Genomic DNA, 72,089 nt, shown 5'->3' on the forward strand with positions numbered 1-72,089 from the left:
GCCGCACCGATCCGCCTGTCGATCTCACGCTCCATTCTTCCCTCACTCGTGAACAAGACCCCGAAATACTTGAACTCCTCCACTTGAGGCAGGATCTCGCTCCCAACCCTGAGAGGGCACTCCACCCTTTTCCGGCTGAGGACCATGGTCTCGGATTTGGAGGTGCTGATTCCCATCCCAGCCACTTCACACTCAGCTGCGAACCGATCCAGAGAGAGCTGAAGATCACGGCCTGATGAAGCAAACAGGACAACATCATCTGCAAAAAGCAGTGACCCAATTCTGAGTCCACCAAGCCGGACCCCCTCAACACCCTGACTGCGCCTAGAAATTCTGTCCATAAAAGTTATGAACAGAATTGATGACAAAGGGCAGCCCTGGCGGAGTCCAACTCTCACTGGAAACGGGTTCGACTTACTGCCGGCAATGCGGACCAAGCTCTGACACAGATCGTACAGGGACCGAACAGCTCTTATCAGGGGGTCCGGTACCCCATACTCTCGGAGTACTCCCCACAGGATTCCCCGAGGGACACGGTCGAACGCCTTTTCCAAGTCCACGAAACACATGTAGACTGGTTGGGTGAACTCCCATGCACCCTCCAGGACCCTGCTAAGGGTGTAGAGCTGGTCCACTGTTCCACGACCAGGGCGAAAACCACACTGTTCCTCCTGAATCCGAGGTTCGACTATCCGACAGACCCTCCTCTCCAGAACCCCCAAATAGACTTTTCCAGGGAGGCTGAGGAGTGTGATCCCTCTGTAGTTGGAACACACCCTCTGGTCCCCCTTCTTAAAGAGGGGGACCACCACCCCGGTCTGCCAATCCAGAGGCACTGTCCCTGATGTCCATGCGATGTTGCAGAGACGTGTCAACCAAGACAACCCTACAACATCCAGAGCCTTGAGGAACTCCGGGCATATCTCATCCACCCCTGGGGCCCTGCCACCAAGGAGTTTTCTGACCACCTCGGTGACCTCAGTCCCAGAGATGGGGGAGCCCACCTCCGAGTCCCCAGGCTCTGCTTTGTCATTAGAAGGCATGTTAGTGGGATTGAGGAGGTCTTCGAAGTACTCCCCCCACTGACCCACAATGTCCCGAGTCGAGGTCAGCAGCGCACCATCCACACCATACACAGTGTTGACACTGCACTGCTTCCCCCTCCTGAGACGCCGGACGGTGGACCAGAATCTCCTCGAAGCCATCCGAAAGTCGTTCTCCATGGCCTCCCCAAACTCCTCCCATGCCCAAGTTTTTGCCTCAGCAACCACCGAAGCCGCATTCCGCTTGGCCTGCCGGTACCTATCAGCTGCCTCCAGAGTCCCACAGGACAAAAGGGACCGGTAGGACTCCTTCTTCAGCTTGACAGCATCCCTCACCGCCGGTGTCCACCAACGGGTTCGGGGATTGCCGCCAAGACAGGCACCGACTACCTTACGGCCACAGCTCCGGTCAGCCGCCTCAACAATAGAGGCACGGAACATGGCCCATTCGGACTCAATGTCCCCCACCTCCCTCGGGACATGGTCGAAGTTCTGCCGGAGGTGGGAGTTGAAGCTACTTCTGACAGGGGGCTCTGCCAGACGTTCCCAGCAGACCCTCACAACACGTTTGGGCCTACCACGCCTGACCGGCATCCTCCCCCACCATCGGAGCCAACTCGCCACCAGATGGTGATCAGTTGACAGCTCCGCCCCTCTCTTCACCCGAGTGTCCAAGACATGTGGCCGCAGGTCCGACGACACGACCACAAAGTCGATTATCGAACTGAGGCCTAGGGTGTCCTGGTGCCAAGTGCACATATGAACACCCCTATGCTTGAACATGGTGTTTGTTATGGACAATCCGTGATGAGCACAGAAGTACAATAACAAAACACCACTCGGGTTCAGATCGGGGGGGCCATTCCTCCCAGTCACGCCCTTCCAGGTCTCACTGTCATTGCCCACGTGAGCATTGAAGTCTCCCAGCAGTACGAGGGAGTCCCCAGAAGGTATGCCCTCTAGCACCCCCTCCAGAGACTCCAAAAAGGGTGGGTACTCCAAACTGCTGTTTGGTGCATACGCACAAACAACAGTTAGGACCCGTCCCCCCACCCGAAGGTGGAGGGAGGCTACCCTCTCGTCCACCGGGGTAAACCCCAATGTACAGGCTCCAAGTCGGGGGGCAATAAGTATGCCCACACCAGCTCGGCGCCTCTCACCGGAGGCAACTCCAGAGTGGTACAAAGTCCAGCCCCTCTCAAGGAGATTGGTTCCAGAGTCCAAGCTGTGTGTCGAGGTGAGCCCGACTATATCTAGCCGGAACTTCTCAACCTCGCGCACAAGCTCAGGCTCCTTCCCCTTCAGAGAGGTGACATTCCATGTCCCAAGAGCCAGCTTCTGTAGCCAAGGATTGGACCGCCAGGGTCCCCGCCTTCGGCCACCACCCAACTCACACTGCACCCAACCTCCTTGGCCCCTCCCATAGGTGGTGAGCCCATGGAAAGGGGGACCCACGTTGCCTCTTTGGGCTGTGCCCGGCCGAGCCCGATGGGTGCAAGCCCATCCACCAGGCGCTCGCCATCGAGCCCCACCTCCAGGCCTGGCTCCAGAGTGGGGCCCCGGTGACCCACGCCTGGGCGAGGGAAAACGCCGTCCAAATTTTTTATTTGTCATAGGAGGTTATATTGAACCGCACTTTGTCTCATCCCTCACCTAGGACCAGTTTGCCTTGGGTGGCCCTACCAGGGGCATAAAGCCCCGGACAACAGAGCTCCTAGGATCATTGGGACACGCAAACCCCTCCACCACAATAAGGTGGCGGTTCGAGGAGGGGTAGTATATTACACTGTCTTTGTAAATTAACGTGCAGTTTGTTTCATATTTGAGATAAATATAAGAAAAACTTGTCAACTAGAGAAAGCTATTTTCACCAGACAGGTCTTGTTTTTGACATTTATTGAGGTCTTGCTGGTCCCTTTTGCTTTGTCTTCCAATTTTTTGTTCTTACTTTAATGATGTCTTTTACACCTGATTCAACTCATTCTACAACCAAACTTTATGCCAACCACTACTTAATTATTCTCCATTTTTAATCTTTCCAATTAATGCATAGATTTAAATAGTCATGATATCTGGTCCTTTACATGATACCTTCCCCCTCACTTGTTATCTTACGTATCTATTTATTCATAGATGCTTTCTTCACGAAAACATTTGCTAAAAAACTATATTTCTAATCTATGTTTTTTGTTCAGAGTAGAAATAACATTTGCCATGTTTATAGCCCATGGTCTTGGCTGAAGAGGTGTCTCCTGATGGCCCCAACGATTACAACTGTTTCTGTTTCACTCAACTGCGGATTGTTTTAAGGCACACTCAGTGAAAAGCCACTTCCCCCTGATTCAGCACTTCATCTTCTATGGAGATCAGTCTATTCATCATGTTGTCCTTTGCAGACTTCAACAGTTTTCACGATGGGATCCTGAAAATGCATTTGTTGATATATAGTTGAGAAAAACAGTGAGGCAGAACACATCCTTTAAGTAACCCACAGAGCCAGTGACCCCAAATGATAACTGTCCAGTTGCACTGCTTGGTATCTACCAAAATTAAAAGATCCAAAGACATGTTCAATTGTGAGCACACGACTAACTATTTTCTGTTAGTATGATTTATTAAATATGATTTTATTCAATACTGTGCCCTGACCCACTAAATTCCAAAGGTCTGCTCTCATGTTAAGTAGATTATCTCATTTTAGACAACAGAAAGCTTTAAGCCAGTGTTTCCCAACCTCGGACCTGGGGGACCCCCTGTGGCTGCAGGTTTTTGTTCCAACCAGATTCCTAATCAGTGACAACACCTCATCACACTGATCTCATTTAATTAGCTGGTATTTTTTTTCTTTTATCCTACATTCAAAAAAGCACAGCAGCATGATTTTTACATTTATAAGACATTTAGAAATATTTCTGCTTTTGCTATAGATTTAAATGCTTAATTCTCTTTTGTTCATTTCATCATATTTTGCCCTTTCTCTGTGCAGTTTTCCCCTTTGTTGTATCTTATTAATGAGAATTAAAAATGAGCAGAACAGACATGCTAGCAAACAACACTGAATAAGCAAATCCTGCAACTGCTTCAGCATCAGATCTACTAATTAGTAAATAATGGATTAATTAAACAATTAGAACACCTAGAAAAGTAGAATGAAAATCAAGATGAAAATATTGTTAAAAAGAAAAAAATACATTATTCCCATATAACTTCTTGGTACATTTTAATATATATACAGTATATATGTATTTTTTTAACCAAACTTAGTTTTCTAATTTCTATATTGTTCCCAAAACACAGAACTTGGGAAATAACAGTTCACTTAATTAGCCAAGGAGTCCAATTAAAAACAGAAGCTGGTTGGAACAAAAACCTGCAGCCACAGTGGGTCCCCAGAACCAAGGTTGAGAAACACTGCTTTAAGGAGTGAAGAGTGTAGCCAGAATCACTAATGGCATAGTACTTTCAGTAAAGGAACAGAATTGCTATGTGTGTGAAGAAATAGCTCAAGAACAAGTTCATTAGGAGAGTAGTGTGCAGTACAGCATTATAATGTTCAAAGACATGGACATTTAGAAGTACAAATTCAGACCAGAGTCATTTAAAATGCATGCATGAAGTGAAAGAAAAGGAAAAACTGGAAAATGGACAAATAAGAGTAGTAAACAATGGAATTAATTGCTTGAAGAAGACAAGTTAGAATGAAGGACGCTAAGAGAGCAAATATGAAGATCCACTGTTAAGTGATTAAAGAAAAAAGAACTCTGCTAACATAAAGCAAAGAACAGACAAAGAGAAGTGGACTAAGGCTGTAAACCTGTCTTCAGGCAGAATGCATAAGGTGATGACTGGGTAAGACAAATATTGTTCTTCCCTAATGCACTGAATTTCTTTAAAAGCAACATCTAGGTCATAGGCCTGGCTTGATAAATGTAAGCCATGTACTCAACTTCTTACAACTTAGGTTTAGTTTAAAACTTAATCAATTGTGAATTAAAAAAATAATTGTGAATAAATAATAGATACAATTTGTACCATATATACAATGACCTGCTTAGTATAAATAATTAAAGGATATTGTTATACCTGCCAGCTGATATTCATAATTTATTTATTTTATTAATTGTAGAAGATATGCCGGCCTTAAATGGAAAATCTTGGATCTGGAAGCATTTATTGTGGGAGTTCATTTGCAAGTTGTTGCAAGAAAAAAGTGTGCAAAAAAATGTAACATTGCTACATTTTGTATTTTTGTTGTATTGTATAGCATCACTCTAAACAAGAATTACACCTGTCAGGTTTATCAAATCTACGTAGATGGCTGGGGAGACACAGGTTTTAGGAAAATAGGAGCATAGGAGCCACTTGTTGTTTTCCTTCTCTTTCATGACCATCTATTTTCTTCCTTTTTCTTTAGTGAACAGCAACCCTTTCCCAGAAATAACTATTTCTATACATTTGTACTTTTGGAAAACAGGCAGGTTGAGTGGTTTGTTCAAAGACACATGACTGGGGTAAAGGGGGTGTATGTGGATTAAACTGGCAATCTTGTGAATAAAAGTTTATTTTCTTAAACACCTATACTAGCAATAAAGTCATGTAAGAAACATTAGTGCATCATAGGGTGAGCTATCTCGCCATTCAGATTTAGAATTGAACATTTGCATCTTTGAGATTTGTAAAATAGAAACTGGAGCACCGGGTCACAAGGAGAGCATACAAATTCCAAACGGACTCTAATTGCCTGGGAATTGGCTGCAGAGCCACAGAACTGTGAGGCAGCATGGCATTCCATTGTGCTAATATACTATAATGTGAACGAAAACACTTTGCAGTATTAGACAAAAATAGATCAGTGGAAGCCTGAGCAGTTTTACCTGCAAGAAATTCCCTTTTTTAACTAACTACAATTCTATCTGCCCCCACCACCACCTCTGTATAAAAGAGACCCAAATAACAATTTAACCTCTAAGTGGCTTTCCATGGCTGATGCAGACAGCCATTTGGTGTCTACTGTGCCCCATCTTTCACTCGTCTCCTCATCACCCCTGTGTAAATAAAAGGACTAGCCTGCTTATTTTATTCAGCTGCCTCAATCAGTGTCTCTCATCAGGAGTTCCATCTCAGCTTTTTTTTTTTTTTGGCTCCTTACTCTTGTTTCGTAAATTTGGTCCTGACGTCTGAGCTACTCACACCCCTGCTAACTGGCACTTCATTATCTGAACTTGTCCATTTAGAAATTAAGTGAGTGTTTTTGATTTAAGCAGAGGCTGTGAAGACCCACAAAGGAATATGGTTTAAAAATAAAAGGTATATACTTCAGAGAATTTTTTTTTTAATATTTGAGGATAGTCATTATAGTCTGCAGCTTCCTCCTACATCACTCATGATGTGCAAGGTATGTTAAAAGGTAACTTGAAATTGTGTGCCCTTTGATGGAATGGTGCCTTTTCAAAGGTTGTTTCCTGGTTTTTGCCCCGTGCTACCAGAATAAGCTCTGCCTCTAAAGACCCTGTATTTGAATAAATGGCTCAAAGAATCACACTGTTTGGAGAACAACAAAAAAAGAGAAAGATCTAATCAATAACATTTTAAAATAAGCTTCTATATTGGGGAGAAGGATACTCTTCCTTCCTTGCTGCTTCAAAGATTTGCTTTGTTGGCTGTCTGTCCTCTCTTTCTTTTGGGTAGGGGCTGAACTTGGGTTTTGTTAAGGATGATTTGATTGTATGGATTGTTGTTTGCTTTTAATTAAAGTTAATAAATTTTAAAAAAAAGAAGACCAAAAGTTAGATGAACTCTTTCTGGCTGGTGTAATATATGTGGTGAGTAACAAGAATTTTTCTTCAAGTCCCTTGATTTTGTTTTATCTGTGAATAATAATCAATTTCATCCATATATTCCATGTAGTAGTGGGTAGCCCTGCTGTTTTATAGTACATTAATTCAGTTCCTGGCCCAGTCATAGATTTCTGGAGTTTGCATACTTGACTCGTATTACTTGCCTAGTTTCGCATGGATATTCTTTTTTTTTTCTCCATCATCCCAAAGATGATTTTATGTGGCATGAGTAAATGAGAGTGGGGTTGTACAGCAATATGCCCCGCAATAGACTGGCATTTTATTCAGGGATGGTACCTGCTATGTGCTCCAATGTACTCTTTGTGTACCTGAAACGGTAAAAGTTTATTCAGAATATGGATGGTTACAAGCCTGGTCTGGTAGTGTGGCTTAACCTTTTAATGTTGTCAAGGGTGTGACTGTTTGCTGGACTCACACTGTGCTGCACAAATGGGATCACTGAGGAATCACACATCTGCCTGCTAAGCATGCCACTAATCCAGAGGAAAAACTTTAGCTTCCAGTCATCTCTGACGCATAAGCAAAAGTTTAAAAGAACATGAGAAGATGGAGCTTCTAGACATCTGAGCTAAGAATACTGTACTACTAGAAAAACGGAAGTGTTAATTACAAGCAGGATTTTCCAAGATGGTACCCTGACTCTTTTCTAGTCTTTATGTGCTCTTATTTAAAAGCATTCATACTTCTGCCAACACATAAGGAGACTGGATATATGTATCTACAGCAATGAAAGAGCATCAAAGGTAAAAGTTGTCCATTACCTTTCTCCTCTCTCAAAGGTCTGTGCTATTTTTGTGACAGCAACTAAAAGACAATACAGTACATTAAGTTGTTTAAAGGTGTAAAACAAAAGATTCCACCGTTGTCTTCTTACAGGACCTTGAATCAGGGATGTGCAGTCAGTGAAGGCATCATGTTAACCTGTCCTCATGAAAAGTAAAAAAAAACTAATATTGATAACATAAAATAAATGTGTCCACTGGTCTGTGCTATAAATTTGTTTTCTCTATGATTCCAATAATTTTGATAATTTTTATAGTCAAAATCGCTGGCTCTATGTATGTCTGGCTCATATGTTTAATGAATGTGTTTGACATATTTAGTCTTGCTGATCGGACATAAAACCGCAGTGAAAAGGCACAAGGTGAGGCAGACCATACCGTGCCATCTGCATGTGATCCCAACAGCTGCTTGTTGCTGCTGCTCTTCTATGCAGAGGCTCTCGGCGTCAATAAGTTTGTGATATCAGAAAGTCAAGCGCACTGCAGCGGTGTATTTATTTTAATTTTTTGTTCCGACTGACTGCCAAAATGAAACATGAAGACTTTGAAAACTAAAGGAAAATGAGGAAGACTTTTACAAGAAAGTGACGAAGTTTTTCGTAGAGAAGGATAGGCGCATAGACTTCATTTACAAATAAAGGTAAGACCATAAACAGTTTTCAATTTTATAAAAAATGGGATCAGACTAAGGAACAATCCAACATTTAAAAACTAAATTTTGACCTTAAATAAAATATGATTTTGTTTTTCTTGTTATCCTTTTGTTGAACAGTCTACAGTATATTAAAATTGATTAAAGCATCAGAATTAAAAGCTTTTAAAAACAATTAAATATTTCAATCAAGGTCAAAATTGAATTCCGTTTTTTTGTAGACCACTCTATACTTTCATTTGTATTGAATGAGCATGAATTGTGGAATCACAGTGGCAAATTTAGAACACATGGAAGGTGCAGAGCAAATACGCTCTCTCCGCTCTCTCTCACTGCTATAAATGTAACATTCTTCCTAAATATGTACCTTATGTGTATGTTAAGAATGCTGATGAGATATGAAACATATCCAGTGGTCAATGTGTATGCTGCCAACTTGTGAATAAGCTACCTGTTTGGGTTCATATATTGGTAAATCTGACTCTGAAGGAGTCAGTGCCTCACCAGCCATGAACCTCACCGCACGTCACTGCCTTGAATAAGTTCCTATTCTTTCTAGAGCTACATATCATAGAACATGTTATTTTATACTTTTGCAGCACATTGGAGTTAAGAGCACTATATAATATAGTGATTGATTTACAAGGTCACGGAGCAGCATCAGAGTGCAGTGATTAGCGCTGTTGTCTCACAGATTCCCCAGATTCCTGCGTCTGAATCCCTCCTTGTGGAGAGTCTGCATGTCCTTGCCATGTCATTGTGGGGGTTTTCTCCAGATACTGTGGTTTTCACATCCCATTTGTTATCAGTGCAATAAAAGTTGAGCAATATAGGCCAAAATGGGCCTACTAGCAGATAAAAAAGAGATTCGGGAAGAGCTATTTAATAGCTCACAATAGGAATTATTTACATTTAGATGGAATAAGCCTTTACAAAATTTTGAACATTGTTTTTACAGTGCCATATGAAATAAAGTTTTAAGTGTTAAGAACAAAGTGGCACAATGGTTAGTGCCCGTAGTGCTCTGACATCCCAAAGACAGGCATTTTGTGGTAAATGGCCCAATAATGAGTATAGGTGGGCGTCTATGTAAATATCCCCACAGGTGGACACATTGCTCAGTTTTGAGTCCTGTCTTGTGTCAGATGTTGCTGTAGTTTGCTCAGGCCATCTCATCTTGAAGTCCATCCATCCATTATCCAACCCGCTATATCCAAACTACAGGGTCACGGGGGTCTGCCGGAGCCAATCCCAGCTAACACAGGGCACAAGGCAGGAAACAAACCCTGGGCAGGGCGCCAGCCTACCGCAGTCATCTTGAAGTGAATTAAGTTATTTTAATAACATTTTGTTTACGTTTCTCACTTATTTTTCTATGCATATTTTTGCCAAGTCAAGCTCACATGATACTATCATTGCAATGAATGACTGAGATAGCAACCAGCTCTGTTTAGGATAACATTCCATCTCAGCTAAAACTTTTCAAAACAATCCAGTTTAAAAAGGTAATTACTTGGTCAACATATTCTTGCATTGTGGAAAGTGATTGGAGGAAACACAAGGAGAAAATGGAAAGCAAAGCAAATATAAGGAACATATCAGCTAGGTGCTGAATAGAAATCGCACATTGTTAGACAGCAACACCACTCACTGTGCCATTGTACCACCTTTCAAAAAAATGGTAATTTCATATAGCGCCTTTCAGTGCAATAATTGTATTAACATGTTTCAGAGCACTATATTTGAACTCAAACTCTTCATGGTAAAGAGTGCAATTAAGCATAACATAAATGGAAGAACTATTTGATTGTGCAGCTTAAGAACAATTTCTTAAAATAAAGAATGGCAGGCAATTCTGTCCAGTGCCTTACAAGTTGTACATATCAGTGCTAAGTGACAAGCTCAAATTTCACAGCCAGCTCCTTGAAAGTCACTTTATCAGGCCTTTGCTAGCTGAAATGAATGAATGCAATTTGGCTTTAAGTGGGATTGTTAATTGCACTACATGAATTAAATATTAATGTTGAGTTTTCTGTGAATATTAAGAATATTTTTGCCTATTCACTCTGTGAAATTATTTATTTAATATTTTGTGAAAGTCTTTGTAGTGGCCTCAGAATTGGATTAAGTGGGTTAGATAACATTAACATATGTATGATTTTATAATTCTAGTCACTGTAAAGTGGCTTTAAAAAAATAAAGCGTGACTGACAGAATTCTCTTATTCATCTGGGACAATTACTACATCTCTCCATATGTATCATGGTGCACCTGTCAAAATGAACAAATATTCAGTGAAAAAACAATTTAGCAGGTTGCATCTGCTATATACAAAATGACAGGAAGTCTAAAGAACTCGAGGTTTTGGTGTTTCTGCTACTTCTGTGTTTTGCCGATGCATAAAGATAACCACTTAAGTGCATTCTTTGTTTGCGACTCTCCTCACTTTACTAGACATTTTAAACCAATCTTTATTTTGTCTTGCTCTGGTGGTCTTATGGCCTGCCACAACCTTTGTTTCATTGTCAATGCTACTTAAGCACTTGATGATTGACAGGGCAGAGACATTGGAAGGAGATCCCTCAGCGTGGCTTGAGCCTGTGCTGGGTGACCAGTAATGGGATGGTTCAGATACCGTGGTAAAAGAAAAAAGCAACGTAAAGATTAGCTGCTGGTTATCTGAACTATAGCTTTCCATTCTTAGAGTTTATTACATCTAAGCAGCAGTTTCTCACTACTTATAGCCACAATGTCAAGAAAATTATGCATTGATTCATGGCTGGCAACTCACTCGCTGCCAGTTCCTTATTGTTCACAACATGCTGGAAGAAGTGGTTACATTTTAAGAAAGTCCACATCAAAATGGGCCATTTAGTCTGGGTATAACAAAGAATGAATCCAAGCCAGCCATTTACAAAACCCACTTAATGCAATTTGAGGGTTGCAGACAACCAGTATTTATCTGTCAAACACTGAATGGAAACCCAAAATAAAATATTTCAAAACAATAGAAGTCTGGATCATTTGGTTCAATATGGGAATTTGTGCATATAGCTTGTTGAAGGGTAGTCCAGTGGCTAAACTGCAGAGTTACATCTTAAATCCCTGCCTCTTACTCAAGGTGTGACAATGAACAAACCAGTAAACCTGTCTGTGCCCCAACTGCAAAATATATACAGTATGTAAACTACTATATATACTTTATATCTATGCTTGTAAAGCACCTGCACTCAGATAACAGTTGCTCATTTTTATAGGTTACATCAATTATTGGTGAGTTGGGTTATGGAGAAGGGAACCAACAGCCTGAGCCCACTGCACATTTTAAAACAATTATCCTTCAGTACAACAGTTACCCAACCTGCTTAACCATTTCTACATTTGTAGGGTGTCAGAGGTCATTCCTGCAATCCAGGGGTCAAAGCAAGAACAAATGTTGGTCAGGAAATCAAAAAACAAGGTACTGCAACTGCAGAAGAATTGAAATTCTTAAGGTGAATTAACTACATTAAGCAGGACCTACTTGTATTTTAGACAGAGTAGTGTAGGGACATGGGCACTAGGAGTCTGTTATCAATCTTAAAGTCATTAACTATCCCACATTTTATTTTTCACACTGACTTTATACAGGCCCGGTCTTAGGTATTATGGGGCCCTAGGCGAAAGGGGGGTCCAGGGGCCCCCTGAGGGGGGCAGAGCCCCCCTGGAAGCTCTGTGAAATGCGTGAAAATTAGACCAAGGAGTTGATCCAGGGACCCCCGGACGTCGGGGCCCTATGTGGTCGCCTACTTCGCCTATGCCTAAGGCCGGGCCTGATTGGGACAAATAATGCTGTAGTATATTTAAGTATATATGACAATTGCTCACTCGGACAATTTGTTTTGGGGGCCCCCAAGAAGGCGGGGGCCCTAAGCTATAGCTTGTGTAGCTTATATGTAAATCCTGCACTGCCTTTATAGTAACTCACTCTTAACAGCTCTCAACTGCCTAACGTCTCTTTGCCTTGGTAAAATATACTAAAAATAAGCATCTCATGAATAGCCTTTGGGAAACAGTCCCGGCACAGACAGGTAGACATGACTTTATCACCCAACATGCATTTATTTACAATAATTTACAATAAATGCACACACAAACCCAGTGCTGCAGCACCAATCACCCCCAAAGTCTAGACCTCTTCACAATGCCTTTCTCTGTCTTCTGACCACCTCCACTCCTCTCCTCCGAGCTCTGTCCACTTCCACCTGACTCCAGCCAGTGAATGGAGGGAGGTGGCCCCTTTTATACACACCTGGACATGCTCCAGGTACCACCTGATGAGCTTCCGCCGCCCCTTCCTGGTGTGGCAGAAGTACTGACTGCGCACCCAGAAGCACTCCAGGTGTCCCTGGTCTTTTTCCCCCCAGCACTTCCGGGTGTGGTGGAAGTGCTGAGGGCCAGGGCTCCATAGGCATTGGGGCGCCCCCCTGGTGGTGATCATGGGCCCCTATAGGGTTGAGCTTCTAAGCTCTGTTCCCGTGGTCCCCAAAACCACCAGGCTGGTTGCCCCCTCATGGTCTGGAGGAGGCTTAAGCCCTACTCCAGTCCTCCTGGGCGTCCCGGCTGGGTACCACCCCCAGCCGCTTGCCACAAGCCGATCAAAGAATAAACTTAGAAAACAAGTACAGACTCTATTAAGGAATGAATATTCATCTCAATGTTCTACTTGGTCCCCGTGACCCTGTGTTCGGAATCAGCGGGTTAGAAAATGGATGGATGGATGTTATACTTGGTACTTGAGCTCACAAGCCTTATATGCTGTAGAATTGCCCAATCATTGCTTTATATAGTGTTTCATAATAAAAGTAACAAAAATAATTATTAGATCTTCCATCTGTTCAACCCTTTTCTGAACCCACTTAGCCCATTGCCGTGTCTTGAAGAGTCAGAGCCAATCATACCAGCTTTGGGCACAGGATCCAAGACTCAACCCTGAACGAGATGCTGGTTTATTTCATAGTACACTGACAACAGATTTGCATTAAAAACAGTTTCATTGGTCAGTCATAGCTGGATGAAACATTGGCAACAGAATTATACAAATAACTCACAGTATTAGACAAAATAGGGCAATGACTAGGTGGATGATGATAGAAAGAATTCAGTGGCATGATATGGAATAGAAATGATAATGTCAGTTTTAGAACACAGTAAAAAGGAGCTGGTCATAGTTTTTACTTTTAAATCTGACCTAGTCTGGTTGGGAGCATGCACTGATACAGAGTGTTGCTGCACCCACCACACAATGAACCACCTCAGGACCCCAATTTAGGACCCAAGTGCAGCTGTTCAACAGGTAACTACTCAGCACCCCACTAGTTCAAATAGAATGGAGCACTGTGAGTGATTCATTTTTTTACAGTGGCTAGAGTGCCAATCCTGCCACCAACCATCAAGTTTTCCCTTCAAGTTTGATGACCTTCTTGGAGGGTTAGATGCAGGTTAATATCATACCCAGGATGGAGCAATTGCAGGTTAAGGGCCTTGCTCAAGGGTCTAACAGAGTAGAATCACTTCTGGCATTTACAAGATTTGAACTGGCAACCTTCCAATTGCCAGTGCAGATCCCTAGCGTCCAGGCCACCACTGCACCCTTAAATAGAAGTAGAATCTACAAAAAAAAAATAGAAAGAATAAAGAGAAAATTCTAATTTAATATCAGCATAGTTTAATAGTTTAATATCAGCATAAATGGTATTGCTGCAAAGTTATTCACTACAGGTTCTACTGGTGATGTGGTTCATGTTGCTTGGACATGCAAGTAAGAATTTCACTGCTCTCTGTACATGTAATAATATTACTTCTGTATATTGTTTGTAATTTACTGTAGGCAGTGCTTATAATGTAAGGAAGACATATTTTGCCATTTACTGGTGACATACACGGCAACTACAGCCAGCAAGCCAAATACCACTGACTCACTCATCACGAAATCTCCCGAACCATGAGGACTTGGGACTTGAAATTTGGAATGTAGGTTACCCTTGGCCAATAGGTGCTTGCTAAGAAACGGTTTTAAAAATTTTGTGGTCCAAGCAAAAAATTTCTTATAGTTTTTTAGACCCCTTTGTATGTCTTTCTGCTTTTCACAACCTAACGGATTTAGATCGGGTTTTTTTCTATAATTTGTTTGAACATTCCATTGATTTTGCGACTTTCTCATCGCGCTAAGTATTATAGTTCGCTTGTGGTACCGATTTATTAGTGCAAATCCGAGAGAGACTCATCGGGCTACTTCCCTCTCACTCATGCGTCTGCCTCAGGGTGTAACCTAAACTCCGCCTAGTTAGCAAATGAGAGAAATACTTAATGGATTTAGATCTTTTTTTTCTTCTATAATTTGCTTGAACATTCCGGTTGATTTTGTGCTAAGAATCATTGTTCGCTTGCAGGAGCGATATATTTGCACTAATCCGAGACAGAGGCTGTGGGCCGAGGGGAGGGGGAAGAGTGACATCAGGAGTAGAGAGCTGGGCAGGGCCCTCCTCACTGTCCTGTTTCACTAATACGCAGGCGAAACTGTGGGGGATGGCTAGTAGCTCAATAATTTACAAACGGCTGTGTGTTATATTTATCACACATGTACATCAATCTATACACTACCACTATTGTAAATTGAGAGATTCAGCAAGTATATCAGTACAAGAATGTCATCATCTTTATTTGGTGTTCAGCATTTAAATATAAAACACCTACATTTAGATGATGTTTTATAACTATCTAAAGTGACTTCCAAATTAAATGTGCAAAGTATCTAAAAGACTTACCAGTTCATACTGACACAAATAATACTGTGATCATTGGACACGTGCATGATTATATCAAAAACTGTGGCTAAAACACAAAGTAAAATAAACATCTTCTTGTCTAGCTGGCTATTTTCCAACATTGTTTTAACAAAAAATAGCTTATTCTAGAGAAAAACTGGTAACACTTCAGTTTAGGTACTGCAGCAATGTAGCAATTACCCATGTAACAAGAACTTAACAAAGACTCCTTTTGGTCTTCATCACACGTATAAAACATCAGTAGACAAGTTATTTATCCCTGTGCAGTGTGGCATATTGACATGATAGTAAAGTTACTTGTTAATATGAAGGATTCACAGGTCTTATACTAAATATTTAATATCAAGAGAAACTGCTTCCATTAAGCCACCTCTGACCATTTCAAAGTGAAGTTTTGAGAGTCAGTCACAATGTAGAGATGAAGCAACACTTTACTGATGTTTTCTGTTGAGAAGATCCAAAGAAGTGCTTGTTAAGGTCTTGTTACCTAAGAGTAAATGAGTAATAGATGTATATTTTGCAGTTCGTAAATTAAAGTGTTACCAAAACCTGTCCCTTTGATTAAAAAGGCTTCCATACGAAGCTAAATATAGAAAAAAGCAGGCGGACCACTGAGTAGGGGGAGTTACGCACACAGCTTTCACAGGCGTGAATGTTCGGCTGCATACCGGTAGGCAGAAAGACGTTCAGAAGCCTGGGAAATCTGGAGCTATTTTTTCTCTTGGGATGGACACTTCACCAGTTTGCAAGACTTCAATTTCTGCTATCAATTTTCAACTGGCTAAGGGACCTAAAAACTTAATTTGCCTTAAAGTTGTTGTGGTACAACAAAAGATGGAAAATATATTTTTGGTATATTTCAAACATCTGTACTTGGTTAGTCAGATGCACACCCTAAATCAATAGCTGTGTATTATTCTTTCAAGTGGTCATCAACTAATGCCACTTTCCGTTAACTCTAGTAACATCATTTATTCACTCATTTTTTGCCACTCTTTTATGTTGTACATGTTATTTCTTTCAGATTTTTGATATTCCTTCTCTCCCTGGATCAAAGTTTTTAAGTGACATCGAATACTGTCATTAGCCCAAAGAGGTCTTGTACTTTGGCCGCACTACATTGCACCAATGACTACATATTGTGCAAATCCAAACGAATGAAAAGGTGTATGGAATGATAATTCTTTAAAAATAGGATTTAGTGAAATCAGTCAGTGTCACCAGTGCTTTAATAAGACATTCCCATTAGCACAGACACCACATACAGAACAAACAACAAAGCTTTATGGTTGAATCCAGAAACCTATGACAGGGGCGGCTCAGGGCTCTTGGCGGCCCTGGGCAAAGAAAGAATTGGTGGCCCCTTCGCCCGCCAATGTCAATATGGTATCTTATGCACGGCGGATGGCCACGTCCGTTGCGGACACTACATAGCCGCCTCGTGCTCATGACACAAGCGTTTAACTTTTGCCCAAATTTGCCACTGCGTTTTGACAGCTTTCGCTGTTTCCACTGCTGTTTCCAACTGGGTTCCACCACCGACGGATTCTCCATCTTTAGGTTTCTCTTGGGTGATAAAGTTCAGGATTGCTCCTTCCTGTGACGCAATGAAAGCCTCCTGAGCCGCCTTTCTCTTTTGTTTCGAATAACCAGATTCGTGAACTCGAAATCTCTTCATTTTGAATGGGTATGCAAATGTATTGTGTCCCCTATCCGACCAGATATTCACTATGACTATTGCGCTAACACTAATACTTTATTAAAACTAGGTGAAACATTAACTTGTGAGATGACTTGCCCACTTGCACTAGCTTCGCTTCTATATGCGCATGTCCGTAACTTGAAAACCAAGTGGCGGCCCATGATATTCTCATTATGGCAGAACGTTATAATACTACATATAGCTTACTGCTCCGACTCTAGCAACATTTGTAAATACAGCGTACTAATTAACAAGAAACAAAATGTTCTTTGGCCACATTGCCGTCAGCTGTGTCGTTATTTTCTCTTTCTGTTTTATATTCAATATATATTGGCGTGGCGGCCCCTGGGACTTGGTGGCCCTGTGCAGGTGCACATTTTGCACAGTTTGCACATGCCTAAGGCCACCCTGCCTATGAAGAAAATGAAATGGAAACATAATTGGAGAGGCTTAGTCTTGTTTTGCCTGGTTCTTACTGCTACAGTAAAGTTGGCATGAAAGTCTAAAGCAGTATGATTGCCATAACATCTTTCAACTAGATGAAAGAAAATACGCCAAGAACAATTTTATTCCTCGTTAATGCAATTATCATATCCTCACCTGAAGTACCCTAGAAGTGTAATACTTATAAGATTTTCTTTCAGGTTAATATCAGAACAACCGTGAAAGAGGATAAATATTGTATGTGCTTTACTGGTGCTGTAAAATCCTGTGCCTCTTTGTGACTGTAGTTTAGACATTGGAGTTCAGAATTGGCATTGTTTCTATAGGAGGCATGCCATTTGTCTTTGCTTCAGAAAGACAGCTCATTGTTTCATTTAATGTTTATGGCTTCCTTCATTGTCTGGTCATGAAGTCACCAATCAATACAGTATATTAAATTATATTCCTTATTTAAAAAAGAGCCTACAGCAGTGCTACATTCCATATTGCATGTGGCCTGATGATGACTTGGTGGCCTCAGTGTTTGGAACTGTAGTCTCATCGGGTGACTAAAAAGGTGGGATCAACAAAACGATGCTTTTTACAAGAGCCGATGACCTGATTTAGTGTTCCCAAAGGGATGTTTAAAAATGGCTCGGGAATTTTAAAGTTCTGCGCACTTTCCACTGCTAAAATAAACATGTCCCACAAAAATCATTAGCAGAGAATTAAGTTATGGGAGCATTCATTTTTTTTCCACTGTTACTATAGAAGAGAACATTTTTAAAATAAAGAAGTAATCACTTTAGACTTTTTGGGCAAACACTGAACCTAGGCTTTGTGACAATATATACTAGAGTTAACCTGCATAGTTATCAAAGTTTTGACTTTGAACTTTTTTAATTATCATTTTATGCTGGCTCTTAATAAAAATGCACCACAGAGTTGTCTTCTAATCTATTTGAATCTTGGATTTGGTAGGATTTAACTGCAGAAGAATGAAGCCCCAAAAAATTTTTGATCGTCTTAACTGCCCATGTCTACTTATTTTCTCCCCCACATCTATTATTTACATCTTTCTTTCTAGTAAAATGTAGCCTGCTTGGCTCTTAATAATCTGGTTTCATTGTTTGCATAATTCACTGTCAAGTACTCGTCTCTGTGTCACAGAAGAATTAACTTTTTGCTGCCTCATTTTTCAAATAGATTTCTTTCTTTATTCTAAGCCATTTTCAAGTTTTTATGCCCACCTATCTAGGGATGCTTGCTGCCTTTATCTATAGATCGCTCATTTCTTTCTTAAATTTTCATAGAGTTTTCATGGTACATTGTCATAATGTTATTATAGCATTGCTCTCAGATCTTAGTCTTTCAGAAAACTTTTTTCTTTTTCACAACCCGTATGGATTATGTCTTTTGGCCTTCTATAAGTTGACATAAATATTCAACAAAACAAAGGGCTTTTGTAAGTATTGGAGCCTTTCTATCTGATAATTACAGTGCATAAGAATTCATTTGATAAATGGTCTTTTTCTAAAAAAATATTTGGTTCATGCCCACTGTCTTCAGAGGAAAAAAAAAACACCTTACAGCATTTATCCATTCATTTTCCTTTTTAAATTCCTTTAATATGGAAACAATACATTGTAATAAAACATAACTCAATCAAAAAATAAATAAATAAAATACTGTAGCAAGTACAATAGTATACTTTGAAAACAACCACTGAAACTCAGCATTCAACCCACACCCTTTATATCCATCCATTTATGACCTTCTTTTCTGCTACTGAGTTGCTGGAGGGGGGCGGGGGAGCCAACCCTGGTATCAGTACTGTAGATATGATGCCAGTCCACCAAACCACACTTACACTATGCCATTAACTTAAAATTCACATCTTTAGGATTTAAGCAGAAACTGGGGGAAGAAATGTGAACATGAAGATATTATGGCAAACACCACACAGGCACTGCATGAGCTGGACATTAAATCCAGGTTGTGCGGTATCACCATGGTGCCACACAGTAGATATCAATCAGACTCGACATGAATTTTAATACTCATGATGAAATCTTTCACTGAAAAGGCTGCACAGCTTGCGGACAATTATATACATTTGAAAGGATGAGCAATGGACAAGGCACTTAGATACCTAGTTTAATATAATATAATATAATATAATATAATATAATATAATATAATATAATATAATATAATATAATATAATATAACTTATTCATCTTCCAAACCTGGCAGGTCTGCAGATAAGCTGAGGTTAGTCCCAGCAAGCATAAGGTACATGGCTGGAACAAGCCCTGGACAAGCTGAGAGTCCATAGCAGGGTGTATATTATATTATATTATATTATATTATATTATATTATATTATATTATATTATATTATATTATATTATACCAGTAACGGCACACTGTATGATAATGTGCAGTGAATACACTTGACTTGAGCATTCATAGTTTTCATCCTCTTTCTCTGTAGTTTAGCATTCATTTGCTCAGAGGTTGATGCTCTTGCTGCTCCTGAGCAGCTCTTCTTTTCTCCACCCCAGCGGCCCGCTTCTTCTCTTCTTTCATTGGCATCTTTTCACATTAAAACTGATTAAGTCAGTGTTTATGTTGCAATTCCTTAGTACATCTTCTTTAAGTTTTCACTTAAGCTGGCACTTAAGTCTTCAATCTGCCTCAAGAATGATTTAAGATATGAGGAGATAGGGGAAGTGACGGTGAAGGTGGTAGTTATGAAAATGGAACCCATACGCATTCTCCGCACAGCTGCCCTGCTGGTCGCTGCCGAGAATCAATTCTACAATAATATAAAATAAAATAAAAATAAAAAGAGGAATAACCTTGGAGGACAATCCTCACCCTGAAAGTGGATAGTAGATGTCACGTAGTATATGTGTACCAAATTTCAGGTCAATAGGTCAAAGGGTTTGCGAGCTACAGGTGATTTAAAATCCTGGACAGATAAACAAACCACCACAGTAAAATTTATAATATATTATATTATATTATATTATATTATATTATATTATATTATATTATATTATATTATATTATATTATATTATATTATATTATATTAATATGACCCGTGTTAAGCAGATAAGCTAGATTTTTTATGTTCAGCTTTACAAAATGTAAATGCACTGCTTGCTGAATGATGCAACAAAATAACAAAGTAGATAACCAAGTATTGTGCATTTAGATATGAAAGCTTTTCACCTTGTGCAAGACACACTTATTTTGGGCTAAAAACGAATGCACATTGAATGATGGGCCCACAAACGTACATTGCAATTATTCTACATCAGTACTCTAACTGAACATCTAAACAAAAAATAACAATAACTCATTTGTTTCAATGGCCACATTTGTATGAAAGTATTTAAGATCACTGGATTTATTCTATAGGAATCACCTTATGTAATTAAGACAAAATGTGTGGCATTTGCAAACCTGCCAGTGGTGACACTGCTAAGGGCTGCTTTACTAAATGTCTTGATTTGGATGGAACATTAAAAATGACAGCTTTACAACAATTTATACCCTGTTTGTTTTTGTGGCAATTTTCAATGTGATCATTTTCTTTTCTTTGTATTTTTTCCTCCCACTAGTGAGGTAAATCATTCATTCACTGATTTTCTACACCTATCCAATCGACTCTTTATTGCAATGACTCCTTGCCTGGTGGACATCGTCCAAAATATAAACCTTTCAGCATATTTTTACAATTAAAACATTGTCAAGCACATGCACTTAGGAAACACACTCAAAGCTTCAAGAAGGTAAGCAGTAACACCTCGTGTAGAGAGGGGGCACAGTCACTAAATCCATCTCAGTTTCAATCTGCCAAGTCTCAAAGCTACCAGAAGTCCTCATCTGTGGATGAGCTAAAGGTTTGAAGAACTGATCCCTGAGCGCCAGTTGTTTTGCACCCACGTGTATATTTTGCTTTGTCCTTTTTCCCTTATTCCTCATTAAATTGGGTTACGTTCCTTGTTTAGTTTTGTTTAGTTTTTGAGGTCACAGCATATACAAATTAAACAGTAGTTTTGGATTTTATTACTTTGTGATTATTACATGCTTATTACATTAACAATGCATAAAATTATATTCATGACAATGAAAAGATCTGACTCTTACCAATCTCTATCTTCCGGATTTGTTTCTTGATTATATTTTAAACAAATGTGAGTGTCCTTGTCTTTTGATTTTACCTACTTGATCAGCTAATTTCCTATTTCTTTTTCTTTGACCCCATTGCTCCAGTACAAGAAAATAAGCAGCTGCAGCCAATGCAGAAACCATCTGCCCCAAAGTAGGGTTCAACTCTGGATATTATACCACTCAAAAGTAAACTTTTCAATCAAAACATAGTAACTTAAGTGTTGAGTCCTGACAGCACAGTGATTCTCTTTGTTTTTGGCACACCCAACTGACTTGGAATTAGACCAGGGTTATATTTCTATCATAAAAAATAACTAAAAGGGGTTTTCATAAGGAGGGAAATTTAAAACTTTGCTTCAGTACCCACAAATGTAACAATGGAAAAAGTACATTTGGCAGAAACCTGCAGGGATTAATAAAACCAATAATGGCTGTCAAACCAGCCGTGCACATGTGCAGTGTCTGTATAAGCATAAATAAACGCTTTATGGAAATAAGCATAAATCAAGGTGAGATCTTTTGAAAAAGCTTGAGCATCTTTTGCATCTCTCATTACATGAAAAGCACAGCATGATACCTTCTTCTGGAGTGGTTTCTTCTCTGTCATTAAATGGCTGTTTGACTTCGCATCAATTAAAAAATTAACCTCTTCTTGGGGACATGGCTCACTAACCTTCCTTCCTAGATATGGTTCTGTCTAATTTCAAAAATGGATGTGTAATGAGTATGGGTATCTGATGTTTCCTGGAAGAGAAAAACTCGATTAACTATTTTAACTTTTTATCACAGAAATTGACCTCTGCTTCTATTAGTTTGGCCTGGTCTTCTTCATTTTCTGAAACAGCCTTACTATATCAAAGTTACTGGAATCCGCACACTCTTTGGGTCTCTGTGTTATTTTTGTTTTGTTTATTTTCATTGCATTCATTAATAATTTATACTATTTTCAAGTTGATCATCGTGTGCTGAGAAGTCCGCTGCAGATGTCGCTTATTACTGTTGCTTATCTTGTGTGTGTAAGCACCAGCATTTCATGTAGCTGACACCAATTTACATAAGGACAATTGCCAATTTACCTTCTCATCTGAAACTTTCAAAGAAAGACTTTTGACCTCATAAGAAAACCAACAAGTTCTTCAAAGGAATTTCAAGAAAATTATTTTTGTCTTTTACTTTGCTGGGATGGCACAGGGGTTAATTGTGGTGCCTCAGAGATCCTGCATCCTGGGTTTTCCTCCTGCTCAAATGCATTACCTTTGTGGACTTTGTATGTTCTTCCTGTGCCTGCTGCATGTTTTTTTTTTCCTGGATACTCCACATCCTCACAGCCATGTGTGCCAGTTAGATCAGCGATTCTAAACTGGTTCTGTGTGAGTGGGTTTTGCACGCATTAGTGCTGCCCTGTGTTGCGCTGATGCTGATGGAATAGTCTTCTTCTTTCCTTAGTCCTCGAATTAAATCAAGCAAATTTATTATCTTTATGTTATATTATTTTGTATTTTTGGCTTTGTGCTTAGTTTTCACCTAGAAAAGAACTGTTTAAGAGATATTTCAGTAATATTATCATTTATCAATTTGGTTAATCGTTAAGTGTCTTCCTACCACTGCCACTCAAATCCAGTCCTTAAATCAACTGTTCCTATATGTGTGGACATATGCAATCATCACTGTAGTGTGGATTCCTATTGCTTGATTCTTTATCAATAATTGCCCCCAGGTAGTATAAAGATGCTTATCATAAATATTGAATTTTTGAGTATATGTCATCCAATAATTAACAAATCCACTAATTTCAAAAAGGGCTCACAAGTTTCACAGCGTATCTGGAGAGCATTGAGCACACAACCAAGGAAAAAGACCTAAATAGAGCGTAGTCCTAATGAATGTTTTTTATGTCCAACAATGGGAATATAACAAAGCTCACCTCATATTAGTTTTAATAGAATATAACTATTATTTCAAGATTAGCTCATAAATACATGTTATAAAAATATAATATTAAACCTTGAAATTACACACAGGACTGCTTTTATTTAAAAGCAATTAAGTAGCTGTTTGGATGTACTACAAAAAAATTCAAAGTAAGACATTATGTTGAAGCAAAGTTCTTGTAACTTGCTTTTATCATAAACACATTATCTATCTATCTATCTAATCTATCTATCTATCTATCTATCTATCTATCTATCTATCTATCTATCTATCTATCTAATCTATCTATCTATCTATCTATCTATCTATCTAATCTATCTATCTATCCTTTTTTGGGCACAAATTAACAATTCAGAAAATGTAGACATGTCTACACTACTTTTCAATTTACAATCAGTGCTTTAAATGGCTTTTTTATTTTTGTTTAACGCAGTGTTTGGCCATCTGCTACTTACCTCAAGTGGAGGCAGCATACAAGAATGTTGAATGTGAGGTTAACCCAAGTGTCAGATCAGAAGTACGCCGAGGAACAAAGCCATAGTTACACAACTTCTCCAGTTTTAAAGGCAATAATTAAAACACATCAGCAACCTAGTAGGCCTTGATGGTTCACTAGACTTTCTATTATTAAGCCAATCTATGTATTCTTTATTTTGAAACGCAGGCTTTTATTACAATGCATGCAACCATGCAGAGGAAGACGGTCACACCAGAGTGGATGTCATCGGACATTGGATAACATCCGTGCGAGGCAGAGGAAAAGAGTGGGAAAGGACATACTGATGAACAAAACAGTACTTCACAGAGTAAAGGTTTCTGATGAATTGTTTTATTTTAGTTGAACAAGCCTTATATACGTATATGGAAAAAAAGGCTTTATAATGATGCATAGCCACATAATGAAGGAGTTAGAGTGACACACTGTATGAAATGCAGTGAAGGATATTGTTGTACATTTTTTCAACTTTGGCTTTCTAGAAAGCCTGAAACTGCTGATTGCTCATTATACAAAATCTCACAAAGTACCCCACTGTTTTTATAGTTGGTGTTTTAATTCTGAAATTGATTTAAAATGTGAGAAAATATTCTCGGACAGGGCAGTTGGCTTTGCACAATGGTAATTTAGGATGTTACATATTCTGAAGTATTCTACCAAATCATTTCAATTACTGTTAAGCATTTTTACGTCGGCTTAACATTAACAGTATGTTCTAAGCAACAAATGGCAAAAAGCCGAAATGGGGGAAGAAATATATTCATTGTCTACTGGAACAGAGCTTATAAACATAACAGTGGCGGTTAAAACTACATATCTGGGATTATTTCCACTAGGTTTGCCTTGCATGTGTCAGATTAAAATAACTCTGCCTTTTCCCAGCATTGAAACATCAAAAAATTGAACTTAGCCAAACACTACATTTGTTAAAGCAGATATTTTGACATGTGCCATAAAAGAATTGAAACTGAACGTTGTTAACCTTCCCCTTGAGCTGGTGGATATTGCAGGACTGTTACATACTATATATGAGCATACCATATATGTATATGGTGCCTTCCAGGACAGACTGTATGTTAAAGCTTATTCTTACCAATCATAATGATTTGCCAGATTAGAAAGTGGAATTTACATAACCCTAACCTTTAAAATCACTTAAACTCAGCCATTTCTTCCTTTCTCACTTTTATAAATAAGATCCTGCTTAAAACCTTTTTTAGGGGACTGACTGCAAAGAATTAAAAATATAAAGCTTTGTATATTAAAAAAAAAATAATAGAACATCAATATTTAAAAGATTGCGGTGTTTACCGTATTAGTTAAGTGGATGGTCTCCTGAGAGACAGCAGTGTGCACAAGAAGGCAGAGTTTATGTGAAAACTTCATACTGGGTGGTATAATGTTTTAGACTTCCTGCTCTGTTGCACTGGGGGTCCAAGTTATAAATCCTGCTCTAGCCAATCCAAATGTAGTGTGCACATGATCTTCTTGTGTCACTGTGGGTTTTTCAAGATACTCCTCTTTCTTTGCACATCCTGAAGATGGACGTCTTAGATTGACTAATGAGTCCTAAGCCCAGGGTGCGTGTGTGCGTGAGGGTGCCTATGAATAGACTGGTGCCCCATACTGAGCTGGCCTTGTGTCTGATCCTTCCTTGAAACAAGCACTGCTTCAATATCAGTTTGAGTTGAACTAAGGGAGTATCAGAAAAAGAATGAATGAATAATGCGTCAAACGTTTTTGTTATTTAATTAACAAATATGTAGGTGTGGACTGTTCAGTATAATCTTATGTTAAAAATAGTGTTGAAAATGATGTATTTGTAAGTATCCTTATGTAGTACAATAGACACAAATATGCTTATTACTGTCTACAGTAATAATAGCAATATTGGTAATAGTTCATCTCACAAAGCTCTTATGGATTATTATTTTATTAGTGTCATTAGGTCACCATGAATGTGGACCTCTTGGGAGGTAACAAAGACAGGCAGTATGGCACAAAGGGTAAGGCTTTAGACTTCAAAACCCTGAGGTTGTAGGGCACTGTGTGACTCAGGGCCATCTTAACAGCATTATAGGCCCCCTGAGCAATGCAGTGCACCGGGGGTCCCTACCTACACAACCATTCAGCAAGTCACAACATACATAGATTAGCATGGAGTCCCTATGTTCGTGAGCCCCCCGGGCAACTGCCCAGCGTGCCCATCTGCATTAAGATGGCCCTGGTGTGGCCATGCTCAAGTCCCTTCACCTGCCTGTAAATGGGAAAAACAAACAAAAAGTAAGCCATTGTGTCTTAAATGTTATAAGTTGTCTTGCATAAATTGTCAGCACGAATAAATACATAAGTGTATTTCCCCCCCCCCCCCCCCCCCCCCCCCCCCCAGTTCCAGGGTTGAGTACGGCCATGTGCTGAATGCTACTGAGATAGACGCTGACTTTACAGTTGAAATAGGTTTGTTTAGAAACTATATGGCTGAATAATGTGCTTTCACAAACCTGTGCATTATTTTATTGTATTTTATTCCTTTTTTAGACCCCTTTTACATCAATTCAGGGCTGCAGAGTCTATTCTAGCAGCACTGGGCACAAGGCAGAAACCAGCATGAGATATGATGGTATTTCATCAGTGAATTTATATGCAGAATGTGTTTACTTTATTTATTCAAGTGTTAATCTATTTATTTTAATATCACTGAGTTTAGAAAAGATTGCTTTTTACTCTTAATTACAATAAATCACTTAAATGATTAGCAGGCAGGAGACGAAAGTGCATTTATAATATCTTTCAATTAAAACATGTATTTTTAATTGCATGATGACAAATCAAGGGTATTTACCTAAACCTATCCATCACTTAAACGTCTGCCCAATTTATCATCGCCAACTCTCTGTTTTTAGATTAAGTGCAGAAATGTATGTATTCTGAGATCAATAGGATTTTTTTGATGCAATATAAATTTCAGGGTTTTAAGGAATAAAAAAGAAGGGACTCTTTCCCTTCAGAGCCAAACTTCAATCTGTCTGTCAACTTGCTAATGGGAACTATAGCATACTCTTGGAGGTGCTGCCTCGTGAATGAGATGCTAAACCTGTCTGCTCTGTGAACATCAAAGGATTAATTGTCCTCATCTGAAGAGCAGCAGGGGCAGTAATCTCAATGCGAGGCCAAATCCCTCCATAGGTAATCAGCACTACAGGCTGACTAAATGCCCCCTACTCCTCTCATCTGTTTTTAAACCAATCATACTTGCAGCTCCACATTTAATGTTGCATCTTAGGGAATGGGATTTGTTAAACGTATGGCTTGGGTATCCTCCTGTGTCAGCTGGGCTGCTTCTAAAATACGTCTTGCTCTCTACAGCACACATTTATAGCTCCACATGTTAAACTTTTTAAAAATCTTTGCAAGAGGAAAGAGAAACACTTTTTTTTTTAAATAAAGTAACTTGTTAAATTAGGATGAGAAAATCAGTGAGGCAGGCAGGCAAACCTATTTTGGCTCTGGTATATCTCTGGTTTCAAATTTGTGCACGCTAATTTTCTTTCTTTTTTTTTTTTTTTGTTTCTAAAAGTAAACAAGATTAGCCTTTACTTAAAATAGTGTGTTTCATGTAGAACTTTATTTACCTGCCCACTGCTTATTAGTTAATGTTGATCTCTCCAAGGAAAAGAACAGTTCCACTGTGTCTTATTTTTTTATTGAATTGCTAATGTTTTTCCTTTACTGATTAAGAGAATTAACTTTAAGTGAAAATTGCTTCCAAATTCAAATTATTCTTGTCGCAGATCAAAAGTCTACTCTTCAGGTATCGTTTCATTGTGAATCCTATAATAACACTACAAGTACAATTTATAAATAGTCGTGTTTAATGCTTAATGAAGGAAACACACAATGGATTTCCACAATATAAAATCTCAGTAATGAGCTTTTCTAAACTGAGTTTGCTTTGTTGAATTGATGAAATGCACCTTTAAACCTATAAGAGAATGTCTATTGATGTGTTATTTGCTCAGAAGAAAAAATAAACCACGAACCGGGGAATGAAGACCTGCTGGGTGTTCTATGCTTTCCCATGCTGTTTATTTTCTCACTGCTACATAACTCTCGAAAAACACAAATAACAGGAAGAAAAGCATTTGTTTTCTCATTATTTCCCAAACAACACCCTATTCCTCTGATATATATGTCTTGTTTACAGAATTGAACATTTACCTTCGGCTTCTGTTTTTTTATTCAAAGCAAAGGTAATTCACAACACCATTCCAGACCGTTACCTTTTGAAGGAAAGACTACGTGCAGAGACAATGTAACGCTGTATTTGCACTGCCCTAAAAAAGGCAAGCTTATTAATAATAATACAGAATACAGAAACACAGGGAGGCTTTTAGGGTCTATTACAGCCATGACTAACGCTATTGTTTAAGTAGTAATAAATTTCTATTTCATTTTATGTAAAGTAAATTAGGATTATGCTGTATTAAACTATTTACTAATAATGCAACTGCATGCTTATTACTAGCTGACATATGGAAATAATCAGGCAAAACTTTATATAGTAAACGTAAGTAAAATAAAACTGCAGAACAGTTTTGTTCATCAAAGTAACCGTGGTTGTACGGGGAATGTATCCAGAATAAACATAAATTACAGAAGCAATGGGGGATCATTTGTGACCAGGTTAGAATTTAAATTCTGCCCTTAAAATGTTTGTGCTGCTAGCATATATAGTGGGATGTGTTATCGGGGGCTGCAGGACAAGAGGTCTGTAGTTTACAGCCGTACGTGCCTACGCGACCCTCTCCCTTATCCTTATGATCTTTTTAATCCACTGAATTGCGCTGTCTCCGAAGAGACTCCAGCGCCTGGGGAATAAAAAACAAATCATTTACTAGACCAATGAGGATGTTTATTACACGTGAATAATCCAATTTAGTTGATTAGACATATTTACACCGAAAGGTGCCTATTTTAAGATCGGCAAGCACAATACAATACTTCTTCAAACGGAAATTATTTAAAGCACATGAATCCCAGGAGATGTGCTTTTATGAGAATCAAAGATAACACGGTTTAAAAAAATGTCTGTTATACATAGCTTTGTATTATACGAGGCACTCGAGTTCTTAATAGCTTTAATCCCTAAACTAACAGGAGTTCATTTCTGCAACGTGTCCTCTGCAGGACTGGAGACCGTCTTTACTGCGCCTCGCAGGGAACCGAGGAGCTCAAGTGCGCCACTCCGAAGTGAACAAGCGGATCTGCAGAAATCCTCGACTTTAATGATTGGGTCTCGTTTGAACACTTTAGATTAATCGCCCGAACATCCTCACAACTAGCATTTCAATTATACTTTCCATTCCATTTACGGAATAAATGGTTATTTAACTGCGTACAAGTTGCATATTTTTCTACAGTAACACGTGGCATTTAATTTCTATTTTCTGTAAATAATATTCATACTTTCTCGTTTTAGTGGTCCATATAGTAATAATGATACTAGAAAAGTTCTAAAAAAAAAAGAAATCATTTGGCTGAATCACTGATATGTGTAATACACGGAAATTATAGTGTATAGTATATATAGTATATATATATATATATTATAGTGTATAGTATATATAGTATATATTTTACTTCTCTGTTATAGAAGAAGAAGGAGAAGAAGAGGCATTATGGGTGTCCCACGGGATAACTCTGCTATGTCACAGATCCAAGAGACTGTGAACACTGCCAGTGCTCCCCGTGTACACCTTTATGCTTTTGGGGTTTGCGAGGCTATGAGGCTAATGCCCTGCTCCAGACTTAGCCAGTGCACGTGACAGCGGAGGAGAGTGTCACCAGCGATGGACTGGCGCTTCACCCCTAGGTTGTTTTTTTGGGTGTAGGCGATCGACATTGTCGGGGCACCCTGCGTTATTCACGAATTACTTGTTTATCTTTCCGACGAATTGGTAGGCTCCACGTACAGTACAGTATGCCCTGCTAGGCTCTTTCCTCCCGGATTGGGCGCAGTGAACTAGCCCCAGCATTTTGAAGGAGTAAAGAAGAAGATGAGCAAATGATTGTTACTGTAAAGTGCCTAAAAGTTCAATCGGAAAGTCAGTTACAGATGGTTGTAATACTGTACAGAGTCGTTAAATGCAACCAAGTAACTTATATCTGAAATAATTAAATGAATATTAATAACAAAATGTTAATCAAAATAAGGTTAATCTAAAAAATGAACTTCTGCATATTATTCACATAAGTAAAACAATCAGTTTCATCTGGATTGTACCAAATCAAGCTTTATTTATTATATACTGTATATACATATCCATAGGGCGGCACGGTGGCACAGTGGTAGCACTGCTGCCTCACAGTAAGGAGTGTGTGGAGTTTGCATGTTCTCCCCGTGTCTGCATGGGTTTCCTCCAGGTGCTCCAGTTTCCTCCTGCAGTCCAAAGACATGCAGGTTAGGTGTATTGGCAATCCTAAATTGTCCCTAGTGTGTGCTTGGTGTGTAGGTGTGTGTGTGCCTTGCAGTGAGTTGGCGCCTCACCTGGGATTTGTTCTTGCCTTGCACCCTGTGTTGGCTGCAGGCTCCAGCAGACCCCTGTGCTAGGATATAGCAGTTTGGATAATGGATGGATGGATATACACATACAGGGTATATAGGATATACACATACATACAGGGTCCCGGTTTCAGGATGAGCTGCCCTTTTAAGTGTTACAAAAGCACACTCATCTGACCAAGAGAGCTATTCTTTGAATCAGGCACAGAGAGAGTAGGTTAAGTGGCTTAGTCAGACTCACAGTGTAAGTCAATAAGAAGATTTAAAGCCACAACCTTCAGGTGCATTCTTTATTAATGTGACCAATAGATTTGAACACTTATCCAAACAAGTAAAACAGTAAAACAAAGTAAAAAGGCAAACTGGCAAGGAGTATAGAGGAATACAATATAAAGAAAAATGTGTAAAACACGTGGTATCAGACAAGCTTAGTATTGGTGGATAGAAATCAGACAATCAGGATGTCCTCGGCTATTCAGAACACTTGATTGTTTATAGTAGAAACTATTTTGAACCTGACAGTCTGGGCTTTGATGCTGCAGTACCATCTGGCGGACCCTGAAGGAGTGGTCACTGGAATCTAAGGGGAGGTACAGTTGATGGTGACAAGTGAGGCAAAGATGTATGACTCTCGTTGCTCATATCCAAAATTTCATTATAGAGCACAGAAATAGAGTGTGCATTGACAGTCTGACATATTTTTGGGGATTTTTCTGTGGTCATCAATGAAACCAGCAGCTGAAAGCTTTGATTCTTCAATACTGAGCAGGGTGTATTGTAACTCTCAGCAGTACGTGTCTCCAGAAGCCCTTTTGCTTTCATAACATTTAGGACTCACTTGTCATCACAGATGTTGATCTTCCTCCTCGTGTTTATATGTAGTCCTTGGTATTGAGACTCATGAGTCAAACTGCTGCCATATGGACAGCAAATTTAATGGTGGTTATACTGTATTTGACTGAAGCATCAAGGATGAAATTGAATACAGATTGGTGATGTGATGACACCTTTGTGAGGATATCATGTTCATGCTTGTCACTTCAGAACCCTGCCCCTTGAAATATAGAGACTGCATCGATACTCAGTTTATCATATTTAAAAACTGGAGACCTTAAATGACTGCAAGTAATAAAGTGTAATAATAAGATATAATAATAATGTGACTCCGATAAAAGAGGAATGTGGGTGTGGTGGCCCTATATTATGACGGCATTGTGGACACCTCTTCAACATTTGTTTTAACACATTAATATTTTATCACATATGGACTGGCACACAGATTAGCACTGATGCTCCCTTGCCATTACATTGTTCTGGGATTAAATCCCAGTCCTTTTACTGTCTGAATGGAGTTCTTTCTCTGTCCACATCATTTCTCCAGATATTTTGTTTTTCTCCTACACACTCAAAAAGGTATGGGTTAGGTGGACTGTTAATGGTGAATTGGTCCATGAGCGAGCGTGCTCTGCATTGAACTGGCGCCTTCTCTTGTGTTGGATCCAATCTAGCATCTGATACCATTAGAAAAGGCAATATCCTACCCCAATGTGCTATTGTGATAAGTGGACTTATAAAATGATCTTATATTTATTCCTGTTAGTAACAGTATACAAAGCTCGTTGTATGAAAAGCAAAGAAGGGATAGCATGTTGTATTTTTTGCTTCCATGGTACACTAAAGTAAAAGTATAGCATCAGTATCACTGCTTTGTTTTATTTGTCCTGTTTCGCATCTTTATGAAAGTCCTTTCAGTTTCAACCATTAGCCAGATGTTCCATCTGAAATAAACATTTCAGGTAAGACATACCTGCCACTGTCCTGAAAGTGCAGCTTTATGGTGGCACAGCCGACAGTGCCACTTCTTCATGGATCTTGTGCCCTGGGTTTAAACCTGGTCACTGGTTATATGGAGTTTGCAGATTTGCACATTCACCCTGTACTTACTTACAATACATGGGTTTCCCCCACCAGCTACTCCAGTATTCCTTCCATATTCCCAAAGACGTACTGGTTAGGTTGATTGATGTTTTCTACGATGTACTGCTGCTGTCTATAAGATTTTTTCCTGCCTTGCACCTAGTGATGATGGGACAGGTTTTGGACCCCCAATGACCCTGAATGGGGTTAAGCAGGTTTGAGAATATTATGTTACATAGTACAAGTACAGATTTAACGTATGACTTGTGTCTGGCCCAGTGAACTGCCAGAGGTCTTCTCTTCCAAAAGGCACCTTGAGGTAAACTCCCATAGCAAAATGACTTGTGTCATCAACACCATTCGACCAGGACGCAGTTTTGCTTTGTTTGTTTTTTCCTAGTAGAGTTAATTTGACACTGGAGGTGTTTCTTTGCTGTTTTTGCAAACATCTTGTGTCAGCTAATGAATGAAAGCTAATTGGGGCAAAACAAAACAAAGTTAGCATTTATCAAATGATCATCATCCTTTGGTATTTTTTGGCTCCTAAATGTGCTATTAGGTTGGATAAGGGATGTTTATATTTGTACTTGACTGGATAAAATACATTGACTATTCTGATTACTTTGAACATGAATTAATGTGATTTGCAGACTTGCTAAAATAGCCAGCATACTTTAGTAGAGATCTAGAGTATGTTCTCTTATTTATTGCACATCGTAAATAGGCTGAAGTAAACAAACTTCCATTTCTCTACTTTGAAGTAACCTAAGCCTTTTGTAAAAGGTCTTGCACAAGCTGATTCATCCAATCTCTTTCTCTCGGGTTTTAAACCTGCTTAATAAAAGCTTACTACTGTGTTGTATACAGTCACAATGATTTATTTGTGCTCTTCATCTCCAGACCTGTTGGAGGTTATCATCTTGTCTTCACTTGGTGGTCAATTGCCAGACATCAGCTAGTACCTTCTGAGAAATCAAATCATATTGGCCTGCAGAAGGGCAATTCCTCCAGAAATGTAGTGTCAACTGATAAGAAAACAGCAGTATATCTCCATGTCACACTATCTGTTTACACAGTTCAAAGATTTCCTTCATCAGCCCCCTCAAGCCAAATACATCAACGAGAGTGACAGTCTTACCTGGCCCTGGCTGTAAATCTCTTCATTGTGACTTATGCTACTTTCATTTTAATAAAGTCAATCATATTTGTGATCACGAGGTTAGTTCCTTAACAATTTCTGAAATGAAAATGGGGATTGCTAAATTAATAATTAGAATGATTAGTAATGTTCTAATTTCCAGTTTGATTCTGAAGCTAGCGGTTATCTACAAGTAGATTTGCATTTTCATCCCACCGTTGTACCTGACAGGTAATTGGGTGTCTTTATATTTGCTGAATGTGACTGAATGTGTCCTGTTATACACGGACATCCCTTTGGGCCTCTTACATTGTGCCTGATGCTGCAGCAACTGACTTTGGCTCCATGCAACCCCAAAATGAAAAAGCAGGTTTCCGAAAATAGCCCGATGGACAATCATTATAAAAATGACCATTAACCTAAGAAGGACGTCTTTAGGAGGAAAATTTAAATATTTAAAGAAAGTTCAACACAGACATCAACCAGGCTTGGGATTTTGCAGCTGTGCGGTAACAGCTCTAAAACACTGAGTCACCATGCTACCTAATTATTATTTTTATTATAAAAAAAAAAATTAAAGTTGATAGTCATAGAGATTATAAATTCAAGCTGTAAAGTATACTAATGTAGAATAATCCCATGCTTTTAACAGACAGAGAAAGAAACTCACAGCATTTAATAAGAATTTCCAAAGAAGAGCAATTAAAATGACGTACTGTATATAATAAATACAAGACAAGTGAAATTCTTTTTTCTTTCAGCTTCAATTTTTACATACATTTTGTCATTATCTGCAGATCAAACATACAGTATTTGGTAATAATGCATGTAAATCATGCTAAGAAAATGGAAAGCCTGTTAGATAAAAACTAGCAGCCACTGGTCCACAAACCGCTGCAAACCTTTACTTGTCCATTTTTGGCAAGTGTGCCACATTATATGCTCCACATTGTGTTCTTTTCTTTTTAAATCTCCTCTATAAAAACACACTTCAAATATACTTGTACTCTACTATTTCTTGGTATGGGTTGTAGTTTAACATATTATTAAAATTTCACCCATTTTAATGATTGAATCAGTTCAGGTAAAATGAGCCACCAGCACTCCAAAAACGTCTACCGTATATCTTTGTGAAATGTAAATGTAGGGTAATTAAGGATCAAATTGGAAATTTACAAGCATTTTTTCTAAACTGTGACACAAGGAATGAATTTCCTAAACTCTTAAAAATAATTGATTCTTTAATGGCATTTTACGGTTCTTTACTGGGTTGTGTGGTTCCTTGTTGAACCTTTGCTTGACAAAGCGCCATTTCATTCTGGGAAGGGTTTTTTGCTTATGAAGTTAGTTCTTCATGTTTAAAAAAAAAAATCTTTATAGGCTACGTAGCAGGACACTAACAGGTTAAGAAAACCTGGACTTAGCCTGTGGTATACAACAAGAGTCCTTATAAAATCATGAGCCATTGGTATTTCACAAATCTGTTGCCATCCATTCGTGGTTATTTATAGTATGCAGATCTAAGTAAATAAAATTTCTTTCTGCAACCATCATATCGATGGGTCTTTTTTGGTTCCCCTATGGTATCACTCTGAAGAACCACTCTGGTCCCTTTATATATTGTTAAGAGTGTAGTGTAACCTGATTTTATGAGAGTTACTAAACCTCCCAACGTGGAGTAAAAAGTCTCAAATACTGCTGTGCAGCTACTTACAATTTTCTGAATGCAAGAATATGAAATGTAACTTTATAATATTTGTGGTGTGATCTCACTTTGCCAAACAATCATTTAATATAATCTAATAGTGTTTGCTGTCAGCTATCATGCACCCTTTAAAATTTGATGTGTAATCATTATTATATTATGTGAATAATCTGAAACAGACACTTTATGAAACGTCACAGTTTTAGTGACAATTCTTATAATAAAATGAAAAAGGAGACTTTGAATATGAGATTTCACATATGGTGTCAATGCACTGTAGAAAAAGCAAAGAGCTGCTTGTGTATTTCAGCAATGAAGAGGACTCTGTGCCTGTTACTTAGCCAGTGCGATTTACCCGAGTTAGTCAAAGAAAAGGCAGCATGTACATTTGAAGGATTTCACAAATTAGTTACATCAGCGACAGCAAAAGCATAATATGCACATTATGTAAGTACTTACAGTATAGGCCTGGGGTAATTACAAACGCTTCTGTATAAATGTGGAAATGTATTTGAATGAACACAATTCAAAAATTAGTGCTCTGGAACTTGTGATTGGGTGTTCATGACATTTATTATTTTATTGAAATCTATGCAACTACTCCTAAATATTTTTTTATTTAAACTTTTTCTATCACATCACCCTAAAATATCTTCATAAAGAGATCACCTCTGATGCGAGATAATCAGACTCAGTTACAATCATTTGCAACAACAAGTAGAACAAATCAGGCACAGTGCCTTTAATTTCAATTTACAATGACCACTGGCAACAGGGGGGATACATCTGTGTCCTGTTAAATTTTAAAACACTGTATTATTGTAATATCGCTTTTTCTTCATGCCGCCAGATTTGTCTGGAAAACTAAATGGAAAGTTTAAATTCTTACAACTTTGCCTGTTTAACAAAATATACAGTTTAAAAAAAAGGCTTATACTTATTAAACATTTTGTTTATAAAGCAATATGTCATCCTTACAGGCTGGCAAATACAATAAACACACACACATGCTGGACAGACATATAAGAGAAACTTGGGTACAAGTTAATATCTTGCTAAAAATATAATAAAGTTAGAATAGAAACTTTTTTTATATTTGATATTTCTGTGACACGATAACTTATTTTATATGATACCTTCCACAATGCACACCAAAAGAAGTCAGAAGAAACAAAAAAAAGTTGGTTCTTGCCCTACTTCCAATGCTAGAAGTAAATTGATGGAGAGATATAAGATAACAAAGGGCAATACAAAAGGATTTGAACGTATAATTTACTACAGGGTTAGAAAAGCATGTACTGATAAAACGAAAGGTCCAGAAGGGTATTCGTGTACGGTGAGTACACGGAAATGCTATACACTGACAATTTAACTCCGTTGAGAGACTAAGTAAACTACGTGACTTTACAAAAGAAATTAACCTGAAAAATGGACTGGTGTACCTCTATGAGTCTGCTTTTTCAAAACCAGTTAGCAAGTTTAGTTTAACGCACCTGAAGAAATCCGATCCTGTTTTATTAATGTTATGTTCATGCGATCCTTTGCAGATTGTGTTATTCAAAATCAGGGATTTTTACTTAAGTGTTAATAAAAGAGTTTTTTTCGCCCTTGATTTTTATCCACACATTTAATAGAGGAAGCTGGCGATGCCAAAGGTAATAAATCACTGCAAGACCACGCCTCCTCACCTCTCGGTTCCAAAGTGGGAGTCGCAATGAGCAAATTTAAGACCCAACCCAGAGCGCGGAGTTTCAGTGTTATTGGAATCTGCTCGTTTGAGATTTGTTTAAGCCACCCACCATGGATGTGAAAGCTTTAGCGGTTCTGGCTCTGCTGCTGCTGACAACGTGCATCGACTTATCCCAAGGTAAGCAACTCGGCAGATGTGACTAATTTACTTCGCATCTGTTCCATCACTCAAGTTGTGACCAGCCTTAGTGGTCCTCGCGAACAGACGGAGCTCACAAGAACGCCAAAACAAAAGTCCTGGTCTAGATTATTTATTTTTCTTTATGTAACGGTCGTATATTTCTGTAAGGACGATCTCAAAACGTGGTTACTGTACGTATTTTTTTCTGGAAAAGGAAAGCTGTGCATTTGAAATTTACATGCCTTCAAGCTTGGAAGAGAGATGCTATCTTGTGTTAGAAGCAAATCGCTTCTTGTGTTTCCTTGGATGTTCGTGTAGGTTGGCAAAGGGCCATGCAAGTAAATACTTCTCGTTTCTTCGCTCAAGAGCATCTGCAGTACAAGCAAGGCGACTCCAATCTGAACTTCATTAAGTAACAAAGACGGATACCTGTCTGTTAACTCGACGCAATTAACGCGTATTTACTTTAGCTTGTTAATGTTTATTTACTCGGCGCTGCCTCTGGTATTTCCCGAAAAGAAGATCGCTTGTGGTTTGTACAGTTTTGCATATGTGAGAAACTGGCGAGAGAAGTGTAATTGATGTGCACGTAGCAGCTTTGCAAATAAGTGGGGAGCTGCAACAAAAGGTACGCTAATTAGCGCGAACGTGCTGCGTTCGTGTGCGCCTTTCATCAGACTGTCTTTATGCTGCGCTAATTTCTAAAAGTGATTACACTATTAAGATCTTAAAGCAATTACAGCGTTTTTGTAAATGCACTTTTAAAATTCGAACTTGACGATTAGAAACAATATTCCAGAAATCAGCGCAGGTGAATTATAGTTTATTATTTAAAACGCAGTGGGATCCTTCTTTGACTGGCTGCGTAGTATAAACGAGTGCGGTAGATGCAAGCGCAAAAATGCTTTGAAAATATTTAAATATACGGTTTTATAAAGTTTACATTTAGGAGTGTAAAATACTTCTTCTTTATTTAAGAGCGTGTGGCTTCTTTTAATTTACTGAGTGGAGTCCGACTGTGAGCGCTTAGCGGAATTTAGCCCATTCCTATAAAACCAAAAGTCCGTTAAAAATCAATCCCTGTAACGACTCCTAACATTTATGTGAGCTTTGTTGGTATTCCACAAACTCTCTGTGCAGAATGCAGAATCCGCCTCCTCTATTTACTTGGAAGCCATGCAGTTGCATTGTTTACCTTGAGGTTCATCCACAAATCATTATGCTTGAATTTAAACTTCAGAAAAGCAAGCCACTAAATTGCATATCAAGCAATGCAGATTTGTTTGGACAAAAGTAGTCATTACGTATGATTTGAACTAAGCTAAACAAAGGAAACGTTCTTTTAAAATATTGTTGATTAAAGGAATACACAGTTTCTCAGATTTCTCAGTTTAGATTTGGATATTATTAAGCATGTAAAAGTAAACCTTCATCACTTGCATGTTAAAAGACTGGCGTTTAGTTTTTATATTAATTTGTGTACAGCACAGATGGTGAGTCAATAAATCGTGTGTGTAAAAGTACTTGTATGCATGTATTTCTTTCATCACACCGTAGACTACTGTGTTTCGCTTTCATAATTATTAAGTGTGTTAAATGTCACCTGTCTTCGCCACAATTCAAGCAAAGTGGCCTCTGAGGGGTCAGGATTGCTTTGTTTTTAAAATCTTGTGAACGGTCAGTAAAGTCGTTTATTAAAATAACAAATCTACAGTATAGGGGATTTATTCTCATCAGCAGAAATCGATCACTTTCATCAGATTAGGTTTATAATTTTAATTTGAAAACACAGCGTCTACCACAGCGCGTCTCTTCAAGTATAAAATGTACAGCGTCATTTCGCGCGTCGATGGCTGTAAATCCCTGTGCAGGTTTCGTGTTCTTGTGATTTCGCTGACTTTTTCCGTTTCCACTTAACATGATCAGCACGTTTCGAAATTGTGATATTTCAAAATGCATGCGTGAAGTCAATGCCGAGCTGGCGTCCCGTCCAGGGAATATGCAGTGTTGAGTTTAAGCAGTAGCGCTACGCGGCACATTTATGGGAAAACCTGTCTAATAAATGAAGGTGCAGTTGGCGCATACTCCGTGAAACCACTTGTTCCGCGAGCGTCATCTCATTTAAAAGCTGCAATGAAATACATGATTTAATTATTTGAAATAAATACCTTATTTCAAAATGATAACACTAAAAACATTCACCGTCTATGTTGTTCGAATTGACAGAATTCTTAAGGCAGTCCCGGTTTTGAAAGCGGCATCTTTTCCGCAATCCTTCCGTTCCCGTCTTTTCGGAGCCGCGTTTCCCTCATCGTGTCCCGGCTCAGTTAGGCATCAAGCAGCATCCCTGCATGGGCCGGGCGAGGGCTGCACTTGGCGAGCTTTAGCGCACTTCCACTCCCACTCGCATTCGCACCGGGCCAATTTTTGGAGTCGCCAATTAACCTAACAGGCACGATGTGGGACGAAATTCTTCCAAAACCTACATTAACAAATTCCATGTGTTTAATTGCAGCTGTTAACCGCAAATGTTAATAATTTGGAAACATTTTGCTCGATTTGAATTCAACATATAATACTTCTCTAACGTATAGTTCAACTTTTCACAGTAAAAGCTCACAATAAAATGTCACTTTGTCACAGTACTGCTAGTGATTAACGTTTAGCCACACTTCCATGAATTTACTGCTTCACGTTTAAAACGCGATGCTATTAATTATTTGTGGATTTTTGTGGCCATATTATTTTTGGAATTGTACCAGTAGTGGTTTATAAAGCAATGTAGACTTAAATTCCTGCACATTTTTTCACTCAACATAAATTCTACGCATTTGGCTTCTCACTTTGGAAGCCCAGCAACAACTGCTGTATTTAAATGGAGGCTGAAAAATTCTCCTCTCTCTCTATACAGCAATGTTATTAATACATCTTGTCTGATTGTCTTTCACCTCTAGAAAAACCCTTCAGTTTAGCTGAGAAATGCTGGTGCAGAAGCACAGAGAAAAACGTGAAGAAGCACATCATCAGACAGCTGAAGTTTATGAATGTACCTAACTGCCCACTGCAGGTTATGTAAGTTGATGTTTTCTTTACACATATTTAATATCTACAGTGGTTGTCATTTCTAAAATGCACCTAATCCATCCATTTTTTGGTTGATGAGGACTGCAACTTGTGGTCCAACCCTGTATGAGGTGCCAGTTCATTGCAGAAAATCCCCTCCTGGCACACACATTATCAACATTAAATTAGAACTTAAAGTGTTTTGTGCTTGTCACGTGCACAGTTTCCTTCTATTGAAGATAACCGTACCTTGCAGGAAATATTAAATTAATAGGATCCATTTTCAAAAGTGATGTAATTGTTTCAAAGCCATTCCTATTTCTGCCTACCCACTGACTAAAAATAAACAGTGATTTGTTTAACTTTTGCTTATGGGGAAGGGGGTTAAGTGATTAGTATTCTACATACCACACATTCTGGTGGAGTTCAAATCTTGGAACACTTAAATTAAATAGTGAACATAATCGTTCCTGTAACATAAAATTGACCACAGCATTTGATGGCCATTTGATGTCCTTTGGCTGCTGCCTTGGTTTTAAAACTGTTCAAAGAAGCTCTTATCTATCTTTGGATTGATTTCTGTCTGACTTTCCTTTTATTTTCTATATGAATAATAGTCTGAGCCCGTTCTGTCTTGACTCATGAAGTGAATCTGTGGTTAGCAGAGTCTTGGCATTGGACCTACACAACATTTAGCACAATTTAAGCTGTACAGTATGAACAATATACAGAGAATTGCTCCTTTTTTGAAGGCTCTCTTATTGGCCAATGTCTGCCATGAATCATAACCCTAAGTATAATCCAGAAATGCTTTTCTAAATCTAAAGTTGTGTCAGGAGAATTAAAAAGGTTCTGCAGAAAAGCATATTCTTGAGCCCTGTCTTATGGGAGGGCTCTTTAGCCAAGTCTTTTGCCCTCCATGAATATAAATGAAATAAAAGCAGATGCTCCTGGAAACTGAAAAATGAATGAGTGATTGTGAAGGCCGATTCATGCCTCATCGGTACAATGTGCCTGTGTGTCTTGAGGCATTATTTTTTTTTTTTTCTTTTTTTAAGTACATGTCATTTTGAGCAGGTAAATTTCGGAATTCTTGTGATACGTTATGCAGAAAATAAGAAACAAAATAACAAACGAGACATGCTGAGGGTAACAAAAGCAAATTTCGACTGATAAAAGGGTGACCCTTCAGTGTTCCATCCGGCAGAAGGTTCATTAGATACCCCCTACCCTGATATGAAACTTAACTCTGATCAGGTGGGTCTCATTTGTTTTCATTCCCCAGCCTGCTGTATTAACTCGAATGGAGGTTGGGGAAGGGTAGACGTTTAGGTCTAAAATTTAGCCACTTGTTACATGCATGAAAATTTCTTACTTTTACTTGTTTCTGTTACCTTTGCACTTGATTGTTTTTCTTCTAAACACATAGACACCAAGAACAATGCACCTTTAATGAAGTTTTCAAAGTTTTGCTTGACAGTTCTCCAGTATCTTCTATTGCTTTCATAATTATGTGAATGCACATTTAATCAACGAGTGTCTGACTTTTTAAAGTAAGCTAAAATGTTTATCACCTAACACTTCAAAACGTTTTAGATCTATATTGTTTTTAGTAATAATTTTATAGTTGGGCATTTAGATTTATTTTGCAGAAGTAACTTTCTCTAGAATATGGCACTTCTAAGATTTGAAGAAAAGTTACAAATAAATGAAGCCAATTAATTGTTACACTCAAACCCCCACATTGCACTTTTTTTCCATCCATCCATTATCCAACCCGCTATATCCTAACACAGGGTCATGGAGGGTCTGCTGGAGCCAATCCCAGCCAACATGGGGCACAAGGCAGGAACAAATCCTGGGCAGGGCGCTAACCCACCACAGGGCACACACACCAAGCACACACTAGGGACAATTTAGAATCGCCAACGCACCTAACCTGCATGTCTTTGAACTGTGGGAGGAAACCGGAGCACCCGGAGGAAACCCACCCAGACACAGGGAGGACATGCAGACTTCACGCAGGGATGACCCGGGAACCGAACCCTGGTCTCCTTACTGCCAGGCAGCAGTGCTATCACTGTGCCACCATGCCGCCCTACACTTTTTTTTTTTTCCAATCTTAAAAATGCAGCAACAGAAGATTTGGGGAATAAAGAAACCCGTTCTAAACAGTAACGTCAGTAAAGATCATTTGGCCAGAGTGTTTAACACCACAGCCTCCCCAATCCAGTACGTTTTAAATTCTGCTCCTGGACTTCTCTCTGAGGATTATGCATGTTCTACGAATGTCTGAAGTTAGTTCTCTGAGTATTTCTAGATTTCTCCCATATTCTAAAGATACACATCTTTGATTAATTGACGGTTCTGAAATGGTCCCATGTGGTTATGTACATAGGTGGGTCCAGTGAAGGTCTGGTTCCATATCCACGATTGGTTCTTGCCTTGCACCTAATGTCTTCATTGTAGCCTCCATGAGCCAAAATCGAGTTAATTAGGCTTAAGAATATGGATATATTGTATTATGAAATTTAGTGAAGTAGATATTAATAAACATTCTTTTTTTTTCTTCTGTATGTTTATTGTACATAATGATGTGCACAACCTTTAGAAGTATGTTTTTTCATTTTACGCATCTTTACAGACTTGGACGTATGTGATCATTGTTTAGTCTTTCAGAGCACAGACTTTCAGTTCCTCCTTTCATTATCAGATACATGCATTCTTTTAATTTATGCAAGGTCATTTTTATTTGTGAAGTAATTATTTAACCTGTATTCCGCTTATATATGACAAACAAACTAAAGCTATTGCATTGTGTAAGTTTGACTTTTTGTTTTGTTTTGTTTTATAGTGCTACCCTGAGAAACTCCAAACAAGTGTGCCTTGACCTTGAAATTAAGTGGCTGCAACAATACCTGCAAAATGCACTTAACAAGTAAGGAGAAGCTCCTCTTAATGAGTAAAAAATATGGAGGCTGAGATGAGCCACTTGCCAAGTTTTGCATTATACTGCTTGGCTTTGTTTCAATTTTTTTTTTAAACCTGGGCATTAGTAACCCTTACTGCTCTGAACACAAATTTGAGGAAATCTACAGAGAGAAAAATGAAATGAGAACTTAACAAGAAATGTTCACTTTTAAAAGATATTGAACACTTGTTTGTCCCATACTGAGCCCATGCTCTTACGTATTCCTGTTTCTGACGGTGGATATGGAAAGCAACTATGCATACAGCTGTCCCCCTGAATTTCTTGCTGGTTTCAAATCTGGACCAGCAGCTGGTATTGTAAAAGCTTGCTCTTGACATCATAAGCAGAAATTTTTTTTTTGCTTAAGTTTTCCTTAAGTAATTGCGCATTAGGAGCCAAGCCATGACCTTGTGACGAGTCCTCCAAGTACTGTCAGGAAGCCCAGTAAAATGACAACTGAACGTGGGGTCCTTGTTTTGCCTCTTTTTAGAAATGGGACATCCGTTGTCTATTGACTTACACATGCATATTGTTGTGACGCGGTACTTGTTAGGAAATTTATGAGAACTTTTAAACCATGGCTCTGAAGAGAAGAAGCAGGGAAGAAACTATTTTTCTTACCAAGTTTGCGAGGCTTATGAGAAACAGCTGGGAGTGAAAGGTTTACATGGATTATGAGAAACAGCTGGAAAAATCTTCATAAGCAAGCGACGAGCAGTCGAAGGAAATGCTTAACTAAACCATCATCTATCGACATTCGGTTCTGCCACTTTTTTGCCATTTAATGTTTTAAAGGCTATGGTCTGTTTTTAAACTTTTCTAAATATTCAGTGCCTCAGTAGTATGAAACACTAAAAATATATCCTTAATGTTTTTGCCCCTTTGGGACACACTACCTTTATAGATTTATTGTTTGCACGTGGCTCTGAAATGGGAAGTGAACTTGTGTGCAACCGAGTCTTGCATCAAGTCATTTGTGTGCAATTAGAGCATCCATATTTCATAATATGAACAATGCTTTAATAACTACTTTGAATTAAACCTTAGTACATCTTTTAACGTCTATATTAATTTGATTTGAAATTCAGATGCAAGGAAGCATATTATGTTTCTGATGCTTGAAATGCAGAGTAAAAGTCTTTCTTTTTTTATATTCTATCAAAATAACTTGTACTGGCTAGCAACAGATTTTTTTAAAATAAATATGTTTTATAAAGACTTACTGATTCTTGTCTTATTTTCCAAACAGAGCAATTGCTTGTAATAGATTTGTGTGCGTAATTCTTGTTTCGTTTTATAAATATACATATTTTTCTTTTTATATATTTTTCAGAATTAAAAAAGGAAGAACAGATTGAACAATTGCTGGATTACAGCAACATTAGGAGATTTTCTGGCAGCATCTTCTGATGTAATCTCATCTGGACTGCTTTTTACACTTAACTGCCTTATCTGCACCTTGAAATGGTTTCCTGGCATTTACAATGGCACTGCTATAACTGGTGCAAAAATGCAATTATAAATACATATATTTGTATGTAGAAGAATTTATTTTTAAATGTATAAATCAGATCAGTGATCTGTACCACATTTAGTTGCTCAGTATTGAATGAAGGGGACCTTTTAATGCAACTTAAGCCATGTGCTCCTGTGGAAAAATAAAACCGCAACAATGTGAAATAATGAAATGATAAGAGAGGGACCTGAAACTTCTAGAGTGAGAACAAAAATGTAACTTCAAGATTTTGGCTAGAAACCATGTGCTCCATTACACCTGAAAGGACACAACTCTTGTAATTGGACTCCTTAAAAGCAGTTCTATCATTTCATTCCCCCCCCCAGATACTGAAGTCTGTAGCATGTTGCCCCCCTTTAGAAAGAAGAAGGAAAAAAAGCACAACTGTTTGTTTTTTTATGTTACAATGCACAATTTACTCCTGATCATATCTGTCTATGAAGTTCCTGACTGTTTTTAAGCTGGTCCACTCCGAGGACTCTCTTTGATACGCTTAACTTGACGTGATTTTGTTTTTCACTTTGCTAACACAAATACATCAGTCTGTGGTTTTGGCTATTTAGGGATGGAATGCAGATAAGTTGGTCACAGCTTTTGCTCATGCACCACACCTCAGTGTGAATCTGCTTAGCTGTTAAACTTTTACCATGTAGCAGTCATGAATTATTCATTTCAGGGAAAAAGAACAAATGGCCATATTTACAAGCAGATACTGGTGGTTTTTCTTTTCTTCTTCTTTTTTTTTTTTGTTTGAAGCGCTTTTTAAATTTTTTTTATTTTTCTAAGTTCTAATAACTGATTTATAGAAGGTGGAAAATAACTTTTTAGTATAATTATACTGAATGTATTTTGTATGAGATCTATAACTTCATAAAGTGAAGGTAATCCCAGAATGTGGACAATTTAAATTCTACTTTTGTGAAATCTTCTTTATCCTCATTGTAGTCACTAATTTGTATAATTACTTCAAGACAAAACCCTGCAACATATGCTTAATCAAGTCTGAAGTGCTCACATACAGAAATCTAGTCTAAGTCCTGGAAAAAAAAATAAAGCTCAATAAGTAAGTCAAGGCTTTGAAAATGAGAGTTAAAAACAATGTTTGAATAGTTAGACAGAAGAAGTGTTTTGAAGAAGGCCAACTGTTATAACATAGTTATAATGTGTTTGTACCTTTTGTTTTGCATTCTATATTTGCTAAAAATATAACTACATTTGCAACCTGAAATTATTAAAACACATTTAGTACATTTTGTAACCCCATATTTGTAGATTTTTCTTTTTTTTGTGGTTATTTTGGCAAGTTCTGGTTGTTTAGGAGGAAGTGTTGGTTGAAAGCTGAAAGAATTCAAATATCTTTTGCATATAGTGTGTAATATGCATATAGTTGATGTATGAGAATGGACTGTTTGTTTGGCTGTTGTACATGTTCTAATACTGCATATGAGAACGGTAATTGGACAAGATACAGATTGTTGTAGCTGGCACTGGGTGAGATATTTTAGGCAACTGGCATTCATTTTTTTTCAGCTTGGTTGGAGTGTTTGTTTCTGCCTTCTTACAGTTTCACAGATCAGCTTTGGTTCCCCCTTCTGTCCAAGTTTCTTTCTGTTTCAGGCTTTCCTCAGGGTCTTGGGTTTCCCCTTGTATCCCAAATTTGTGCAGATTTAGCCAATTGGCATGTGGGAGTGCTGCTTGCAATAAACTAGTAAGCTGTCCATGCACTCGTGCCACATGACGGTGGAAGATGTCCTGGCTCTCCGTGACTTGGTCTTTGTCCAAACAGGTTAAGAAACTGCATAGATAGTTATATATATTATCTTGTATGTTGTTATTTTACCCTCTGCTTTTCTTTTTAATAGATGCAGTACAAATCATAATTGATATTTTGCATGTCCCAACAAGAGAGAGGCTTTTGCTTTTTGAGAAATTTATGCTTAAATGGAATTTGAAACACATGGGTAACAATGTCTGCTGGATGACAGCCATTAGTTACAACACGTAGGATGCAGCATATAGACACTGTTTAGACAACCATTTTAGCGTAAATCCCATACTTTAATATGAATTGCAGCCCTGATGAGCTTCTCCTTTTTATCTGACTCATTGCACAATGTCCCACACACTAGCGCAGTCCAGATTTGCCTCTAGGCATTCGTGTCATCACTGGCTTTGGACAGATATTTAGAGGGAATTAACCCTGTACATGAGAAAGTTTGTGCAAAGAACACAGCTTCTTGGAAAATGCAATAATTTAAAAAAAATCTGTATATACATATTGCATATCCAAATTTATTAGGCATAGTGTGTGTTAAATTCTTTGAATGCTTAACAGTACAATTAAATGTACGGTTTAAACAGGTTGTGGGAAGCTTTTGCCTAGCGTGGCAGCAGCAGGCGCATGTCCGGGACCAAACCTGAATAGGACGTGATATTCTTTGCACTTTCCTTTTTTTTTCCAAACTGACCTTTTTTCGTCATTGAAACTTACCTGAGTGAGAGAAAATATTATTGTTTACAGGACAAATATTGAGTTAATATTAATTCCTAATAGTAGTGAAAAACCAACTGATTTTTGCTTTTTCTTTTTACCAGTTAATTCACGGTAGGCTGACATGAGGATGTATGTGACACTCCTTTGTGCCTATTGCTGCTGGTGTTGGTTGCATCTTAATTTGATCCGCTACTGGAAAAAATGGGTTGATAAAGTGGATGAATAATTCATTGTACTCTTAGGAAAGAAAGGAAAAGTGAATGATAAGTAGTTTCATGCAAGGTTACACTTAAAGACTATTTTAATGCCAAAATATATATTTTAAGTTCCAAGTTTTTAATCCAAGTAGGCTTTAAGAATTTTTTAGTAATGCTAAACTGAGAATACAAACATGATTAATTATACCAAGGACTGTTCTGTCATACAGCATCCTAACTGTGTTTTTTCATTTAATTAGGTCTGTCTTTTAATTACCAACTTCAGATTCTTTTAAGTTTAAGCATTTCTTTTATTCTCCCACAGAATGTGAAACTCTTTCTAGGCAGCTTTTTATATATAGCCTGCAAATCTTATGATGTATGCTACCAGTTTATGCTTTTTATTTTAAGCATTTTTTTATACATCTAAAACACAATGTCCATATTTTTTTGCAATAAAAATATATACATATATAAATCTGATCATTGTATTTTTCTTTATATTGCTTATGTAATTCTCCCTTTATGCTTCTATTCATGTTGCCTAACTTCTTTTACCATGAATGAAGATCTCAAGAGCTGTGATGACATTTTGATGATTTTATTCAAGTTGAAAAAGCTTGTATACCACACTGGAATTTTAAAAGACCTCAGAAAGGAAGTGGGTCCAATTATCTGAGAGTAGCAGGTGGGATGTTCTGCACAGCTCCGCACGTATAATACACGTGCTTCACCACCCACAAGCATGGAAAATGAAAAATGGTGCTAGCTTGTAAAGCCACATGTGTGGCAGCTGTTGCCAACAACTTAAACATGGAACAGACTTCCAGCTTCAATCACTCAAGTTGTGTCAGTCGGGCTCTGGTGCTTTGACAATGGGGTAATCAAAGAAGCTTTTTATGTCTTTTTTGCTGATATAAAAATAGCACTTGTACAATAATGCCATCTTCTGTGGTTTTCATGCATTCATGTTTTAAGAAGCACGGATGTGATCTATGACAGTTTATAAGAAAACATTGTTTCGGCACAACTACATAATAATAATAATGTGGAAAGTTCAGGTTGTCTTAATTTTAAATGTAAAGCAAATTAATCTGTAGGGTTTGGCCAGTTACCAAATTAATTTTCAAAGATCTTTTTTTTTTTTTTTCAATACTAACTTGTAATGCAAAATTTGAAAGCACCAGTCTTATTAAATGAAATACTTAAATTCCATTATTATTAAATCCACTAAATATTATACTATCCAATTGCTTTTTGAAACTGATTGAATTGACACTAAAACATTAAAACTATTTTGACATGACCCAATCCAAGTTGTAAAGGGAAAAGGAAATAATTTCTAATCCAAAACAAATATTGATCGTTACCTACAACTAGTCTGCAAAGCGAATTGTGGCTTTTAAGTACCTCTCCCTCCAGCTGGTCAGTCATTCGGACACTCCATTTTCTGTTATAATTAGCCACCTAACCAACTCCAGAACATTAAATTAGGAACATACAAAAGACACTTTATATAAAAATCTAATTTCTTAGATGTGGAATTTGATATTTCCTCCAGCTGTAAAGAAAAACTTCATTTATTCCCTACAGGTACATGAAACAAGACCTTTGAAAAAGCTGAACTTAACTATTTAACAAGCCCAAGGAAGTTGCTTGGGTCACCATTATAAGTTCATAATAAGTGCATTTAATAAGGGACCTGCCGTATACACACACCACTGTCACAACCAATTAACTGTGAAGAGCAGCTTTAATGAAAACACTGTTAATTATAAAGGCTTGGCATGAAGAAGCCTCTCTTTTCCTTGTGCTCACTTTCAGATTAAACAGTCGATTCCCAAACCCTTTGTCATTAATGTATTCATGTAATGTAGCAGCATTTCCATGATTGTTGTTATTGGAGGAAAGACATCACCATGTGAAAATAACCTGTGTGGTCACCTATAGGTAATGAATGGATTCTTAATGAGGGGCACCTCATCACAATTTCAGTACAAGGGCCTCCTTAGGAAGTTGGAGCCTTGCTGTCATGAACTGAAAATTCTCTCATACAACGTTGTGCTGCCTTTCCAAAGCACTTAATAGTTTAATAGGTTAATCTGTGCTGATTATGTCTAAAAAGCACAAAATCTAAGTTTGTTTACTCTTTTTTAGTTGGTATTGATACTTAAATTATAATTTAATTTAGCATTTTTGGATATACTGTTATGCATCTTGTCTCGTACAGCCCACGCTGTATCTACTCATATCAATGTATTTTAAAATGAGCTCCTATTAAATTTAACATGGCAATGCAATGGTTAGTGACCGCGCATGAGGATGACTTTTATCAAGTAGCGTTTGCACGGGTTTTCTCTGGATACCCTGGTTTCCTCCCAAATTCCACAGAGGGTAAATGTTGAGTAAATTTGTCCCCCTTTGGTTCAGTGGAAGTGGGTCTTGTGATGGACTCAATATGACTATAATAGGCCCCAGATAAGCACAACCTTATAGTGGAGAAAAGAGGCAGAAAATGGATGAGTCGTACCAAGATAAATTCTGTTGTGAAGACCATTAGTGATAGCGCTAAGAAAGGTGTTATATGCAATAAAAACAGTTTGACTTGTGTTAAACCGCAGCCTTTTTCAGACGTGAGGTCTTTTGCGCAGATGTTAATGCTGTACACAAGAAATCTGCTTTTGTACTCTCTTTCCATTTCTATAATCATTATGATTTCCTTTGTGACGGTGTAAATTGGCAGAAATATACCAATGAATTTTATGTTAAAGAAAGAACTCACAATTTCGTCTATCTGTATATAGTACTTGTATATGGTTGAGATGACAGTAAAGTTCACTTTGACTTTGAACTTCTTGTTCTTTTCTTTCTTTCCTTTCACTTCTGGAGATTTCACTCTCTTTTTTACATAAACTGTATGTTTGTGGAAAAATATGTAGTGGTATGGGTAATATGCAAAATGTCTATGCACTGATTTTTCCAACCACCTTTATTTTGAGTAGTGTGTGGTGGAACAGTGATTAGCCCTGGACCCCAGAGTCACAGGAGGGGTTTGCATATTCTGTCTATGACTCAGTGAGCCTCTCTCTGGGTAATTTGGTTTTCTTCTCACATCCTGAAGATGTGTGTCTTAAGTTAATTGGTGATTCAAATTGAGTGAGTAGGCACTGAGATGGTGTGATGTGCCATCCAGGGATGGTTCCTGGTTTGTTTCCAATGCTACTGTGATAGGCTCTGAAATTCACAACCCTGATGATGTTATATTTTTATGCACTTTATTCAGTATAGGATTAGAAATGTCATAGCAAATGTTTGGTGTACTTCCAGATGGGCTTAAAGTGGAGAAGGACTGTAATTGATTGTAATTGCCCATACTACACTACTAGCACATAGACTTATGCTGCTTAATTGGAAGAACTCCAAACCACCTTTTATAAGTCAGTGGGTAACTGATGTTCTATTTGAAATTGGAAAAAATGAAATTCTCACTTAGAGGATCTGTTTGAAACTATTTTTTATTTTAAATATGGCAAGGTATCCCTTCTTTGTTGATTTTAAAGTTATGCCCATGCTGTTGGCTCTCCTCTCTTTCTGCTGAATTCTGTTTTGTTAAGTTAGACTTGATTGTATGGAATGCTATTTTTTTTTTCAAATAAAATTCAAAACAAAAACAAATTAAGAAATGTCACTTCAGGACTCCGAACAGAAGCCAACCCTTGATGAGACACCAGCCCACCAGCCTCACATAGTTCAGAGTTAGTAATTAATCTAATATTATGTGTTCGGCGTGCAGGAAGAAACCATAATACCTGGAGAAAATGCAGCCTTAGGCAGTACTATTGACCAGTGTGCCCTTATGCCGCTTAATTTGCAAAATATTTTATATTATCTATGATGGTTAGTGGTATCGTATAAAGGATAATGGTTAAACACAAAATATCATGTTTTGCATATATAGATAAACATCTAGTGCTTTTTTTAGTTGTTGAAATCCTAGACTTTAAATAAAAACAATTAGAAAGTACTGACTAGTTACAGTCATTTAAGGATAATTGCTGTACACAAGATTAAAAAGCAGTGAACAATAATTCATCTGTTTCAGTCTATGTGAGTATACAATGAATGTATTTCTTGTGTGGTATGGTTAGTGCTACAGCTTCACGGCTCCAGAGTTTAAATCCAAGCTTGGTCTCTGTCTTTGTGGAGTTTTTCTCCAGGCACTCGTATTTTACCCTAAACATATGCATATATTTTGAGCTAACTGGCTACTATAAACTGACTCTGTATGAGTAAGTGTGGGTGTGCTAATTTCAAGGTTGCTTCCTGCCTTGCACCCAGTGCTGCTAGAACTGGCTCTGACCTACACAACCTTGGCACACAGAAATAGATGGATGGAATTTCAGTGTATAAAATAACATGATGTTTCACTTCAGCTTGGACTTGTGTTTTACTGTATAGTCTGCTGGACATATAACACAAAGCATGCTTTGGCATGTAATGTGCAATTAATGAAAAAGGTAAAAATAATTAAAATCAATACGCTTTTAAATAGTCAATTTTATAAATAGCAACAAATTGGGATGAGTATAATTTCTATTTTTCACTGATATATTCAATTCATGCTTCAGATTTCCTAGTGTTTTAAAATGACATGACAGATAGTGTGTTTAAAGTATTATATATAAGATCTAATTGTTCTTAACAACTCCTTGTGGTCAGCCATCTCCTTGAAACATTTGGAGGAAGATATTTCATGTCAGGTTTCTACACCTTTAAAGTCAAGGGGGGCATCTTTTATAAATGAATTCAAAGTTATAACACACACATACATCAATTTAGATAAAAGAAAATAAATGGATCAACCGATCCTTGCATACTGTATTTCTGGGAAAAACCATTTACACAACAATTTTCTCTCTTCTGGACAATAAAAACATCCTTTTAACCTTCTAAATGGCTCTTTCGAAGGACCTAAAAGAAAAAAATAGTGATTGAGAGCAACAAATGTGCAGCAAATACTTGATTTTGGGTGGTTTCCACCTCAGCTAATGTTAAGAATGAGGAAAACTGCAATTTTTATGCTCAAAATATTCTTTGAATATTCTCAATTGTGAGCATGAAAAATGCTTATTCCATAAAACAAATGTAGCTTATTAAAAAAAAAAATCTATATTTTTTCAAAATGTCATTTTTCACTGAATCCAGTACCTTGTACTAATGGCTTGTGTTAAAGAAATTACAATTTCAGAAATGGATTCGGCTCCCCAAAATCTGTAAAGTTCACAGATTTTTTGTGTGGGAGGATTTTGGAGCAGACGAGTGTTATTTATTTACATTATCTACAGGCTTCCAGGGTTGGTTCTAGCCTTATGGTCAGTGCTGCCAGGATAGACAGTGACTCCCCACAACATGAAGAACATAGGCAGGTTAAACAATGAATTCATGAGAAGTTTATTTACCATTGTTTTAGAATGTTATTCCCGTCATTTATCCATTTGTACATAAACGTGCCAACTGCACACTAAAAGAGAATACTACTCAGCATTCCTAACTATCACCTTTTCAGTGGTATAGCAAAATGAGTTTTATGTAATATATAAACTGATGGTACAGTGTCATAGTGGTTAGTGTTGATTTGGTATTCCTAGTGTTCAGCCCTGACAATGTAGAGTTGGACATTTTCCTCTAGAATGTGAGAGCTTACTCTGTTAAGTCCACTTGACTCTCCTATCCCAAAGATATGATTAACAGTTTAACTGACCTGTGTGAATGAGTGCAGGTGTGTGCACTGGTGAGCTTTGTAATGGACCGGTGTCCTATTCTAGGTTGATTCCTGCATTACACCCCGTGTTCCCTGTGTACCTGTGAGGACCATGCTAATAAGAAAATGGATTTGTAGATCAATAAAATATGCTTTCTTAAAAATGTTTAAAGTGTCTTACTAAATAATAATAATAATAATAATAATAATTATTATTATATGCTCTTCATATTATACTGGTGCTAGGCTTAATTTATGCCATCCTCTCAGGCTCTTCTTTTAGTAACCCTGAACTAGATTAAGTGGGTTTGAGAATGTTCCATTATACTGAACACTGTACTGTAATACATACTGTACTAATACTGTAATAATAACTAGTTATGTTACCTGTCAAAGCGAGGTAATAGAATACATTTAAAATATTTGACGTCTCTTGCCATATGTATACCCTTTAGCATTCCTCTTATACATTTAATTAGTATCCTCATGTGTCTCAACCTCTCTTACCTGGCACTTCCTCCCTCAATCGCATTCAACTCAGGCTTCCTTCTCAGATTCTGTCATTTCAAGGTGAATTGCTTGCCCCTGTCCGGTTTTTGACTACCCCAATGTCAGATGGGCCCCCATTAGCCACTGAGCAAACAGCTTTAGCATATCTGTGAATACTTCACATCTTTGAAGGCAGCTCTCAATGATCCACTTACACCTTACCTTAATACCCTTATGTGTCTCAACCTCTCTGGCCTGCTGCTTCCCCTCTCAATCGCATTGCTGTAAAGCCTCCTTCTAGATGGGTCCTCATTACCTGCTGTGAAAACATCATTCGTATTCTTGTGAATGCTTCTTGTCTTTGGAGGCAACTCAGGTTACGCCATGTTAGTATTTATTGATCCAACGTTGCCCACAAATTCATTTGCCATGTTGTCATTAAAATGCACTATTTTAACTCTTTTTTTTTTGTAAAAATAAACAAAACAAAAATGGTCACAATCAGGAATTAAATTTCATACTCTTAATATATCACATCATCATCCCTACCACTGAGCCAATAGAGCCAAACTGACCAATCAGATTGCTCAGACACACACACACACGCACACAGTACCACGTTTTATATAGTAGGTTGCAAAAGTAACATTTCCACATTTTATTTTTTATATAAAATTCAAAGATCAGCAGAAAATGTAAGCACTCTGAATGATGCCTTAAATATCTTTGAAAAGCTGTTAACAGAAACACACAAAATATATGTGTTATATGTTTTATACTGAGTTTTGTTCCCAGGCCTACAAATCATACTGCTGTACCTGCTCTGTTAGTTTAACAATTGCATCCCATGTCCTCTGATTTCAGAAGGAGATGGCCATAATGAACCACTGGCCAGCATGCACAGATTTAGATACTGTGTGTTAGGAAACCCCTCTGGGATGTAAACTTCAATACTTTTTGGATTAACAGCAAGGATCTTCACATTTAATGCACAAATGACTTGCCTAGCAACCACACATCCCACAGTCAAATCTCTTTGACCTTTCATTGTATTACTATACGATGCTCAGGAGACGTTTGAATCAGACACTTCATGGCCTTTCTGAATGATGCCCTCATTTATGCCATCATAAATTCAGAGCTTTAGCTATTAAATATATTCAGTGCAGCATTGTGATTTTTTAGATTTTATCAAAAACACATCCAGCAATTCAGGCTTTAAACATGTTAACTAATTGAATTTCTCAGGGTTCACAGTTGTACAAAGTTTAGGTCATCCTTGCCCTACGCATAGACCTTTAAAGTAGTAGAAGGTGCATGTGTGGAAATGACACTTTCATCTGCAGTTCTTGTGCCAAGCAACAAGAGCCTGCCTTGGGCGCTGTAAATTCACACCACAACGCCAGGCACTCATGGCTGATGATGGCTGGCTGCAGGGGAGTTGTTCCAGACACTGCATGCTAATCAGTATGTCTTTCTGAACAGTGTGGGTCATGGGTCAGTCCTTCTGGCTGTCACTGATTGCTGTAATGTCTTAAGCTATGCAATGTGAGAAATATATGCGGTTTCCTCGTAAAGGCCTCAAGTAAAACACACCGTGCTAATTTCAGTTTGGGAGTGTTTACTTTGAAGAGAAAACGGCAGATGGTGCAGATTTTATAGCAATGTGAATCATGTGCCATTTATTTACGGACTATGGTACCAACAATATTTGTATATTTATTGTAATCTTTTTGTAATCAATATTATTTAAGATGGTTTTGTAAAAGACATTATGTTTATCTTTTGTAATTTGTGCATAAGTTTGACCTTTGTGAGTCACTGTCTGTAAGTTTTTATTGCAATTTAGCATTTCATTCCTCAATAATTCCTTCAATTCAAATTTAATTTTTGCTGTAATTGGTAAATTATTTGAACGTAATCGCTTCTAAAAAGCAGCATATAAGATAACAATCAACCTTTAAGCAAATAAGGAAGAAATAAGTCTACAGAATGTGATATTAATTGGTATTGTGGTTCAAGAATTTCTGAAGAAAAATAATGCACAAGCATGTAATATGACTTCAAAAACAGTAATGGAAATTATTTTTGGCTTTATTTATGAAAACAAAAAAAATGTGCAAAATGTTTCTCTCTAGTCCTTTGTTTCCTTACATATGATTTCTGAATAAATAACTGTATAAGTAACTGTTTCTCCATTTGCCTGTGAGATAAATAATTGGCAAGGAACGATTTTTGCAGTGAATGTATTCTACCACTATCTTTTCCTCATACAACACAGCAGCACACCAAAAGAACAAAATAACCAAAACATAAAGTAATTGAAGGGAAAAGAATTGGACCAGAAGCATCACATATTAGAGCTAACAGTGCATGAGCAGGAACCAGAAGTCTATTAAGATATGCTTTCATCCAGATGGGAATCATTTTATGAATGCTGTGTTTCAAAAAAGTCTTAATAGATTTTAAATAAACAGGTTAGGATTAAAAAAAAATCATCCGATTTCAACATGGCATATTTGTACAACCATGAGGCGCCAATTACATACCAATTGAAACAGGAGATCTGTCACCGGAAGATGGCTACCTTCAGTCTGTGAGGAGATGGTGACACCTGAGCAGAAAGCGTTTTGCATTCTCCACTTCAATAATCGCTGGGTTGGCTGTAAAGGAGCCTACAATTTGGCACACCACTTCTGGCCCCCAAGGTCACCAGATCTCACATCATGTGACTTTTTTTTGTGGGGGTACGTTAAGGATTCTGTTTATATTCCACCACTCCCAGCAACACTGGATGATCTCCGAAATCGAATTGAAAGAGCCATGAGTACAGTGACACCCAACATGGTCAATTGAGTATGGGCTGAATCTGACTATCATGTTGATGTTGTCTGTACAGCTGGAGGAAGTCATATTGAGCACTTGTAAAATTACATAATAAATTTTATGCTCACCTAAACCATTTACAATCTAGTGCATTGTTCTGCAATGATTTACAAGTTTAATAAATAATTTTGAAATCGGATGAATCTTTTTGAATCATGAAAGATTCAGATGCAAGGAACCTCTTGTTTATGGCTTTAGAATTCCTTAAGGCTCAAACCTGGTGATAAATCCTTATAGAAAATTTTACAGATGCTAAAAAAGGCTTTTCACAAATTGTTGAAGAATAATTGTAGAAGTTTAGTTATTTGGAATTACATTTTCTCAGAGAAAAAGTAGTGAAGAAACATTACGTATATGAAGTAAATCGGAGTGCTCTCATTGAATGTAAAATGGAGAGTATTTAGGGAGGCTGAGTGAGCCACTGTACAGGATAGCCATGTAACTAAGAGATGCCAGATCTGCAACTGACTAATGGAAATCTCCTTTAGCCTAGCGGTGGAACTGGTGGCTTATAATTCCAACATCCTGGATTCGTGTCTCACCTTTGCTGCCTCTGGGAAAACAAATGGAGAGAGAGAGGCAGACAGTGATGAGCAAAACGATTATTGCAAAGCAGAATTTGTTGCAAAACTCAGTGTTAGTGGCAACTTTCCATATACTGAGTTTTCCTGTGGAGAAAACAGTTATGTGCATGGTGGTGTATGTTAGTGTGTTTTCTTGAGGACAATATGCAGCATGTGACATAATATGTACTGTGCTCCTCCATGGTGATGTGAATATGAGGCATAAATAGAATTGATTTTACCAGCGTGAACGAGGATTCAGCCAGCAGTTTTCCTTTTTTTCACCCAAAAAACTATGTAAAACCAAAAACGAATTTGCAATTGCAAAATGGCCTGCAAAACTAATTTTAGTGTCAGGTTTGTAAAACTGTATTCAAATTTGAAACTGTTTATCACAAAAAAGAGAGAGAGAGAGAAATGGAATGCCGCCATGAATGATTAGTTACCAGTGACATTGTGCAAGAAGAAATGTGGTCCTTCCTTCAAAACACTGAACACACTAAATCACGTGACTTCCTTGTGATTGATTTTGGCAGGTAACAAGAGGCTGGGTGAAGGGTAACATGTGCATAAGGGGGTTAATACAATACTTTATGAACGAACTGTAGCAAAACACACAAGCAATGGAAAAATATGACAGCATTAACAGACATCCATTTAATCATATTGGTTTCCTCAAAATCATGCATGGTCCATAGCTGATTAACAAATGCATGTAATGCAATGCTTATCTCAATTTAGCATTCTTCTAAAGTTATATTTGTAGTGATTACTTCCCTTTTGTCAAAAAGTTTTGACTACATTTACCTAAAGTGCTTATTGCCATTCTAGGAAAATTTCTGTTTTTCCTCCCAGTCTCTGCTTTTCTTCTTGGTTACTCTGCCTGCCATGTAAACTCAGTTAATATGTTGCCAGCCAACACTTAACTTATAAGGATGTGATGTCCATCCATCCATCCATCCTCTTCCGCTTATCTGAGATCAGGTCGCGGGGGCAGCAGCTTGAGCAGAAATACCCAGACTTCCCTCTCCCCGGCCACTTCTTCTAGCTCTTCCGGGAGAATCCCAAGGCGTGTCCTGGGTCTTCCCCGGGGCCTCCTCCCGGTTGGACGTGCCCGGAACACCTCACCAGGGAGGCATCCTGATCAGATGCCCGAGTCACCTCACCTGACTCCTCTCAATGCGGAGGAGCAGCATCTCTACTCCCGGATGACTGAGCTTCTCACCCTATCATTAAGGGAGAGCCCAGACACCCTGCGGAGGAAACTCATTTCAGCTGCTTGTATTCGCGATCTCGTTCTTTCGGTCACTACCCATAGCTCATGACCATAGGTGAGGGTAGGAACATAGATCGACTGGTAAATTGAGAGCTTTGCCTTACGGCTCAGCTCCTTTTTCACCACAACCGACCGATGCAGAGCCCGCATCACTGCGGATGCCGCACCGATCCGCCTGTCGATCTCACTCGTGAACAAGACCCCAAGATACTTGAACTCCGACACTTGAGGCAGGATCTCGCTCCCAACCCTGAGAGGGCACTCCACCCTTTTCCGGCTGAGGACCATGGTCTCGGATTTGGAGGTGCTGATTCTCATCCCAGCCGCATCACACTCAGCTGCGAACCGATCCAGAGAGAGCTGAAGATCACAGCCTGATGAAGCAAATAGGACAACATCATCTGCAAAAAGCAGTGACCCAATCCTGAGTCCACCAAACCGGACCCCCTCAACACCCTGGCTGCGCCTAGAAATTCTGTCCATAAAAGTTATGAACAGAATCGGTGATAAAGGGCAACCCTGGCGGAGTCCAACTCTCACTGGAAACGGGTTCGACTTACTGCCGGCAATGTGGACCAAGCTCTGACACCAGTTGTACAGGGACCGAACAGCCCTTATCAGGGGGTCTGGTACCCCATACTCCCAGAGCACCCCCCACAGGATTCCCTGAGGGACACGGTCGAATGCCTTTTCCAAGTCCACAAAATACATGTAGACTGGTTGGGCGAACTCCCATGAACCCTCCAGGACTCTGCTAAGGGTGTAGAGCTGGTTCACTGTTCCGCGACCAGGACGAAAACCACACTGTTCCTCCTGAATCCGAGGTTCAACTATCCGACGGACCTTCCTCTCCAGAACCCCTAAATAGACTTTTCCAGGGAGACTGAGGAATGTGATCCCTCTGTAGTTGGAACACACCCTCCGGTCCCCCTTCTTAAAGAGAGGGACCACCACCCCGGTCTGCCAATCCAGAAGCACTGTCCCTGATGTCCATGCGATGTTGCAGAGACGTGTCAACCAAGACAGCCCTACAACATCCAGAGCCTTGAGGAACTCCGGGCGTATCTCATCCACCCCCGGGGCCCTGCCACCAAGGAGTTTTTTGACCACATCAGTGACCTCAGTCCCAGAGATGGGGGAGCCCACCTCCGAGTCCCCAGGCTCTGCTTCCTCATTGTAAGGCATGTTAGTGGGATTGAGGAAGTCTTCAAAGTACTCCCCCCACTGACCCACAATGTCCCGAGTTGAGGTCAGCAGCGCACCATCCCCACCATATACAGTGTTGACACTGCACTGCTTCCCCCTCCTGAGATGCCGGACGGTGGACCAGAATCTCCTCAAAGCCATCCGAAAGTCATTCTCCATGGCCTCCCCAAACTCCTCCCATGCCCGAGTTTTTGCCTCAGCAACCACCGAAGCCACATTCCGCTTGGCCTGCCGGTACCTATTAGCTGCCTCCAGAGTCCCACAGGACAAAAGGGACCGGTAGGACTCCTTCTTCAGCTTGACAGCATCCCTCACCGCCGGTGTCCACCAACGAGTTCGGGGATTGCCGCCACGACAGACACCGACCACCTTACGGCCACAGCTCTAGTCAGCCACCTCAACAACAGAGGCATTCGGACTCAATATCCCCCACCTCCCTCTGGATGTGGTCGAAGTTCTGTCGGAGGTGGGAGTTGAAGCTACTTCTGACAGATGTTCCCAGCCGACCCTTACAACACGTTTGGGCCTACCAGGCCTGACCAGCATCCTCCCCCACCATCGAAGCCAACTCACCACCAGGTGGTGATCAGTTGACAGCTCCGCCCCTCTCCTCACCCGAGTGTCCAAGACATGTGGCCGCAAGTCCGATGACACAACCACAAAGTCGATCATCGAACTGAGGCCTAGGGTGTCCTGGTGCCAAGTGCACATATGAACACCCCTATGCTTGAACATAGTGTTTGTTATGGACAATCCGTGACGAGCACAGAAGTCCAATAACAAAACACCACTCAGGTTCAGACCATTATTCCTCCCAATCATGCCCTTCCAGGTCTCACTGTCATTGCCCACGTGAGCATTGAAGTCTTCCAGCAGTACGAGGGAGTCCCCAGAAGGTATGCCCTCTAGCACCCCCCTCCAGGGACTCCAAAACTGGTGGGTACACCGAACTGCTGTTCGGTGCATACGCACAAACAACAGTTAGGACCCGTCCCCCCACCCGAAGGCGGAGGGAGGCTACCCTCTCGTCCACCGGGGTAAACCCCAATGTAAAGTCGGGGGGCAATGAGTATGCCCACACCCGCTCGGCGCCTCTCACCGGGGGCAACTCCAGAGTGGTACAGAGTCCAGCCCCTCTCAAGGAGATTGGTTCCAGAGTCTAAGCTGTGCGTCGAGGTGAGCCCGACTATATCTAGCCGGAACCTCTCAACCTCGCGCACAAGGTCAGGCTCCTTCTCCTTCAGAGAGGTGACATTCCAGGTCCCAAGAGCCAGCTTCTGTAGCCGAGGATCGGACCGCCAAGGTCCCCGCCTTCAGCCACCACCCAACTCACACTGCACCCGACCTCCTTGGCCCCTCCAATAGGTGGTGAGCCCATGGGAAGAGGATGTGATGTAGTGACCATTAAGCAGTAGAGTAATACATACTCTAGTCTGGTGGCAGAAGTGTTATTGCTTCTGCTGCACTGTCCTGTTCTCCATTTCTGAATACATTTTGTTTTGGTTATTAGGATGTTACTCCCAAAACCTCAAAGCTATGTTTGTTAGAATATCTCATAATTCTAAATTGGTCATAAGTGTGTGAGTGGATACTGAGATGGACTGGCACGCTCTCCAGGGTTGTTCCCTTATTTATTCATAATGCTGCACAGGATAGGTTCTGTCCTGTAGCAGACTTAAATTTTGTTAAGTCAATTTGAGAATACATGGATGTGTATTGTTTAAGTGACAATAGGGTCACAGTTAAGAATACCAGTAGGCTTCAAAATGTGTAAATGCATGGCATAGATTTCCATAAAAAAAAAACACTGTTTATATTAAATAAGGATTCATTATGTTAGACATTATTAGTCAAAAGTTGTCAGAGGGTGAACACAATGACTGAACTTTAAAGGAACGTTATACTCGAACACTGAATGGATGCAAACAACTGTAGACATGGTCATGGACGGAGGTTGTGCTCCCTGTTCAGTCTGTGCTTGGTATGGTGCTGATGTAGAATTGTTTCACACATACCCACTTTTTGTTCTTGTCAAAATCGTCCATGTTTTTTGTCAGGCACATGTGCAATTGACACACACAGGACTGCACAGGTACAAAAACTCTGAAGGCACTTGGTCGCAGATGCATGACCTGACTGCTTACAAAATTTATTCACGTAGACCCTCACCGACCCTTGTAAAGCACATAGTATAAATGGGCCTTAAGTTTGACAAAGGATCATCTTGATTAGCCCATCCAAAAGTTATCAAACTTCACTGAGTCCAAGGGGGTCATGCCATGCTAGGAGTTGTTAAGCTGCATTTTGACTATGAAATGGCTAAAGAACTGTAACATTGTAAAGATCCCTTCTCCGACAAGAGATCTAAACTTACAGTCCAAGTCTGTTCTTCATTCCAAGTTTTATCTTTAGTACTTTACAATTGTGATGGTATCAAAGCATTGGAAAGATGTCATGCAGTCACAGTGGTTTAGATAGAATCCATAGTCTTACAATTTGAACTTCTCTTACTCCTAACCAGTAAACTATTCAGCGTAACACTGAATGAGTAGAATTATTTACTTATTGTATAACTTGATGCTAGATAAGCATTGTAAAAGACTCTTTGTTTGCAAATGAATACTGGAGAAAAAATAACAAGACAAAAAAGATATGAAACAGATATGAAAACACAGTTGGCAGATCCCAATGTTCAGTAAATAGACAGAAAGACAGCTATGAAAAGGCATACCAGTATTTCAGAGATCACCTTTGGGACCTAAAACTGGGAAACATTTATTTTTGGTACCTGCTGTAACCATTATGGTGGCATAGGACATCATGGCAGGAACAAACCCAGCATGAGGTGCCAGTCTATCACAGAACACATTCATATGCAAACTCAGACTCAGTCACATTGGGCTGATTTACAGTCATCAATGAACCTAACAGCAGATCTTTGGGATATAGAATGGAAACTGGAGTAACTGGAGAAAAAGCAAGAAAATGTGAATTCCACATTTATAAAATACATCAGGAGTATTGCATGTTCATTTGCCCTTAGTACGACTGCACACGTTTGATTAAAAAACATATTTGTTAAGTTGGTCATAGTTAGCTCTGATTAAGGAAATTGGAACCCTTTTTTGCTTGCAATGAATTAACTTAATAGACAGACTTTGTTTATTTTAATTGCCTTTCACAAGGAACTACATTTATTACATATGTAATTTTACCAGAGATGCCCACACACTGAGCTCACTTTGGGAACTGAACCTGGTGCCTTTCAGTCCAACTGTGCAACCTCCAAGCCTCAAGTCCTAGTTAAACTTAAAGTTTAGAGACTTGCCTAACCACATCTAAATTAGTTTCTGCCCCTCTGCCTGCTTACCTTACTGTCTCCTGTAGTGAGGACAAGTGTGCTGTAAACATTTAATGTGTAACAAGAAGTGAGGTGCTTCAGGTGCAGCTACAAGGCACTGAATGCTGGTCTTATTGTTTAACGCCTTGTAGAGACAAGTAAGCCTGTGGGAACAGTGGGACTTTGTACACAGTTTTGCTCAGACATGCATAGCTAATATACCCACAAATACGTAAAGTTATGAAATCGGACTTTTTATAACAATAAAGTCCTTTAACATAAAAAGGATTGGGCAATGAAATCTCATTCAACACCTTGCATAGAAAATACCAAGGAATTTAGTCTGAGCCCTCTGTTTAGGTTTTTTTCAAAGACTAAATCATCTGCAGATTAGTAAAAAGAGCTTTTATACAAAAAAGATAATTCATCAAGTAAAAGAGAGCACAACAATAACGAAGAAATAAAATGTCCTTCATGTGCAATTGCTAAACATCATTCTCAAAATCATTTATGAAATAAAAAATATGAAAGTAAAGTAAAAATATGAAACATTTGACTTTTAAGCATTATTTTACTTTTTATAGTGTTTTTTTAGAGTAATTGGTGGCACAGTGATGAAGTGGTTAGTGCTGCTGTCTCACTACTCCTGGGTTATAATCCCTTGCCCATTCATTGTCCAGTTGGAGATTGCATAGTCTGAATTTCTTTATGTGGGTTCTCATCCAGGTACCCCAGTTTTTATCTCATGTCACTAAAGACATGCATGTTAGGTTGACTGTTGGTTTTAGATTGATCTGCCTGTTAAAGGGGTCTGTGATGGACTGGTGCACCATCCAAAGTTACTTCCAGCCTTCCAGAGAGTGGTGTAGGGATAAGTCCGACTTCTGTGATTCCGAATGTGATCTGGAAGGTTTAAAATGTTATGATTTGTGGTAGAAATGAACATATTATTTAAAGAAAGAAATGCATCTTCTACTAGGAGAAGTCTGATGAAACCTCTTCGAGTCAGAAACCTGGCAGGAGAAAGCTTGTCCATTGTGTCTTTTATTCACCCCTCAGCAAAAGCCAAAGAGGGAGCGTTCTTCACAGCAGTTTGTTACAAAATGATCAGAATGGTCAGAGCAGAGATCCATTATATAAACATCTAAATTTACATAACAGTGTTGATAAATGCATACACATCACCTGACAGTTACTCTGATTTGTTCACTGCCTTACACAGCCAAATCACTTACTGAAATAAAAGTTTGTTGCACCACGCTCTTGTCCTTCTCAGATATTTATTAACCTTTAATGTTTTTTCTTAAGACGACTGCCATGTTAACCTAAGATTATTCACTCATAGGTTTTATATTGGCCACTTTTGTTTTAGAACAACAGTCTTTTGCTTTTGACAGCATCCATCCATTTTCCAATGGTTGTTTTTCAGTTTTAGGGTCACTGTCAGCTGGAAACAAATCAGAACTCACTGAACTCACTTTCTTTTGATTTCCTAGATTTCTCTGTGCACATTCTACTATGCGCCATGTGAAGGAAAAACAGTGAAACAATATAAAAGGATGGAGTCCAACTTGCTGCCCCTGTTTACTGTCATCTATATACAAAACAATAAAAAACAGAAATGTGAGTTAAGGGTGACATGTTCTAGCTATAACCTGTCTTTAAATGCTTCTGTGGCACAAAGTCCATCATAGTCAGTCTCTGCTTCAGTAGTGAACACTGACTTCTGTGTTCTCAGGTGTTTATATAGCTTCTGCAGAAGGGGCAGAGCTTCCATGACAGGACTAGAAATGATGTCACTGTTCCTCCCTGAAATTATCCTCCTCTCTATGGGGAAAATAGGCAAAATGGTTACCAGTTGTGTGTTTCTCCTCTTTGTCACACTGCCTTGAAGTTGCTGTTGTAGTGAGCCAACATAAGTTCATCTGCTGGAGCAAAGTAGCTGCTAAATTGCTCCTCGAGTCCTGATGGAGAACCCCAGAAGTACAGTAACCACTTTGATCAAATAGCTATCCTCAAATTACAATGTGATTTACCTGGAGCTACCTGTGTGGCTAATTAACAAAGCATTCTGTGAGTCCATACAATACTGGGATTTTAATGCTTCTCAGGTTACATCCTTTTATCAGAAGAATTTTGTGGCTTGTTGACTGTCTTATTTGAGTGCTGTAGTGTGGAGAGCTAATGTTGCTATCTTTGTTTGTGGTATGGTCCAGAATGTGGAACAGTGGAGGGAGATGTGAGTGACAAGCACCATTTCAGTTTAACTGTTATTTAGCTATATCATTTCTTGCTATTATATGTTATTTATTCTTGAATCATATGGATAAAAATTTGATCCAATAAAAGTGGTTGATATTACTGCCTTATGGATCCAGCATCCTGGTTTCAAATTCCATGCCTGACTCCTTGTCTGTTTGGAAACTACATATTCATCCCAGAGTTAGGGATTTTTTTTTTCTATATCTTCAAGGATGTGCATGTTAAGATAGTTGGTGATTCCAAAATTAGTCCTGTCTCAGTGGGCCCTGTGCTGGACTGGAATGTTTTCCTAGGATTGGTTCAGGCTTTTTACCAAATGTTGCTGGGATAAGCAATGGTATAACCCTGAAATGAATTAAGCAGGTTTGAGAAAATTATGTAATAAAAAATACAAAAATATAAGCCATGCTTGCCAGAGATGTTCTTTCCTGTTATGTATTATTGTATAAAATGTAAAAGTGGATGGAATGGAATCTCCATAAAATATGTTTTACCATTATTTTCAATACATTCAACACATCTGCAGAAATAAGAACATTGAAAGAATGCAGGCCTGAAATAACCCTGAATGAACAACAAGAATGTCAGACTGGCCGGCAGCTGTCTTCACACAAATCCTCTCCCTTTATATTGGCAGTTCTCTGTACCTGGGATTCAGTAATTGGTCATGGTCTTCTACAAAAATAGTGTAAAATGTAACTTCTAACTAACTCACAACACCTGTGGTTTATGATATCTTTAATTATATAAACAAAGCTATTTATATTTTTACATGTAATATATGGGCTGACACAATTATCGACATTGCTGTGTCACAGACCAAGTATACTAGACGCAACTTCTGTTTTCAGTCTCTCCATATTTTTCTCTTTGTACTCTGGTTTTCCTCCCATGTTCTAAAGCTATAGATATTCTAAAACAGCTCCCGTGGGTGTATACATAAGTGGGGCCTGTGATTCACTGACCCCCTCTCTCTCCACGGTTAGTCCTGCCTTGCACCATGTACTGCCGAAATAGGCTGCAGGCCTCAATAACCTTAAATTAAATTATGTGGGTTTGAGAATGTTATACATGGTATTCAAGATATGGATCAATTTGACAAATCATTAGTAACTATCACATTTCAACATGACTATTTTTTGTTAACTTTAAGTGAATAGGAGTTCACATAATTTGTCGGCCTACATGGTCTATTCTTATCAAATCTTTTATATGTTCCTTATTGCTCTAAAGAACCGATTGACCAAAAGACTCACTAAATTCTGTGCACCCAATTACCCACTCAGGGGATTTAACACAGTTACACGTATAATTAACTGCCCTCAGTTTGATTTTATTTATTGTTGTTGACCATGTACTTACATGAAACTATTTTTGCTTGACTCCAATAAACATTATACAAAATGACTGCTGCTGAATGCTGACACCCTGCAATCTATGGAGACCACCAATACCCTGCTTTCCTAAACTTAGTACCCTAACCTTTTGAGACTTCCACTAAAGACATGCTGTTTGTCATCTGAAAGCAATTTCCTTCCAAAGAGGCATGAAGTGCACCTCACAATCACCTGCATGTCTGCCCCCTTCACCACTCAGCAACATATCTTATCATTACAAAGTGGCTTTAATCTTCAACCGATTAAATAGGAATATTATTACCGCTCATAAATGAGCTAAAAGGAAACACAGAAACATTGGCTTATTGAGATAAATCACAGTTCCTCAGTTAAGTAGGCACCTCTGATCTTTACCGATGATATCAAACTTGGTTTGTATAAAAATTTTTATTTGTAGATGGAATGGTTGAAACCTATGTGCAGAATAAAATCAAGCACTATATTTCATGTTTCTGCAGTTAATTTGTACCTTACGATAAAATGCTCAGAAAGGAAGCGCCACTGTTTTAGTGAAATAATATAATGGAAAATTATTTGTTAAGTGGCATACAGAAATTATAAATAACCTTAAGGATACATTGTGGCTAGGCTCACATGAAACCTTCCCAACACATTATAAACTGTATATAGAAGAATAATGGCATTTCACTGTGGGTGACCATGAAAACAGATGTAGGATAGATGAAACAGCACATTTGGGAATGTGGAGTACCTAAACAAACAGAAAAATGAGAACTTTGACTTTAGAATCAAAAAAGCTAGTAAGAAACAATAATCTACGAGTGAGGTCTAACAAAACAAACTTTATAAACATCGTGAAAAAGAAAACAGCGTTGGTTGGCAAGGAACATCTTGGTCTTTATCATAAATAAAAAGGATTCCTTAGGGATGTTTTTAGTGCAAAAGAATACAGAGATGGAGTCATAATAGCAGAAATATGGAAACTTGTTGAAGATTGAGATGAGTAATCTGCCATGATCACTGACATAAAATTGATCTTGGACATCTGCAGGTGACACAAGAGAGTAAGGATGAAATTACTGATCTCAAAAGCCCTCAGAAAGAATAAGAAACTATTGTTGATTTGGTTGATTGTCTATAGTATGATTCAATTATAATAATAAAGTTGATTTTTATGGCTATTTCTACACTTTTTATTTCAAATCATTTTATTTTTATAATCAAAATATTTTAGATATGTTTATTCTTCTTCTTCAGTTCCTTAATACCATGTCTGCTGAGTATGTTCTCTTTCTGGGAAGAATAGTACTCCTGCTGTGCCAAAGTAATATCTGTATTTTGATGGATGATGATTAGTGTTCACTTGGGGAACTTTTACAAGTATGGTTTACTTTACGAGAGCCATTCATAAATCTGCTTATCCTGTTGGTTTTGGGACATGGAAGAATGTGTTTTATACTGTTCAGTTAGTGAGATAAGCCAACAGACAACTGAACCACGCCATTGTAAAGCAAACATAAGTCTTAAAAAAACACAGACTGGCTCTGTTTACAAAAAAATAAAACAAAATGTCTTCATTTCAATTAATTAGATTTTTTTTAAGAACTGAATTTTTAGCACCAGGAAAAGTAAATGCTACTAGAATGCATAAAAATGTGCATTTCTACATTTGCATCAATTAATTTTCTTCAATAGTAATTTACAGGCACTCTATTATCACTTGAAAGCATAAGAACATTATTTAGAATGAACAGCTGAAGTGGACGAGAAGCATAACTTCCATGTAAGAAAAGTAGATACTGGTCAGAAGTTTTTTATGGAATGACAAAAGAAACCCATTATAACATTAAACATAACATTTTTAAACAAGATTAATCAAAATTAGGGTTGCTGAGGGCCAGAGCCTACCTTTGGCAGCATCACAGTGCTCATCTGCTTCTAAAATGATTAGTTTCTTAAACAAGCACAAATAAATACACTCAGATTTATCTTTTATGTAACTTTTATCCAACCTGAGGTATTTCTGAGAAGTTGCTTTTGACAAAACAGCCTGTATTTGAATGAAGAGTTTTACTATTTAGCCTATCCTCACATTCTAAAGTATAGCCGCAACTCCAAGTTATGGCCAACATTTACTGAAAGAACTGCTAATAAATCTTTATTTTTGCTGCTTTCAGCTTCAAGGACCAGCATTCAATTCCTAGCGTGGTCACTGTGAGGAGTTTCCACATGGATATTCTTTAGACATTTCATACTGTAACTGCTGACTGTCTCTGTAATAAATAACCAGGTCAAGGGGATATATGAACAAAGCTGAGCCAAAAATCCACGGAAGCTTGACATGGCAATTTCCCATGTCAAAATATAATATAATTCACAGCAATTTCCTGAGTCAGCGAATGTGTGAATAAATCTAGAAATTTATCAGGATAATCATTCAATACTCCATGTCCTCTATAAATAAGATGAACATATTTTGATGTGAATAAACCAATTTTAAGATGCTCAAGGAGTGAAAAATTAAAATATACAATAAGTTCAATCATTTAACAGACTTTGCATTATTGCATGGTTAACTAAATGAAAAGTGTCTGGATATTGTATAAATTCTGAAATAAAGAATTCCAATCTCCATCCATAGTCAGATGGAAATTGCAGTGTGCATTTACAAATAGATACAGCCATGTACTGTCTAATTGACAGCCACCATCTTCCACCAAGGGTGGAATGGTATCACAACACCACTCACCTGATGGATACTGTGCTTTATGCAACATTTGGAAACAGTAAAAATGAAGTAACATTGTTGCGCCTTTGCTGCACGTTAGATAGATGCACTAACTTTTGACCGTAGCTACCTTTATGAGTTTGTTGGGACACAAACTATGAGATGGCAACTGTAAGCAACAAGGCTGTGCTCACGTTATAATGATACCAAATGGCGAAACCTGCAAAAAATAGTGTCAATTTAAAATGTAATGAGAGCTCATAAAATGTTAAAAAATATTGGGACCCTCTTAGCCATTACCTTATTAAAGAGATTTATCTGAAGAGTACAATTATTTATGGTCTTTCTTTTCTTCTTGTTTATTTATTTACAGCAGATGTATATATTTAATTTTGCTTTTTCTCTATTCATTAATTTTTTGAATATGCTTTTTTCAGCCAAAGCCTATTCCAAAGTGAGATGCAATATTTTAGAGTGTATAGTGTTCCCACTCAAATTTCAGATTGCATATTTATCATTAAGTTCAAATACAACTTGTCCGTTGTGTCATCAGTGTTTTCTGCACCTGCTCCAGTTAACGCCAGTCAAGATGTTCATTATTTTGCTTCTCAACATGTTTTCAATTTTAAATTTTAATATATTTAACTTTTGTGTGGTGTTGTGAGACATAATACCTTTTATCATATTTCCTACAGCTGCTATTGGGGTTTTAATAAGTCAGATTACCTTTACTTTGAAAAATATTATTTTTCTTTGCTCTTTTAATTATATTTTTTTCACAGTTTTGCTTAGGAGTTGAAATTAGCACAAAGTGTTTTGTTTTTAAAATTTTACTGCAGCATTTTAAAATGATTACCATCTTCCAAATGCCTCATACTAAAGTGGTAACCAGAAATTGGGGCAGCACATTACTGTACTGCAAACTATTGTATTCTAATCTGGCTTTAGCAGGTTCAAGACAAAGACAAACCTCGGATGTTGCCAATTAACTTAGCATTGTGTCTTAAAACTGCAACAGGAAACAGAAATTCTGAAAGACACCCAAGTAAATTACCATACTGAAAGTATAATGCCAACTGAACCAGAGTCCAAATAATCCAAGACTGCAGCATCACCTGATCTGCCATACAGTAGAGTAGCTCTAGTATTTCTGTGTGCGTACGGGTTTATATTTTTGATTTCAGTTACTCTTAAGTATATTAACCTGAACCAGTTCTACATACAGTATCTCTTAAGAGACAAGTCAGTTATTGCTGGAGCTTACACTAAAAATGATTTGAAGCAAAAAGTAGCCAATGACACATCATATATTATACAATCGCTGACATTTTTATAGCAACAAGTGCGGGTTTTGGGTTTAATAGATTTATAACCTTGTAACCTTGCATAAAGTGGAATAACACAATACTAAGAAAATGTTCTGCTAGTATCCTTGAATTTTCACACCCATAAATTATTAAAAAGAAAATCTATCAATGGCATTTCAAACATAATGTTAAGAACCTCTAAACATTTGTTACAAAATGCTGTTCATTGTCCACATTTTCCAATGTTTTATTTAGCTCATTTTTCATATTTTGATTGATCCCTTAACTCTGACACAAAACATTGCTCTGTCACACTTCACTTTTCATCTTGCAGCTGGCATTCTTCATCTGTCTTTGGTATTCACACACTGTGTAACATATTGTTTTTCCTCCTTCACATCAAGGTTTTTCAACCTCTACATCCAATATATTAAATTTAATAACTGTATTAATCGGAATGATATGCAATAAACTGCTTTGCTCATTCTGGTACACTAAATATCATTGATGTTTTTATTTAGTTTCTCTCTCCCACAGACATGCAAGTTAGATTGGTTGGTGATCTTAAATGGGTCTTGATTGAATCTGATAATGGCTGTGTTGGCCAGTGGACTTTATACCAACTTTTCAGTGTTGCCTAGATAGTCTCTGGGCTCTAAAATGTATTAAAGGAATACTTCCACCACAAATGATTTTTTTATATGTTGCTTACCTCATGTATTCTTGTGTTTTTATGCAGAATGAAAAGAAGAAATGCCCATGGAAAAAAGAAAATCTCATGTTACTTATGTTGCATAATCCATGTCTGTTATCCAGTTGCTTCCTCAACACATGCAAAATGAATGCATTTTTGCTAAAATATTGCTAATTGGTTACTTAAACAGCAAACCTAAAGACTCATGGGAGTGACATTTTGATTTGAAGTCCCGCCTCTCCCCATCATTTGTTAATCAAGAGACTTGTCTTCAGTTAACAATTCCCTGTTTATGTATGCAGTAGTAAGTCAGTTTTTATATTTTGAACAAGTGACTGTATACATGACGTGTGGATTATGCAACATGAGTAACATGAGATTTTTGCTTTTGAATGAACAGTTTGCATATTGTTTGCCGTTGTACAGCACTGGCCACAATTGGATTCTATCATATCGTAAGGTTGTCATGTCAGTTTCTGACCCACTTAATCGCATGGAGCCTTTCCTAGATAGCATAGGGTGGGGTCTATTTGTTTCGAACCTAGTTTTGTTAAACTTGACTTGCTTGTATGGAATGTTATTTGATTTTAGTAAAATTAATAAAATGTTAAAAAAAAAGAAAGGAACATAGGGTGCAAGGCAGGAACAAACTCCGGACAGGGCTTCAGTACATCACATGGCAAACACACACACACATATATACACACCCACATACTAGGGTCAATTTAACTTTGCCAATTCACCTAACCTGCACATCTTTGGTCTCCTTACTGCAAGACAGCAGCATTACCACTGCACCACTGTGCCACACTTATAAGCTTCTTCCTCTCCATTCTGCAAGAAAACATGAGATCAAAATTTTTTTTTCAGCCACCACAAAATATA

The 72,089-nt window shown here is 38.4% G+C and overlaps 1 protein-coding gene across 1 annotated transcript; it reads left to right on the plus strand.

Moving 5' to 3' along the window:
• Positions 1-36,939: 36,939 nt before the first annotated feature.
• cxcl12a (chemokine (C-X-C motif) ligand 12a (stromal cell-derived factor 1)) lies at positions 36,940-47,812 on the plus strand. The gene is made up of 4 exons (XM_028795610.2): positions 36,940-37,090; positions 40,048-40,165; positions 43,011-43,094; positions 44,461-47,812. The coding sequence occupies exons 1-4, from the start codon at positions 37,024-37,026 to the stop codon at positions 44,483-44,485; spliced, it is 294 nt and encodes a 97-aa protein (XP_028651443.1). The 5' UTR covers positions 36,940-37,023; the 3' UTR covers positions 44,486-47,812.
• The last annotated feature ends 24,277 nt before the right edge of the window (positions 47,813-72,089 follow it).

Source organism: Erpetoichthys calabaricus, chromosome 2, assembly GCF_900747795.2.
Source record: "Erpetoichthys calabaricus chromosome 2, fErpCal1.3, whole genome shotgun sequence".
Lineage (NCBI taxonomy): Eukaryota > Metazoa > Chordata > Cladistia > Polypteriformes > Polypteridae > Erpetoichthys > Erpetoichthys calabaricus.

Excerpts from the sequence above, each read along its gene's own strand:
- cxcl12a (XM_028795610.2), top strand. The coding sequence starts at position 37,024 with ATGGATGTGAAAGCTTTAGCGGTTCTGGCTCTGCTGCTGCTGACAACG. Across the intron at positions 37,091-40,047 it reads GTGCATCGACTTATCCCAAG|AAAAACCCTTCAGTTTAGCT; the intron begins GTAAGCAACTCG and ends TTTCACCTCTAG. Across the intron at positions 40,166-43,010 it reads AACTGCCCACTGCAGGTTAT|TGCTACCCTGAGAAACTCCA; the intron begins GTAAGTTGATGT and ends TTTGTTTTATAG.